General features: G+C 34.6%; 2 protein-coding genes, 1 long non-coding RNA gene and 1 pseudogene across 26 annotated transcripts; 1 reads left to right on the forward strand and 3 right to left on the reverse strand.

The window, feature by feature from the left end:
• Positions 1 to 16,292: 16,292 nt before the first annotated feature.
• On the reverse strand, positions 16,293 to 17,878 carry LOC139902018 (gamma-glutamylcyclotransferase 2-2-like). Its single transcript, XM_071884674.1, has 4 exons — positions 17,805 to 17,878; positions 17,417 to 17,488; positions 17,262 to 17,341; positions 16,293 to 16,775 (listed from the first exon to the last, which is right to left on the reverse strand). Exons 1-4 carry the CDS (start codon positions 17,876 to 17,878, stop codon positions 16,591 to 16,593), a joined length of 411 nt encoding a protein of 136 aa, XP_071740775.1. The 3' UTR covers positions 16,293 to 16,590.
• Positions 17,879 to 18,773: 895 nt separating this feature from the next.
• LOC139898502 (uncharacterized) lies at positions 18,774 to 23,853 on the forward strand. 2 transcript variants are annotated; one of them, XM_071881246.1, is made up of 9 exons: positions 18,774 to 19,834; positions 20,487 to 20,593; positions 20,741 to 21,134; positions 21,237 to 21,374; positions 21,706 to 21,815; positions 21,950 to 22,280; positions 22,373 to 22,453; positions 22,654 to 22,754; positions 23,243 to 23,853. In XM_071881246.1, exons 1-9 carry the CDS (start codon positions 18,797 to 18,799, stop codon positions 23,712 to 23,714), a joined length of 2,772 nt encoding a protein of 923 aa, XP_071737347.1. In that variant the 5' UTR covers positions 18,774 to 18,796; the 3' UTR covers positions 23,715 to 23,853. The 2 variants fall into 2 exon arrangements, with proteins under 2 accessions (XP_071737347.1, XP_071737348.1); XM_071881247.1 differs by having other exon boundaries at positions 21,324 to 21,374.
• Positions 23,854 to 25,754: 1,901 nt separating this feature from the next.
• Positions 25,755 to 29,973, reverse strand: LOC139898503 (uncharacterized). Of its 23 annotated transcripts, none has more exons than XR_011777041.1 (9): positions 29,430 to 29,734; positions 28,983 to 29,312; positions 28,231 to 28,791; positions 27,386 to 27,468; positions 27,158 to 27,268; positions 26,577 to 26,662; positions 26,361 to 26,482; positions 26,155 to 26,276; positions 25,755 to 26,085 (listed from the first exon to the last, which is right to left on the reverse strand). It is a non-coding gene; the product is annotated as an uncharacterized lncRNA (long non-coding RNA). The 23 variants fall into 23 exon arrangements; XR_011777042.1 differs by having other exon boundaries at positions 27,158 to 27,234; positions 27,382 to 27,468; XR_011777038.1 differs by having other exon boundaries at positions 27,382 to 27,468.
• Positions 29,974 to 70,745: 40,772 nt separating this feature from the next.
• The window catches only part of LOC139898505 (cyclase-like protein 2), a 2,867-nt pseudogene continuing 1,523 nt past the window's right edge, over positions 70,746 to 72,089 (reverse strand).

Consider the following 72,089-nt stretch of genomic DNA (forward strand, 5'->3'; position numbering starts at 1 on the left):
ATGTCTAGTTAATCTTGAACGAATGCTTATTAGATGCGAAAAATCAAATCTAGTACTTAATTGGGAGAAATGCCATTTCATGGTTAAAGAAGGCATCGTTCTTGGACATAAAATTTCAAAAGAAGGAATTGAAGTGGATAGAGCTAAAGTAGATGTAATTGTTAAACTTCCACATCCCACCAATGTTAGAGGAGTTAGGAGTTTTCTAGGGCATGCCGGTTTTTACCGACGTTTCATAAAATATTTTTCTAAAATTGCCACTCCTATGAATAAACTCCTAGAAAAAGATACTCCATTCATCTTTTCAGATGAGTGTATCAAATCTTTTAATATTCTTAAATAAAAACTAACTAATGCGCCGATTATGATAACACCAAATTGGAATCTACCATTTGAACTAATGTGCGATGCAAGTGATTTTGCAATGGGAGCCGTTTTAGGACAAAGGATTGAAAAACGATTTCAACCTATATATTATACTAGTAAGGCGTTACAAGGAGCACAAACGAACTATACAACTACTGAAAAAGAACTCCTTGCTATTGTCTTTGCTTTTGACAAATTTCGTTCATATCTCGTTCTATCAAAAACAATAGTCTATACCGATCATTCTGCTCTTAGATACCTATTTTCGAAACAAGATGCTAAACCAAGATTAATCCGTTGGATCTTACTCTTACAAGAGTTTGATATTGAAATCCGAGATAAAAGAGGAGCAGAAAATCTCGCCGCTGATCATCTTTCTCGTCTTGAAAATCCCGAATTAGAAGTTCTAAATGAATCGGCCATACAAGACAACTTTCCTGATGAATATCTATTGAAGATAGATTATAAAGAAATCCCATGGTTTGCTGACTTTGCAAATTATTTAGTATGTGGATTCCTTGAAAAAGGATTATCGTACCAAAGACGAAAGAAATTCTTCAGTGATATAAAACACTATTTCTGGGAAGATCCACATCTGTTTAAAAGTTGTCCCGATGGAATAATACGCCGATGTGTATTTGGAGATGAAGCTAGTAAAATATTAAACCATTGTCACACAGGACCAACAGGAGGGCATTATGGGCCTCAACTAACAGCAAGAAAAGTTTATGATGCTGGATTCTATTGGCCTACAATTTACAAAGACGCACACCTTCTTTGCAAATCCTGTGATGCATGTCAAAGGGCCGGAAAAATAAGTCAACGTGATGAAATGCCACAAAATGTCATCCAAGTATGTGAAGTATTTGACATTTGGGGTATTGACTTTATGGGTCCATTTCCAAAATCTCATAATAATCTATATATACTCGTAGCCATTGATTATGTATCTAAATGGGCGGAAGCACAAGCTCTCCCAACTAACGATGCACGAGTTGTAGTCAACTTTTTAAAACGTCTTTTTGCAAGGTTTGGAACACCGAAAGCTTTAATAAGTGATCGGGGTACTCATTTCTGTAATAATCAACTTGAGAAAGTTCTTAAAAGATATGGAGTAACTCATAAAATCTCCACCGCATATCATCCACAAACAAGTGGACAAGTTAAAAATACCAACCGAGCTTTAAAACGTATTCTAGAGAAAACCGTAGGATCAAATCCGAAGGAATGGTCCATTAAATTGGAGGATGTACTCTGGGCTTTTAGAACAGCCTACAAAACTCCAATTGGAACCACACCTTTTAGACTTGTTTATGGAAAAGCATGTCATCTTCCAGTAGAAATTGAACACAAAGCATTTTGGGCTTTGAAATCATGTAATCTTGATATACATGAAGCTGGACGTCTACGATTAAGTCAACTAAACGAATTAGAAGAATTAAGACATGAAGCATACGAAAATTCGTTAATCTATAAAGAAAGAACGAAGAAATGGCATGATAAAAGAATCAGAAGTTCAAAAGAATTTAAAGAAGGAGACAGAGTTCTTCTTTTCAATTCACGATTCAAGCTATTTCCTGGAAAATTGAAATCAAGATGGTCTGGACCATTCATAGTCAAAAGAGTTTTCCCATACGGAACGATAGAATTAATAAATTCAAATGGGATTGAATTTAAAGTTAATGGTCACAGAGTTAAACATTACATACATGGTCCGATGGAAGTCGACAACGAAGTTAATCACAATTTCGACACCACAGCTAACTAAGTGTGGGGAGAATCAAGTCTTTAAAGGATAATATGTATTTCTGTTAGAGTTAGATTGTCTGTTTTCGTGTAAATCTCGAAAATGGAACCCGAATGGTCTTTCCCTAGCAGACCCTAAAGAACTAGTCTTCTCCCCCCATTCTGAATTTTTATTTTTTTCTAGGTTTTTACGAAATGAAGACTGCCTGTGAACTAAACCATGGTCTAATGCTACACGCTTTGATCACTAAACGTAATAATGACATACTCTCGAGTGAATTAGTATCAGTAATCAGAGAAAGAATGGACGGAGTTAGAAAAGAATCCAGATGCGAAGATAATAAGTTACAATTTGGTAAAGGAAAATCAAAATCCGCAGCGAAAAGAAGAGCACGACACCTAGAACGATGTCACAAATGCGGAAAATGGTCACATGGAGGTAAATGTTCAAATAATCAAACATATTCAAATACCGAATTTGTTACTTTATGTAGAGACGGACCGTTCATATGTTTAGAAGAAAAGACACTGAATGCTCGAGGTTACGCCTATGTAGCTATGGAAAACCAATTAAACCGACTATCTTATGAATGGGATAGATCATATAACTAAGAATACTATCTCACAGGTAAGTCTGTACAGTTTTTATTTTTTATTTATTTTTATTTTTAACCTTTTGATAATAAACGCTAATTTGTTCGCTATAAAGTATTAAATTGGTATTAAATAAAATTAGGTTTGGCGACCGAAATTAGTAATATCATTCAAAAATTTATTACATCACTGCGAAATTTAACGTTTATTCTTAAGGTATAAATATCTTTAATCAATCAACCCAAAATATTTCAAAAATTCGTCATGAGTTAAATTAGGTCTTGGAACCGAAATTACTTTACCGAAAAGAGGGGCGCATATTTTTGATAATATTTGATTGATTAAAGTGGGATAAAAAGACAAAAAGATTTTTAATTTTATTTTTACCATGTTTTTAAAATTAATATTTAAATCTTAAATTAATATTGTAAACTTTGTAAAAACAATATATTTAAAATTGTAAATATTTGAAAAATTAATATAAGTTTGGTGTGAATTTATAATATGAATTTTGAATTTTATATTTAAGTTGTGTGAATTTAAAAACAAAAATTTACTTTATCTCATTAAGTTAAAAATATGATTTTTAAAATTCGACGTAAGTTGAAGACTAGGTCTTTGAACCGAAATTGCTTTACCCGAGGGAGGGACGAGAACTTTTATTATCATTGTTTTTAATCTTATTGAATTAAAGTATGCCAAAAACATTAAAAAACCCAAAAATCTTAGCTTTTAAAACAATCGCTACAAAAAGACAAATTTTAAAATTTTGTTGGGGGACGAACTAGGTCAACGTACCGAAACGCCCTCAGTCTAAAAAGAAACAAATTTTAAAATTATTACTTATTTGTTTTATTAAGTAAAGGTTTTATAAAAAAAAAAAAACATATATATTAGATTTTAATAATTTTTGAATGTGGGGTAATATACCAAACTTCAAAAATATGTATATATGTTTGCAGTTTATCTTATGTACACAACAGGGTAAAACAAGCGCATTTTCAAAGACTGACATTAAGTTCAGCAAAAGCAAGTAATTTTGACGACAAGATGCAAAATATATGTGAAATAACAACAAGACGGAATGAACAAATGACGTGCACCATTTATCATTCAACAAACAAACGCCAATATGTTTGAAAACGTTGGTAAAATTTAATCATTTTTCTACGCTAATCACCCTCAATAATTTAAATTGTTACTGATTTCTTGCAAATGAGGGCATTGCAAGATCTTAAGTGTGGGAAGGGGTTAAATTCTTTCGGATTTTAAAAATTTTTTGATTTAAACACTTGGTTACCATTAAAAATACTAGTAACGCAGTAGTTGTATTAGAATCTAGTGCTCTCCGATAACAAGGAACAGCCCTAGTCTTATATACTGACTACCCACTTCTAGTAAAATTTTTCAAAATTTTCAACAAAATGAATTCAAAATCATGTTTATACATATTTATGAACGATGAAAACTAGGTCATTGAGCCGAAATTATCGTTACCTCGAAAAGGACATAAATTGAGAAACAACCCAAAATGTTAGAATTCATTTAAGAATGGAATAGAGGAGAAAAAGGCAAAGAAAAACATAAATAAAAGCCAAGTGTGGGAAAACTTTACCAAGTTATTCAAAATATATCACATATTTTTGTACAAACAATTGAAAATACTTTTGTTTTGAACAATAATCAATAATCAACTGTTTTATCCGAGGAAAGAAAATAAGAGATGGATCTACACGATGAATCAATTCCATCATTAAAAGGAAGTAAAGTCTTCCGAAAAAGACACGCGCTTCTTGATTTAGGTCATGAAGTTGTCGTCCAGGCCAGCTGTAGGTTGACGAAAAATCCAGAAAAGTCATCACTAAAATCAGCAGGAAATCCACGGACCTCAGCATTAAACAGGGTCGCCATGTGGTCAGATTTATCCTAACCATGAGAAGGATTTATCTCGTACAATGGGGAGGCACCGTGCAAATTAGCTTGATAAGACTAATAAATCAGATCCCCAGAAAGGATAATCTCCTTAAAGATTAAAAATCAGCTTTTAAGACTGATATTACTCAATCCTTGAGATTGACCTTAAAGATTGAGAATTACAAACTCATGGAATTCAATGATATCTAAACTCGAGCTTGAACGAGAAAATATTTTGATCAAAAATTACAAACCGATTTGTTTTCTGAAAACCCTATTTTCAATGCGTTCATTACCATTGAACGAAAAATCCTAGGAATTCACCTGGAATTCATTAGGTCACCTGAACCAAATCGGGTGTCAACCGTAAGAACGGTGGTTGCATAGTGGTCAAAGACAGGACCTTGTGCCATACCGAAAAATCATAAGGGTGAGCTTTACTATTGCTCCTACCAAGGATAGTTCTAGCATCCGACACGTTAATAAGACCATAATCATTTGCATGTCATGGGACATTGCCTTAACAGTTTCTTGTTCATCGCTTTCCTTTACAACCGGAAGGTAGTTTACCGAAAGGTAATATACGGAACAAGTAAACTGGATGTGTGCTTTCCGATACCGGGATAGCAGTGGATTACACGAACCTAAAAGTTTTTAGCCAAAATATTGATCCACAAATATATTTTGCAACACCAATGATGGATCAAATCAGAAAACTTGTCTAGGGTAAAATCTAGCTTGAATTTTCAAAAGATCAAATGTTTTCATAAAGATCTAATTTCCTTAAAGGATCTAAATTTTTATAGTCATGTGGGACTGTAAACCGCCTTTCAAATGTGCACTTTGCTTTGGAAACCGAAAGTAAATCGGCTATTTGATTGCCAGTGTCGTTGACCTAAACCCGAGGCAACTATAAAAGACACACCCACCTTTAACCACATCGTTACTATCATTGTTCATACCGTCGTATTGAAGTCACTGATGTACAAAGTGTGAAGAATAAAGAAGTGATTCAAGTGTTTTTCAAGACTATATTGCTTGAGGACAAGCAACGCTTAAGTGTGGGAATATTGATAATGCCAAAAATGAACACATATTTCATAGCATTATCCCCCAAGAAAGACAAGATTTTAGTTGATATTGTTCCATTTTCAAGTAATATTCGTTTGTATTAAATAAGTGCGAAGACAAAAGGCGAAAACGACGAATTGAAGACACAAAGGTCCAAAAAACTCAAAAGTACAAGATACAATCAAAAAGGTTCAAATTATTGATGAAGAACGTCTAAAAATGACAAGAGTACAAGTTACAAAACGCAAAGTACACAATATAAAATTGTACGAAAGGACGTTCGAAAATCCGGAACCGGGACATGAGTCAACTCTCAACGCTCGACGCAACGGTGTAAAAATTACGAGTCAACTATGCACAAGAATAAAATATAATATTTAAATAATTCATAATAAGAATAATATTAAATAATAAAAAGTTGTTAATTGAGCATAGTTCAGGGGTCGTAAATGAAAATTTCAATTCTAATTTTGCCTATAAAAGGCTATGTATTACGTTCAATTAAGAACACACCTTTTTCTATCATATTTTCTATCTATATATCGATCCATCTATCTATTATCAATATCAATTATCAATATCTATATTCTATATCTCTATCATAATGTTAACTTAATAAGATATAACAATAATCTTAATTTTAATTTTAAATTATGATAATAATAAGATTTATGATAGAGATCGTTTGAGTGTGTAAGTCGAAATTCTGTCCGTGTAACACTACGCTATTTTTAATCATTGTAAGTTATGTTCAACCTTTTTACATTAATGTCTCGTAGCTAAGTTATTATTATGCTTATTTAATCCGAAGTAATCATGATGTTGGGCTAATTACTAAAATTGGGTAATTGGGCTTTGTACCATAATTGGGGTTTGGATAAAAGAACGACACTTGTGAAAATTAGACTATGAGCTATTAATGGGCTTTATATTTGTTTAACTAAATGATAGTTTGTTAATGTTAATATAAAGATTTACAATTGGGCGTCCCTATAAATTACCATATACACTCAATCGGACACGATGGGCGGGGTATTTATATGTACGAATAATCGTTCATTTAACCGGACACGGGAATGGATTAATAGCCACTAGAATAATTAAAACAGGGGTGAAATTATGTACAAGGACACTTGGTATAATTGATAACAAAATATTAAAACCTTGGGTTACACTCAGTCGACATCCTGGTGTAATTATTAAACAAAGTATTAAAATCTTGTTACAGTTTAAGTCCTCAATTAGTTGGAATATTTAACTTCGGGTATAAGGATAATTTGACGAGGATACTCGCACTTTATATTTATGACTGATGGATTGTTATGGACAAAAACCAGACGGACATATTAAATAATCCAGGACAAAGGACAATTAACCCATGGGCATAAAACTAAAATCAACACGTCAAACATCATGATTACGGAAGTTTAAATAAGCATAATTCTTTTATTTCATATTTAATTTCCTTTATTTTATATTTAATTGCACTTCTAATATTCGCATTTTTATTGTTATTGTATTTAATTGCACTTTTAATTATCATACTTTTTAATTATCGCAAGTTTATTTTATCGCACTTTTATTATTCGCAATTTCATTATCGTTATTTACTTTATGCTTTAATTTAAGTCTTGTATTTATTTTTAATATTTTACATTTGGTTTTAACTGCGACTAAAGTTTTAAAATCGACAAACCGGTCATTAAACGGTAAAAACCCCCTTTATAATAATAATATTACTTATATATATATATATTTGTATTTTTACAATTATTGTGTGTAAAAAAATATAGTGTTATACTTCACGAGCTCCCTGTGGAACGAACCGGACTTACTAAAAACTATACTATAATACGATTAGGTACACTGCCTATAAGTGTTGTAGCAAGGTTTAAGTATATCCACTCGATAAATAAATAAATAATTTGTGTAAAATTGTAGCATATTTAATAGTATTTCGCACTAAAAATAATACTATTTTGTATACACCCCCTACGACATCATTAATCATACAGAATATTAAGAGTAGTTAATAGTATTTCGTAGCATAATATGAACTCATTTATAAAAGCTTTTTCTTCATATTAGCGTTTTATAAGTTTAAATTCGGGTAGTACCTACCCGTTAAGTTCATACTTAGTAGCTAATATACAATTCAACTACTACAATTCTATATGAAAAACTGATTATAATAATATTTTGCGTTCAAACTTTTATACAATATTTTACAAACTTACAATACCGCTTATTTTACATAAAGCATGAAATATAGCACACAATAACTTTGATACAAGATAGTTGTGAAGATAATTCTAGCTAGTACACAAGTCGTTCAGCAAAGGCAATAAAGACACGTAATTCATACGTCCAGAAACAAGTCATGCATTCTGGTTTTACTAGGACTACTTCCCATCCTTGGTCTTGTGGAACATAACCGTTATGGCCGTAGATAAGACAGCGTGTTGTAACGTCGTCAAAGGGACGAGGGTTACGTAATGACCAACAGTCTCGTAATAACCTAAAAATCTCATTTCTCACCCCAATTACCGACTCCGTCACTTGTGGGAACGTTTTGTTTAATAGTTGTAGCCCGATGTTCTTTTTCTCACTTTGGTGAGAAGCGAACATTACTAACCCGTAAGCATAGCATGCTTCTTTATGTTGCATGTTAGCCGCTTTTTCTAAATCATGAAGTCCTATATTCGGATACATTGAGTCAAAATAATTTCTTAACCCGTTGCGTAAAATAGCATTTGGGTTTCCCGCAATATATGCGTCAAAGTAAACACATCGTAACTTATGGGTTTCCCAATGTGATATCCCCCATCTTTCAAACGAAAGTCTCTTATAAACCAAGACATTCTTGGAACGTTCTTCGAATGTCTTACAAACTGATTTCGCCGTAAATAGTTGTGCCGAAGAATTCTGACCGACTCTAGACAAGATTTCATCAATCATGTCTCCGGGTAGGTCTCTTAAAATATTGGGTTGTCTATCCATTTTGTGTTTTTATACTGTAAAATAGACAAGAGTTAGATTCATAAAAAAAAAATACTTATTAATACAAGCAATTTTTACATATATCATAAAGCATAAGCACACTATATTACATATATTGCACCACACGAATACAACTATCTTATTCCGACTCGCTCGTTTCTTCTTCTTCGGTTTTGGTTCGTTTTGCCAAGTTTCTAGGGATATATGATGTTCCCCTAATACGAGCTGTCGTTTTCTACAACGGTTTAGAAAAACCTGGTGGTTTAGAGGTTCCCGGGTCATTGTTACAACTTAAGGGCTTCGGGGGTTGACGATACATATAAAGTTCATTGGGGTTGGAATTAGATTTCTCTATTTTTATGCCCTTTCCCTTATATTTTCTTTTGCCTTTTTAAATTCAGTTGGGGTTTCTATAACATCATCGGAATTCTCGTCAGAATCCGATTCATCGGAGAATTGGTAATCCTCCCAATATTTTGCTTCCTTGGCGGAAACACCATTGACCATAATTAACCTTGGTTGGTTGGTTGAAGATTTTCTTTTACTTAACCGTTTTATTATTTCCCCCACCGGTTCTATTTCCTCCTCCGGTTCCTCCTCTTCCGGTTCTGATTCTTCTTCCGGTTCTGATTCTTCTTCCGGTTCTTCTTCGGGAACTTGTGAATCAGTCCAATATATATTCGACTCTTCGTTATTATTAGGTGAGTCAATGGGATTTGTGCTAGAGGTAGACATCTATCACACAATATCAAACATGTTAAGAGATTAATATATCACATAATATATACATGTTAATAATATATAATTTCCAACAAAAATGTTAAGCAATCATTTTTAAAGAAAACACAGTCGAAGTCCAGACTCACTAATGCATCCTAACAAACTCGATAAGACACACTAATGCAAATTTTCTGGTTCTCTAAGACCAACGCTCTGATACCAACTGAAATGTCCCATTCTTATTGATTAAAAACGTTCCATATTAATTGATTTCGTTGCGAGGTTTTGACCTCTATATGAGACATTTTTCAAAGACTGCATTCATTTTTAAAACAAACCATAACCTTTATTTCATAAATAAAGGTTTAAAAAGCTTTACGTAGATTATCAAATAATGATAATCTAAAATATCCTGTTTACACACGACCATTACATAATGGTTTACAATACAAATATGTTACATCGAAATCAGTTTCTTGAATGCAGTTTTTACACAATATCATACAAACATGGACTCCAAATCTTGTCCTTATTTTATTATGCAACAGCGGAAGCTCTTAGTATTCACCTGAGAATAAACATGCTTTAAACGTCAACAAAAATGTTGGTGAGTTATAGGTTTAACCTATATATATATATCAAATCATAACAATGGACCACAAGATTTCATATTTCAATACACATCCCATACATAGAGATAAAAATCATTCATATGGTGAACACCTGGTAACCGACATTAACAAGATGCATATATAAGAATATCCCCATCATTCCGGGACACCCTTCGGATATGATATAAATTTTGAAGTACTAAAGCATCCGGTACTTTGGATGGGGTTTGTTAGGCCCAATAGATCTATCTTTATGATTCGCGTCAATTAGGGTGTCTGTTCCCTAATTCTTAGATTACCAGACTTAATAAAAGGGGCATATTCGATTTCGATAATTCAACCATAGAATGTAGTTTCACGTACTTGTGTCTATTTTGTAAATCATTTATAAAACCTGCATGTATTCTCATCCCAAAAATATTAGATTTTAAAAGTGAGACTATAACTCACTTTCACAGATTTTTACTTCGTCGGGAAGTAAGACTTGGCCACTGGTTGATTCACGAACCTATAACAATATATACATATATATCAAAGTATGTTCAAAATATATTTACAACACTTTTAATATATTTTGATGTTTTAAGTTTATTAAGTCAGCTGTCCTCGTTAGTAACCTACAACTAGTTGTCCACAGTTAGATGTACAGAAATAAATCGATAAATATTATCTTGAATCAATCCACGACCCAGTGTATACGTATCTCAGTATTGATCACAACTCAAACTATATATATTTTGGAATCAACCTCAACCCTGTATAGCTAACTCCAACATTCACATATAGAGTGTCTATGGTTGTTCCGAAATATATATAGATGTGTCGACATGATAGGTCAAAACATTGTATACGTGTCTATGGTATCTCAAGATTACATAATATACAATACAAGTTGATTAAGTTATGGTTGGAATAGATTTTTTACCAATTTTCACGTAGCTAAAATGAGAAAAATTATCCAATCTTGTTTTACCCATAACTTCTTCATTTTAAATCCGTTTTGAGTGAATCAAATTGCTATGGTTTCATATTGAACTCTATTTTATGAATCTAAATAGAAAAAGTATAGGTTTATAGTCGGAAAAATAAGTTACAAGTCATTTTTGTAAAGGTAATCATTTCAGTCGAAAGAACGACGTCTAGATGACCATTTTAGAAAACATACTTCCACTTTGAGTTTAACCATAATTTTTGGATATAGTTTCATGTTCATAATAAAAATCATTTTCCCAGAATAACAACTTTTAAATCAAAGTTTATCATAGTTTTTAATTAACTAACCCAAAACAGCTCGCGGTGTTACTACGACGGCGTAAATTCGGTTTTACGGTGTTTTTCGTGTTTCCAGGTTTTAAATTATTAAGTTAGCATATCATATAGATATAGAACATTTGTTTAGTTGATTTTAAAAGTCAAGTTAGAAGGATTAACTTATATTTGAGAACAAGTTTAGAATTAACTAAACTATGTTCTAGTGATTACAAGTTTAAACCTTCGAATAAGATAGCTTTATATGTATGAATCGAATGATGTTATGAACATCATTACTACCTCAAGTTCCTTGGATAAACCTACTGGAAATGAGAAAAATAGATCTAGCTTCAAAGGATCCTTGGATGGCTTGAAAGTTCTTGAAGCAGAATCATGACACGAAAACAATTTCAAGTAAGATTTCCACTCGAAATAAGATTGTTATAGTTATAGAAATTGAATTAAAGTTTGAATATGATTATTACCTTGTATTAGAAAGATAACCTACTATAAGTAACAAAGGTTTCTTGATCTTGGATGATTACTTGGAATGGATTTAGAAAACTTGGAAGTAAACTTGCAATCTTGGAAGTATTCTTGATTTTATGAAACTAGAACTTTTGGAATTTAAGAAGAACACTTAGAACTTGAAGATAGAACTTGAGAGAGATCAATTAGATGAAGAAAATTGAAGAATGAAAGTGTTTGTAGGTATTTTTGGTCGTGGGTGTATGGATTAGATATAAAGGATATGTAATTTTGTTTTCATGTAAATAAGTCATGAATGATTACTCATATTTTTGTAATTTTATGAGATATTTCATGCTAGTTGCTAAATGATGGTTCCCACATGTGTTAGGTGACTCACATGGGCTGCTAAGAGCTGATCATTGGAGTGTATATACCAATAGTACATACATCTAAAAGCTATGTATTGTACGAGTACGAATACGGGTGCATACGAGTAGAATTGTTGATGAAACTGAACGAGGATGTAATTGTAAGCATTTTTGTTAAGTAGAAGTATTTTGATAATTGTCTTGAATTCTTTCAAAAGTGTATGAATACATATTAAAACACTACATGTATATACATTTTAACTGAGTTGTTAAGTCATCGTTAGTCGTTACATGTAAATGTTGTTTTGAAACCTTTAGGTTAACGATCTTGTTGAATGTTGTTAACCCATTGTTTATTATAACAAATGAGATGTTAAATTGTTATATTATCATGATATTATGATATATAATATATCTTAGTATGATATATATACAGTTAAATGTCGTTACAACGATAATCGTTACATATATGTCTCGTTTCGAAATCATTAAGTTAGTAGTCTTATTTTTACATATGTATTTCATTGTTAATACACTTAATAATATATTTACTTATCATTTAACATAATTAACCAAGTGTATCAATATCTTAATATGATTCATATGTACCTAGTAAGACGTTGTTATAACGATAATCGTTATATATATCGTTTTCGAGTTTCTTAAATTAATAGTCTCATTTTTATGTATATAACTCATTGTTAAAATACCTAATGAGATACATACTTATAATAAAATTATGTTAACTATATATATAACCATATATATGTCATCGTAAAGTTTTTACAAGTTTTAACGTTCGTGAATCACCGGTCAACTTGGGTGGTCAATTGTCTATATGAAACCTATTTCAATTAATCAAGTCTTAACAAGTTTGATTGCTTAACATGTTGGAAACACTTAATCATGTAAATAACAATTTCATTTAATATATATATATAAACATAGAAAAGTTCGGGTCACTACAATAACTGTTAAATTTAAGGTTTCTTCAAATCCTGATTTGTTCATGTGTTGTTATTAATGTCTTTGTTAGTTCTCTTTTCTTTATTTTTTCGAGGAATGCTCCTACTGTTAGGGATGGCAATGGATGTTCCATCCATGGATATCCATCTGATCTGATCCATTCGTAGTGGATATGGATGATGTAAATATACGAATAATGGATATGGATATGGATTATCTAAATATTTCGTGGATCGAATATGGATGACAATTTATCATCAATGGATATATTCATTACCACCCGAAAGACATCTATATATATATATATATATATATATATATATATATATATATATATATATATACATCTTCTTACTAAAATCTTTCATCTTCTTTCATCTTCTTACTAAAATCTGAGTCTACTTGTAAGAATCAAGTGATTCTTGTCATCCTTGATCTACCAACTAGATTGGTGTGAAACCTTGGCTTTGACAGTTTTATACAACTTGATTCTTGCAGTCATTGGAGTAGTCTAGAAGGTACTCTTTTAGACATTATTATTTTGTTCTGTTAAGTCCGTTTTATTTCTTTCTTGTATGTTTCTTGTTATCTACTAACATTAAAAGGTTGCTTGACTTATAAACAATTGATTTGGAATTGGTAATTTGCACGGAGTAATTTCTAAGCTGCTCTATCTCGTCTTTGTTTAGTGTTTTTATTGAATATTTGATTGATCTATTATCATGAGTGACAGTGACTCGGTTCGCATTTTCCGTTCGCGTTTTCGGTGCGTTTTCACTTCATGTTTTCGATTTGCGTTTTCGATTCAATTTTTCGTTTCGCGTTTACGCTTTGAGTTTTTGATTCGCGTTTTGATTCGTATTTTCGTTTCACATTTTTGTTTCGCGTTTTCGATTTGCGTTATCGTTTCATGTTTTCGTTTCGCGTTTTCATCTCTTATTTACGATTCACGTATTTGAAAATAAAAACACTAATCTGAAAAATATAACTTGAAACTTAAAATTGAAACGCGAGTCTGAAAATTAAAATGAAAATGTAACATTTTTTTGCATAACTTTTTAGTTATTTTATAACAAGGAATTCAATTTCATTCCATGTTAATAAAAAACGCATTTTTCACATTCGATGGAATTTATCAATTCAATTTCTTTCGAAGTCCAATTCCTTAAATATATTTTATTCCTTTCAAAAATGTTCTTTCAACCAAACGAGCCTAAAGAATTAGAATAGATAAAAAAAAATTTAACTAGTAATTGGGTCTGGACCGCTTCGTTGGCCGTGTTGCTACGTGCGGTATTTTATCATCTAGAAAACTTTAGATTTTCCTTTAAAATATTTTTTAATTATTAATGTTAAATGAGATTTTAAAATACAGTTAATCCTAACAAACACGCGTAATTTAATTTTGAATAGTTTAACCCATCAAACCCACTTAGTATAGTTGATTAAAATGTTTGCATGAAAGGATTAATTGTTAATAATAATCGTTACGTATAACTCGTTTATGTACGTTAAAAACATATAATAGAGTTATCGGTAAAAAGATCTTAAATAATATATAATTATAAAATTAAGTCGTTAAGAAAATCCTATTTAATTAATATATGAAAAAGAAAATCAATTAATATACTTAAATATATAAATTATTAACTTTAATTATTATTATTATTATTATTATTATTATTATTATTATTATTATTATTATTATTATTAGTATTATTATTATTATTATTATTATTATTATTATTATTATTATTATTATTATTATTATAATTATATTGTTAATTATTATATATTTCGTTTCGATTAACATTTAGTTATTAAAAAAGATAAAGGGTTAAGTCTACCAAATAGTTTTATACTTTTATTTTTGTTTCAATGTAGGCTATATACTCAAGAAAAATCAATGTACGTCACATACTTTCAAAAAGTGATTTAATGTAGGCTATTGGTGACCGGTTACCTGTGTGTGCACTCCCTGGGGCTACAGATGTTAACAAGAAGCATTCATAGATAGATTTGATTAGAGTTTTAGGTTACTGATTACTCCTTCAAGCTTCGTGTTGCATCAGATCGTGTTAAAATTCAACTTTGAACAGCAGATCGATAAGTCAAAGTTTATGAGATTTTGGTCAACAATTCAATTGGATCATTTCTAGAATTTCTAGGTCTTGATTTTAGTTCACGGGCGTTGGGTAATAGAATAAGAACAACTTTCATTAAGAAATTGTATTCTAAAAATGCCTAAATGTTAATGTCCGTTAGCCTGAGGGGTTGTACACGCGGGTAACCAGTCACCAATACCTACACTAGAACACTTTTTGAAAGTATGTGACATACACTGATATTTTTCTTGGTATATAGTCTACATTAGAAAAAAAATAAAAGTATAAAACTATTTGGTAGGCTTAACTCAAAAACAAATAACAAAATGGAGTTTATGTCTATAGTAACTTTTGGCCAATCAAATTGGAGATACATGTACATGATTTGAGTGTGTTTGTTTACCTCTCAATGAAATGGTTCAAGCTTAATGTTGAACCATTCATCATTAGCGCGTTTGTTTCTGATTTTTGAATGATTAATAATGTTGAAAACCATTCGGTGTTGGAATTATCTTTTGACCATTAACCACAAAATTAATATTTTTTTTTTTTTTTGAATTATCATAAAAATACTTATTAAATAACTATATTGTAGTTATTATTTTTGTCAAAGGTTAATAATGTAATTTTACATCATTTACATTATTCGCATAAAATGTTTATCAAACAGTTTATTTTAATAAATTTCATTCAGAACTTTTGAATCATTCAGAACCTTTAAATCATTCAAAATATGAATAATTCAGCGTTAAATTATTTAATTTTATCAAACAAACCTTTAAAATTAAAGGGGTATAGTAATGAAGTTCGGTGGTAATGTTCACAACAAAAAGTTAGATCGGTGGTCCAATGGAGTATTGTTGAGCACAGGTGTGTGTGAGTGTCTGATTATTTGCTAGTTGAACAAAAAAATAAAAATAAAAATCAAAGTTTGATTTCGTCGAGCACATGGTCAAACTGGCCCCGGTATGTGTATAACTTTGGTTGATATTTTTGATATAATAACAAAGATTACAGACCACTATACACAGTTAGTACAGATACTACAGCAAGGCGGTCCACAAACCGCTTGGTGCCTATGACACCACCGTAACAATGAGGTGGTCCAGATTGAAGCATATGGTGTCGGCCAGGCGGTACCTCTAGAGCCACGATCAGCTATGGACCAAAAAGTCATTAGCTAATGGTGGAACCTTGCATATATATGATTCAGAAGAAAACATTATGAACTTGGATAAGTGTTACAACTTTATACTTGAAATATGATGATCATCTGATTCTATTGCCTACAATATAATGAACGTTTAAAGGTTCAGTTAACAGAGTAAAAAAGGGAGTAATTATGCTTCTAGTGTTGTCTTATTGGCAGCCGATTCAATAGAGTTAAGTAAACATGGTTATTGCAGTCTATGTGTCCATAGCAATTGGTTCTGCGAAGTGCATCAGTTTATGAGGCGACATCGGGGATTTTGGTTTATTAGAAGGACCCGTTAATCTACTGCTGCCGTTCTCTTTTGGTACTCCAAGATCTTTGATTTCGAGTACTTTTCTGACTTCATTTGCCAACTCTATCACCATGTCATCTTCATGACCTGTTTTATTTTACATGTCAGGGTTTGTTACTTATATCTCTAAGAGGTCAAAAAAACATAAGGTTCAATATGCTTTAAGATAATGATGAATTGATGATTGTTGGCAATAATGAAAAAAAAAAAAAATGGCAAGTAATCTTTATCCTGTTTTGGTCATCAAGAATGATAAACACGAATACTGTGGGGCAAAGTAATTGATGAAAACGGACAGGGACATATATTCAAATGGAGAATATTACCGGAAAAAAGTGACATGTCACATCCCTACTGATAACAATGGACCATGAATTGATTCCAGAAAAGATATGCATAGATGTTGGAATTCCTATAATGGACCATTCGACTACAATTTGTGTGGGCCAAATAACTATATTCATTGTGGGTTTGAAGGGTTTGAAGGGTGCTTCTAAGTCTTTTTTTTTTTTTTTTTCCTTCAATACAAATCAAATTAATCCCATATTTGATGGTATCATAAAGTTAACTTACCAATATCAAACATTACCTTCTCTAGTGAGAATATATAGTCTCTGTTGTTTCCACAAGGACCAAAAGCAGTTGCAATTTGTCTGGCATTGTAGAGTAATGAGAAAACAGGTTGCACAAAGGTTTTATAATGATAAATATGGTAAAACATGTTTTACCTTGCCATATCATCCAAAGGTGCAGGCCCAAGGTAGTACTTATTTGATTCCTTGTCTGGAGTTGAAGTAAAGCTGTAGCAAGTAAAACATTTTAATTAATTTGACATGTTCTGTTTTGTGAGTCTTATTTTCTAAGACCATTCGTAACGGTGAGTGGCGTTTCTTTTGGTGTCACTTGCCTTTTTGCACTTTTTGGATGACTATGACGTGTTATTCGTTTGGGTGGAGTAGTGGTGGTGTTACTTTTTGGTGTTACTTTTGAGTATTGTGATGATGTGTTAAAATATAATTGAGTTAAGTATTAAAAGGGATAAAAATATTATTTTTAAATTATTAAAAAAATAAAAAAATAAAAAAAAGAAGAAACAGCCGTTGCTTGCTGTGTTACTTTCGTCCCGACGCCAAAGAGACGTCGTAAAGTAACGGCCCAATACAACTAAATGTGGCGTCTCTTATTGCCATGTAGGAAAGAAACGGGGTGTCTTGACACCCGTTACAAACCGCCTAAGGGACTTCTTCACATTACTATATATACTAATTATGGACAAAAGCCAAGCAAATCATTGGTCCACATGTCACCTCCACAACCTTCCCCATATTTTACGTTTTACATTTAAATCTATATCTGGTTCTTGGTCTCATATTCTAATGAAACAATAGTAGAAGGCAACATAGAATATGATATGACAACTTACACCATAACTCCTCAAAATTGTCAATTCTTCATTTTCTTCATTTGATTAATCTTATAACAGTTCACAATCAAACTCATGATTCTTATGCAAATCCTAGGTCTGGACAATCATTAGCATCAACTTTCAACTTCGAATTTGCTACTGATATAATATTCTTCGTTAGTCAAACAGAAAGTCAACCATCAGAGGTGTATGGAATGATTCAAGCATGTATAGATTGATATGGTTACAGAATCATGTTCATGATCATTTGTTCGGACTAAGTGAATCCAGAAATGAAGTTAAAACATCAAGTGATCGTTGAATTTTCGGATCTAAACTTTTTATCCACAAAGTGAAATTTAAAATTGGAACGATCCATTGATGTTCATGTTCAGAAGATGATGATCGAGTGTTTGTGGAAGCTTTTGGAACAACTTTCATGTAGATTTCGAGACCTCAAAGTGTTTAATTTTAAAATTCAGTTTTCGAGTTCATCCATGGCGGCTTCATGTTCATCATCTGATTTGATAATTTGTTCCTGAAATGATTAATGATCCTTGGCGAAACTGTTTACACGATGCATCATGAGTAGTTTGCAATCGATTTGTAAGCTTGCTTTTAAAATTGTGTTTGGCGTTGGTTGTGTTTCGTAATTACAAAATCATTATATATATTATATATACATCACATATTTTTGTTTACAATGGAAGCCTTCACGAAAGAGTTTGAACATCTCAAAATCCAACTCATAGATTTAAAAGCAGTCACAGACGACTTTAATGAATCCAAAGTTATCGGACATGGTGGTTTCGGGAAAGTGTATGAAGGGGAACTGACACACCATAAGGGGCAGAGCCTTGTTGCTATAAAGCGACTAGATCGTAAACATGGTCAAGGAGACCCTGAATTCTGGAAGGAGGTAATGATGCTCTCACGTTACTCACATCCAAATCTCATCTCCCTTCTTGGATACTGTGACGATGCTAACGAAAAGTTACTTGTGTACGAACACGCACTCAATGGAAGCCTAGATCGGCACTTAAGTTCTACTTCTCTCAGTTGGACACAACGTATCAGAATATGTCTTGATGCGGCAATTGGTCTATGTTACCTTCACGATGAAACAGGCACCCAGCAACGAGTTGTCCATCGAGATATTAAAAGTCCTAATATACTTCTCGATCGAGATTGGAATGCCAAAATTGCAGACATGGGACTGTCCAGAATAGGACCCGCCAATCAGGAGCACACGGCTGTTATCACCGAGGCTGTAGGTACCTTGGGGTACATAGATCCAATGTATCAAGAGTGGGGCATCCTAACCAAAGAGTCGGACGTCTACTCTTTTGGGGTTGTCTTATTTGAAGTGTTGTGTGGCAGACTATGCACCGTCAAAATGAATGGTGCATATCGTAGTTTAGTGCGTATGTGGAAAAAAAGCTACACAGATAAGGTGTTAAGCACAATCATCTTTAAGAATTATCTGATGATACCATTGGATTCGACTTGTTTGAAAACCTTTTCAGACATTGCCTTCCAATGTTTAAATGAGTTTCGTGAACATCGGCCAAAGATGTCTCGTGTTGTGCAACAACTAAAGACTGCACTTGTACATCAAGAGGGGATCCCAGAGAATTATGAAGAGATACTTAAGACTGCTGTATCTCCTATCGGCTTCAAATCCAGAGAGGAACTGAAAAAGCTTTTCTCCCAAGGGGTCCTCCTTGACGGGGGCAAAACGGTAATTTATTAATTTCTTTGATTACTTCATTTATATTTAAATTTTGTTTTCATTATATCTACTAGGTGAAGGAACTTAAAAAGCTTCTCTCTAGAGGTTATTGTTAAGTGTTAACGGGAACAACATAGAGGAATTAGGTTCAAATGAGTACTAAATTACGAATATACTTTTATACTACGAAAGTCAAAAACCATAAATCATTTTAATTGATCCGTTCTATGAAATGTTTACAACCCAAATGTGCACACACTTGCGTATGTGTACACGTTATTATTATACAAAATAAAGGCTTATTGGAAATAAAAGGTTAGGGGTAAGTATACCAATTAATCTCTCAAATTCACACATAGCTGCTTAGACTATCATTACAATAATAATTTGATATTGTAACGAATAATTATAAGGTCATTATGAAATTTATGATCGTAACACCATACGAGTCATTAATTTTTGGCTTGATCACTGACCACATTTGATTCATATAATTTTGTGAAAAGAGTTGATCCAAATGTATTAACCTTTTGATTCATTCATGCAATTGTGATAATTGCAAACTTAAAGTTACTGATCACATTTGATTCACAGTGTTCCGAATATTCCAACATTTACATTTTCAGCTAAGATGTGAGATTGTGTATGGATGTGTATGCAGTGCTTTTCGTTGAGTCGCAGTGGAGGACATCGTGAATTGATATCTATTGCAAAATGCTTTCGTTATACTGAAAATAAATCTGGATTTTCCACTTATTATAACTCAAGGTGATCATTCTGCATCCTACTATACTACTCGTTACTTTGTTTATAAATCGGTTTGAGATTGAATATCTATAATAATTTTATAAAGTGTAACGGTACAATAATAAACTGTTATCATTAGACAAGTTTGTTGTTTGGTTCATCATGTAGATTTCCAGTGGGGTGCTATAATACAAAAGGCAGATACCTCAACACAACAATCAGAACTCAATTCCTATCTCCAGGAATCGCTTACACGGTGAACCTGATCTTCAAATATCCATACATATTCGAGGACAAGGTGGTTGGGAAACAGGGATTTATAGCTCTCAGATACAGATTAGGAAAGGAGAAAAAAATATCAATTGTGCACCTTGCAGATAAGAGTGAAGAAGATTGGTTGATAGCAAGGTTGCATGAATTTACTAGCCCCCAGAGTGTTGTAGTTTTGGAATTTGAATTTGATAATTCCTTGGAGAGTTCAGCATTAGAAGGCTTTGAATTTGATGATTCCTTCGAGAATTTAGTATTAGAAGGCTTTGAATTTCAACCTGTGGAAATCAATGTAAGCTTGACAAAGAAATTTGGGTAATTTATTTCTCTTCAATATGCATGGGGTACGTCAATTAATTACCTGCAGATTGTTTATATATATATACATATATAGGTGGAGGATGTTGATCAATTAGAATTAGGTAAGTATCAAGAGATAGTAAAATCTGCAGAACCTGGTCTGATGTACAGATCCATGCAGGAACTCAAGATGCTTCTATCAAAAGGTGTTCTTGTTAACGGTGGCAACACGGTATATTTTTTTGCTAATGAATGCCACTGCCTCTTATTGAATAGTTTCGTTTTTACAGAGAGAACAAACAAAATATAAATTATGAAATAAAAATAAAAGCATATGTTTCTTGTTACATTAATTTTAAAATATTAATTAATATTAATAATATCGATGTTATAGATATTAAATATGTATGTGGAGTGGTTTGATACCTCCTCAAGGTTATTTTGCTGCTATTTAACGTTAACAGTAGTACCACAACCTCCTCCTCAAGGTTATTTTTTTTTACTGCATCAGCTTGTATATATAAATAATTCAAATTTATTATATTATTATTACTGGCATGTAGTGGTTCTATCTAACTGACAACGAACATCACTGTGAGATGATTTCCATCAAAGAATGTTTGATTCCAGATGCGACAAGCAATTACAGCTATCATACTGACATGAACTCAAGGTGAATTCTCCTCATGCTAATCAAACATTCATTTTTCTTAGACATGCATATAATAATTCATTCATTCATTAATAATAATTAATAATAATACAATACAATATTAGTAGTGCTTTATTCAGTTCTTCCTATTGCAGATTTCTAGTGGGCTATGCACTAACATCCAAATTTAAGTCGCATGTTAAAGCTCAATTCTTGTCTCCACATATTACATACACGGTCAACTTTGTCATTAAACCTGTATTTAGGTCCAAGTCAAAACACGCAATGATAAGAATGATGTACAAATTTGGACGAGAAAACAGAACCTTTAGTTTGTTCGTTGCCGATAAGAGAGAAGATGACTGGTGGATGTTGGAACTGTTTCAGTTTACTAGCCAAGGGACAACTGCTGATTTTGAAATTATCTTTGTAGTCAGTAATCCAGCTATAGTAGTCGAAGGCATTGAGTTTCAGCCTGTAGAAATTGTAAGCTTTCAATCAATCAATTACATGGATAAAAGAGGATTTTTTTTTTTCTTCCGTGGTCAACTAAAGTCCAATGTTTGTCTGTGTTATAGGTAGACAATCATGTTTTAAAGGAAGATCAGGTTCTAATACCTTCCCAAGGCACCCTAGGCCTAGGGAATCATGATCAAGAGGTAATTAATATTCATTTCATACATACACATTATCTGATGGTGTCATGATATAATAAGATAATTAAAAAATATTTAAGTATAGTTAGTTTGGGTCGCCTTGGTCATTTGTTTCCCATATTCATGGTTCCTCCTCTGGTTGAAAGAGAAAATGTTACAAAATCAATTACTTACACATGCGTCTATTTATTGCTTATTAGCAGTGGTATTTTCTTAATGGAAATGGGAAGAAATGTCTAATGTTATCCGCAAGAGCAGCTTGCACAACACGTTACCCGATATGGCAGTATTTACCCGAATCGAGGTTCTTTTTCTATCCTCAATATTCTATTCTGGTAGAATTTTATATACATCTTTTATATATCTCTGCAAGTACATGATGTCAATCCTTTTGTATCGACAAGGGGTTGCAACTCAATTAGTATGTTAGCAATTTGTTACTAATAGTTTACCCAACATAGGTTGGTTTGGGCTTGTAAGCAGCAGTAAGCCTTGACTAGATGTCATCGTTTCCGTCTATTTTTTCAGTAAATAAGTAGTCTGCAGTGATAAAAAAAACCATTAGATTTTCATCTTCTTTTTTTATTTAAATGGATTTCCGACTGGCTTTGCGAGCACAAGAGATTTTTCGTTAGATTTTTAGATGCAGAAATACCAAATGCCTAATAAGTCTAAAAATAAACAAGTAAAATCTCATATGCATGGCTTCTCTGGTGTTTCTATATTTCAATTATTACAAGAAATATGTTGTATTCCTAATATTCTGTATTGTCTTTTTCTATCTTATAACAGATTTGGAGAAACCATGGGATTTAAAGTCAATACCTACGAACTTCATATCACCAGAGAAATAAGTTGTAAAGTATTAGAATCTGAAACAGGATATGCAACTTACCTTGTCTACAAATTAGATTCGTGTGATCACCGATCACACAAGATTCCTGTGTGGGTGTGGGATGATGAAGTTGGTTTGAAACCATCGGAAGTTGACGATGATGATAAATGGTATATCTTTTTAGTTGCTCCACGAACACCAGTTATTGCTAACGGAACTATTGATCAAAATGCTACCAACCCGGCAAATAGACCAAAAATAAATGGTATTCCACAACAGAGGAGCAACGGTGGTTGGATGGAGGTACAAGTTTGGGAATTTCAAACACCATCTAACACCCACGAAATGATCCCTCTTCATCTTAAATTGTACGGTCCTAATTCACTTGTTGGGGTTACTATACAGGGCATTGAGTTTAGACCCGTATAATCAGTGGTTCTACTCTTTAAGATCCAGCAAACATGATTAATTGCGAACAAAATGAGTTTGTTTTCATTCTACATTTGTCTTTTCCTTTTCCTCCGTTTCATTTCATTTGTATGTAATGTATAACCTCTCGCCTTGGTGATGCTTTTGCCATCAAGTTTTATGATTGAAATAGAATTTTTATTAGCTGCAAATTCTTTTAACCAATTTTGACAAAATTTGATTATTTAGGCTTGAATTGTGAAATATGTACAGGCAGTAGATGTGGTAAAAATGGGTGGGTCGCAGAAAGGGTCAAATGGGTAAGCTTTAGGCTTTACTTTTCTTTGGAGTTGAACTATTTTAAGTTCTCCGTGATAATCGATTTTTCTTTTTTAGCTAATCATTATCTTTATCGTTGTGGTTGTCATCGTTATTATTACATATTGAAGAATTTGAGATTTTTTTTTACATGAAAGAGTACATAAGAAATTATGCAAAACTTTTTCTATGAAATTATACAGGATCACGACATATAACATAACATGCTTAAAATGTTGACCACTTTGACCCAATTATACATGTGAGGTACATTCTGCATCTATCTTGCAATACCTTCTTAAAAGACTATTCCTCGTAGTAGATGACATATAATTCACAGTCATCAGTACAAGTAAATTAAAGATTAAGTAGATAAAATTGCTATGTCAAAGAACAACTAAATTGGGTACAAGAGTTTAATATGAAAGTATGATAATCACCCACATATTGTTTACCATATCATAACAGGTGGAGATATCCCTTTCTTTTATGCAATTGATTATCTGATTAAGCGGACCGTATGGTTTGACACACACAAACCCCTTCACAGATGTACTTCTTACTTGATGAGAATGCATCTAATGGGAGATCCTTCTGCTCCTAGTAACCTTAATGGTAAACAATGGACATTATATAGCCCTGCTTCCACATCATCAAGTTTCAGACCTTCAACAAGAATTATTTCCTGAGATTACAAAAGTTACCAGGGTAGGGTTAACATTGTCAACTGTACCCAACAACCAACTTTATCATAAAAGGCACAAAAATCTCATTCTATATGAAGAGCATGTGAGTTAAAAGATGTTGCAAGACGGGTGCATTACCCTGCTCTCAAAGAAGACACGATGTGTAGGAACAGAATGAACGAATGCAGCAACTGATAAGTAATCAATACCTGCAATTACATTAAATGACTGATCATATCAAGCACAAACAAGATATGAATGTAGTAGATTTTATATTTATGAAGTTATTCAGTAGTATTTTATAGGTTAAGTATTGGTGCACAGTACACTTGTTGTTTTTTTCCTTTAAACTAGTTCCTTTTGATTTGGTACCAAAAACAAACATCTGTAAAATATCTTAAATATGCTAAATCTCATTTTTAAGAGTATTTCATCATATGTCACAATCAATTAGATATGCGTTTGATGATGTACAGAGTATTCTTCAGAATTGGAGTATCACATACGGGTCAAACCTTTCTTTTATGCAATTGATTATTCCATTTGTTAAGATCCAGCAAACATGATTAATTGCGAACAAAATGAGTTTGTTTTCATTCTACATTTGTCTTTTCCTTTTCCTTCTTTTCATTTCATTTGTATGTAATGTAAAACCTCTCGCCTTGGTCATGCTTTACCATCAGGTATCTTTATTTTTTGAATTAAAATATTTATTTGCTGCAAGTTCTTTTAACATATTTTTGATAAAATTTGATTATTAGGCCTGAATTGCGAAATATGTACAGGCAGTAGATGTGGCAAAAATGGGTGGGTCACACAAAGGGTCAAATGGATAAGTTTTAGGCTTTACTTTTCTTTTAAGTTGAACTAGTTTATAACCCGCGCATTCGCGGGTATTTTATCATACGCAACTTTAAAAATAATTATATTGTTAATAACTTGTAAATGGTAATGACATAAGTAATAGTTGTGAAAAAGATGTAATAAATAAATAAATCAATAAATAGTAAAAACATTAAAATGATAAACACAAAGAAAAATAAGTATGCTAGTTGAGAAGATAAAAACAAAAGATTTACGCCAAGTTTACAAGTAGATATAAGTTTGTACAATTTTATAACCCGTGCCAAAAGAAAACTCACCACACATAATCAGCATTCTTCCTAGATGTCTAGAGCAAACATGGTTACGACTGAAGGCCCTATCCATTGTACAATTTTATAAGACTCAAAATTACTTTCAAAATTTTAACATATAAATTATAGTTAAAACCTTCAATAGGTAAGATTACCACCCATGTGCTGATACAACCTTCAATAGGTATCTTAGCTTGACATAAAAGGGAATGCAATGCCTTGCCTTCAAATTAAATACCATGTCAAGACAAGCTGTCAAACAAAAAAAATTAAATCTTGTTACAAAGTTCATAGATAATGAAATATGAGTGATATATCTACCTTGACTGAGCTTCAATATTGAAGCAGTTATAGTTATGAAGATACTAAGTACTTTCTTAAATACATCAGGATTGAAGACTGGCTGGGTTCCCATCGCCATTCCAAGCAACAATAATCATAGCCTTTAAAAACAAAAATGTTACCAATGGTGGTGAATACAATTCTTTATGGATATTCATACAAGTATCAAATACAACAAAAGTTACCTGTAAGCACAATATGAAGAAACTTCACATTATGTCAAAGATTCTAAAAACATGCCAATATGAAGAATCTTAAGAAAATTGACTTTAGCAGCCCATCTGTTTCTAACAGCTGGTTTGCCATACTGAAACTCAAAACCATACGATATCTTAAATGAACTCTTGAATTAGGAATTATGAAAACAATATAAAAAACAATGCACCACTGGTATAGCTTACCCCGTTTATCTCAGATTCACGAGATTTTAAAGGCTCAAGGAAAAAATCAGCATCAACACGCATTGGCCAACCTAACTGGAAACAATCTTTTTTTTTTTTTTTTTTTTTTTTTTGGAACGGCAATTATATTAATAGAAAACTAGCAAGAAGCTAGACAAAAACAAAAATGAAACAATAAATTACAAAGGGCATTGAAGCCAATCATTCCATGACGGAGCAATTTTGCTTCTAGCTTTTAACCAAGAATAGGAAGACAAACGGATACTATCAAATAAGTCTGTTCTCTTAATCGTGTTAGAGCCAAAGAGGTTGTCATTTCTGAAGCGCCAAATCCACCACATTGTTGTGACAAAGATACAAAATAGACGGGACTTAGAAGCCGAAGGAGCTGCGAAGTAATCAAGCCAAGTAAACAGATCTTCTAAGAAATCGAAATTAGGCCAACGAACATCTGTCCAGATCTTCACCCGAGTCCAAATCAATCTACTGACCTAAATATAGAGGGAATTCTTATTCTTATTCTTAGTAATACTATTAAATAACACGGTTACACAGCAACTCCGAAGAAAAAAAAATCATACCAGAAATACTCGTCTATATCAGCATAATTTCTCCATTGGGAATATTTTGATTTCCCTACTTTGCTCCAGTTAGCTTCCTATGAAGCGGTGAAAATGAAAGAATACATGGTACTGCAAAAAAATAAAACTTCCTAACTTATAGTGAAAAAAATATTATGAGAAATAAATGACATTTATAAGTATAATTCACATCAACATGGTACTACTAATAATATGAGAGATACCTACTCCATAACTTAGTAAACATTGAACCAAACATTATATTCATCAAGAAGTGTATGGTTCTTGCTGCACAGTCTGGATTGTCATAGCTAAAAAAATCAACACACTCAAATAGAATTAGACGATAGCGACGATAATTAAAACAACCGTTTTTCATAGCTGCGTTAATGATGGGTCAATTTTATTAGTAAATGTATATGTTACATGGGATTCCATTATGTTCAGTTATATAATCTAGCATTCAAAGATAATGCCCCACACCAGTTAGACTTCACATGTTTGGTATTGACTGAGTTCATTATACTCATAACACAAAAAAAAGTTGTTAGATTAGTTGTAATTATCTAATAGTAAGTAGTGTTAAAACGTTTCTGCCCGTAAGTAGTGTTAAAACCCATTACCCCTGTCTTTCTTTATCCCCAAAAAGCCATTACCAAACCCATTCAGCTGCCAGATTTAGACACTACAACAATAAATTAACATTCAAGTATAGTTCTTTTTATGGGCAACTTGAATAACCAACGTGTCATATTAGTGGCTACTAAAACAAAAGCCGACTGACATTTTCCTTACAAACTGTCTCCTACGATTACTTCACATATTCGTTACAGAGCATGGTTTGCTGCTACATTTATTTTACAGGAAAAATTGCATACCTCCGGTTACCATTACATCAACTACATTAAAAATTGGACAACACCAGCAAAACAGCCAGCAACCATAAATCGTAACTCAGCTAGCGCACAAATTTTTAGCAACTAAATTAAAAATTGGACAGATGAAATTTAAAAATCAAAATCAACAAATCATAGCAACTTTGAATAATACAGATATCGAACAGAATGGTATACCTGTCTCAAATGGTGGTTGTCTTTTTGCTGGTGTGGTCGGGTGTGGTGGTGCAGTAGATGAGATGCTCTGTTTATTTCCAGCGGAGGATTTGCTTTACATGTTTGCTTTACATAGCAAATTTAGTGATGCACCAAAAACAGAACTACTAACCTGTATTTGTGTTTCCTTATAAACTTAATACAAATACAAATTTCTTCGCTTAAAAAAGTTGTTTTAGCCTTGGTTAAACATCACTCAGAGTGTACTTTTCTTGCATAAAACCTTCTCAATCATTTTATTTATATACTTTGATAAAACTAACATATTATAACTCTGTCACCATATTTGACACACCAATTATAAAAGGTTCAAGTAACCCACCCATTCTGAAATGTATCAGGGATTTCACATACCCTAGTAGACGGCTGGTTGATCTCACCCTCTTTACGTTCCATATACCGATTCACAGACTCAGCTTTCTATGATTGCGCTTCATCACTGTCATTATTCTCACCGGATCCATCTTCTCCCATTATATCAGTTAAAAATTCGAGAAGGAGCTGCTTGATCCCCATCCATATCTACAAATAATATCATGTATTATAATTTTAAAAACAGACAACATTCAAATTGCAAGGTTCATTCAGAACACAAACCGCGACTTTGTACATGATAACAATTTGACAAATTAATGATAGTCATGAAGAGTCATGACTGTTTGTATTTCCTTTAGATATTGAGTGTTCCTAAAGATTTACTTGAGATCCAACACCTTTTGGTTCTGTCCCACAATACGAACATGCATGTGAGCGTCCTGAAATTGCATCCATGTCAAGCGTAAAATCATCAATCTCTTCTGTAGTAATTGCCTTTCTTTTGCATTCCCTACGTGCAATGTAGGCACAATCGTCATCGGGAAGTACTACAGTGATTCTAGCATAGACAATATACAAATCATCATGCTTTTTAGCTTTATCTTCTGAGTCATTGATAAGAAGTTACAGGTTGATCTAAAGTAAAAAGATTATCCCTATATGTACCATTTCAAGACAGATCTCATCATGGCCTATGTGGTCGTGTTCGTCAAACCATATCTTGGGATCTTTATATGACAGGATAAAGACGGGAAAATGGTGATAAAAAACATTTGAAAAATAAATCTATTGTATCCAAATCCAAATATTGATAAACAATCTGATAAATTAAATTAATAACAAACCTCTCCTCAATAAGTAACTTTGGGGACGCAAAGGCGTGATTTTTAAAGTTGCAGCGGCATAGTCTTTCTCCTATTATTTCTTATCACTTGACTTAGTCTTTCGATGGCAACCAAACCCGTTACAACATCAAGAACCTAGGTTTGCAATTTATCAACTAAAACCCTAATTTGTAAAATCAGTAAAAATATATGGTGTTTACATAATCTGGCAAAAAAGCTACCAGCAATCAAAAATATAGTAAATGAAACCCTATTTTTTTTTAACACAACAAAATCGTTCATCGATAAGCAACATCAAACAAAATAACAAACGATAATGTCTTACAAACCTGTAAACAACGAATGGTCATTCCCATATCGACTGCATAGTCGCCTTCTTTTCAAGGTTAACCAATCGAATCGTAATTATAATAAACGCTTGATTTTGATGTTTTGAGATTAAGATGAAAGCTTATTGATTTGGGAAGTGTGTATGATTATTGTTGTATATCGATTGATTTAGGATGTTAGGAAAAGAATTAACAGCGGTTGTGAAATTAATGGAAGAATATGAAAGCAACTGCACCATTGTGAATTTCTATTCTATAGCGTAATTAACTTTTTTAATTAAGGATATTAGGGTAATTAGCAACATTAACTGTTGGTTAAATCTTTAAATGATGTCATTTGGAATTTAAATGGCTAGGATTGAAAGTTACTATGTCCATCTAAAGGCTAGGATTTTGTCATGTAGAATTTTTTAAAATTATATATAATCATAATAGTTTTGCTATTAAGAAGAAAAGAGAACAGATAATTATTTTAAGTTCTCGGTGATAATCGCTTTTTTTTCGTTTGCTAATCATTATCTTTATCGTTGTGGTTGTCGTTTTCCTTGTCGTTATTATTACATATTGAAGAATTTGAGTTTTTTTTTTTTTTTTTTACATTAGAAATTATGCAAAACTTTTTCTATGAAATTATAGAAGATCATGACATATCACCTAAGATATCATCTAACATATTCAATGTAGGCTATATACTCTGAAATATACCAATGTATGCTATATACTTTCAAAAAGTGTACTCATGTCAATAAAAATGACCTGCTACCGGCTATACCGGTTAAAATGATTATGTGAAAAAAAATTTTCTTTTAAATATAACATGGAAAAAAAACCCTGCAACTTGTGTTCATGAAGGTCAACGATTTGATTCATGAATTATAGGTTGTTTATGGATGAATTGATGATTGTCGAGTGTTTTGGTGATGATTTCTAACAACTTTGATGAAGAAATCGAATTATGAAGGTATCTGAATTTCAAAATCAAAAGTTCATCTTCATCTTGTTCATCATGAATGTTCATCACGATTATGTGATTTTGATGCGGATTTAGATGAAATTTGTTCACGAATTAAGTTAGAAGCTGCTTGTGGCACCATTTACAATTGATTTGAAGCTCTGATTCGATGATGATGTTGATACGATGAAGATGATGATGTTAGCAAGTTTCTAAATTTTGTTGGTATACACAAGGTTGGAGAATTCGGATCTCGGAGAGATCTCGTTTGGACTTTTTAGGGAGATCTCGGCATCTCGGAATAATCTCGGGGAGATATCGGACGTTGACCTTATAGTTTTTTAATAAAAATATACATAAAAACATAAATATATGTATATTTATATACGTCTTTACGAGCTTTTACAAAAAATATCCGAGAAATGGGCGAGAAAATCTTAGAAATTACGAATTTTACAATAAAATCTTACAAATTAGCAAAAAAATCTGAGAAATTGTGGCTTTGACTAAGTTTGACCTCGTTGACTGTGACGATCGCTCCAAATCCATATGGACGAACACGTCATTCATCGATTTCATTGCGAGGTATTTGACCTCTATATGATACGTTTTGTAAATATTGCATTCTTTTGAAAAGGCACATCATAAATGAATATTTAAATCAAAGGTTTTCGACATCTGATGATTTCTACATATAGACAATCACCGTAATATAATAGTTTACATTAGTACTTCCGTTGACAATGCAGTCAAAATAAGATACATGGTGAAGATTTGGTGAATGCAACATTTTCTTGAAAAATATGCCATGTAAGACTCCATGCACATAGCTTGTCTAACATATAAGCAAACAGCGGAAGACTTCTAGGGAACCTGAGAATAAACATGCCAACAAGTGTCAACACAAAGGTTGGTGAGTTCATAGTTTTAATGTTTTGCATAATCTGTACATAAAGGTGGATCACAAGATTTCAGTTGTTTCATCCAGAAACGTTTATCAAAATATTCTACAAGATTGAGCACCCTGGTAACTAAGCTTTAACGTTATAATAAGTACCCCTGTTTTAACATACATGCAACCAACATGTACAATACACGCAAACCAACGTGTACTAAACTGAAATAGCATACGTCTGTTTTATAGTTCAGGCTAGTGTGACGCCCCGTACAAAACCATCGTGTACGATTCGTCAACAACAGGATCTTTACACGGTCAAGTACTACATGCTATTTGAAAACCAGTTTTGTATTCATAAAAGATAACGTTTACAAAAGATAACGTGACACAAAGGTCATTACAAAGTCATTATTTGAAAATAACATAAACTACGAATGCAAAAGAAAAGTTTCATGATTGAGACATCTCTAAGATTATGCAGCGGAATTCTAGCACAGCAGGTCCTTAACAGCAAGTCTAAACATCAAGACAGCAAGTCTAAACAGCGGAAGCAACAAACCTCTAAGCACCTGAGAAAACATGCTTAAAAACGTCAACAATAATGTTGGTGAGCTATAGTTTAAGTTGTAACAGTAATGTAAGGTAGGCCACGAGATTTCAGCGTTCCAAAACAGTATGAAAAGTATATGTTTAACCGTGGGCACTTAGTAACTAACTTAACGTTTATAACCCCCTAAAAGTACACTTGGCGAGTGAGTATGTTTACGAAGTATTAAACACCCGTTAAATGCTAGCGCGACTAGCTCGAGTGGGGATGTCAAACCCTATGGTTCCATATCTAAGATTCGCGTTCACCGGTTCAAAAACCAATGACTAAACGTTACCGAGCTAAGGGGAAAGTTTATGCCGTTGTATAACCCACACATATATGTAAAGTTTAAGTACTCATGCCTAGTATGTGAAACGTAAAAAGCGCATGTATTCTCAGTCCCAAAATAATTAAAGTAAAAAGGGATGCTATAACTCACAGTGATAAGAGCGGTAAAGTCGATAATGAAAGTATGCAAGTAGTAAGTCGGTCCGAAAGGTCGTCAACCTAAGTCAAGGTTATTAGGTCATTGTGTTATCCTCATAAGTTCTAATAGTGCATAAAATAAGTTTAAGTGTCATCATCATCATCGTTCATCATCATAAAAGCTAAGTAAGTTTGACAAGAATAGAGATCGAAACAATAGGCTGACTTCGATCAGCTGCTACGACCTCTACGTAAATCGAAAAGACGCGTAATTAGTGGCTATGGCTCCGTATATGAGTCCCCTAACCGCTGACCAATTTTCAGAACCAAACTCGTCTTCGTTTGACCGTGGAGACGGTTTAAGTGCGAGTAGGTCAGAAATTTCAGCACAACGTTAATAGGGTGTAGTGACTTTCGGAAGGCCATAAATCCTAAACCGTAACTCGGATTAAGACGAGGTCTAAACGGAAAATTATCTACTTGAACCGAAATAACTGAAAATAAACTTTACAGTAGCCAGGTGGTTTGATTGGATCCCGAAAACAGTAATAAAGGTGCTCCGGTGAGGTTCTTAGTGCTTGATGCTCATCACGGTTCTCATCCTTGATGCTTGTAGCTTCAAGTGTACAACTTGTTGATGGGTTAGCATCACCTTGACCAAGATTCTACCATCAACACACAATATATTAAGACCAAGTAAGAACACAACTCATTTAAGAGTCTTAGATGGATGAAACCAAGGTTACATCATATCCTTAGTCTTAACACAATTACAAGTTACATTTTCAACTAAAGCTACAAACTTTACTTCAATCAAGCAAGTATGAACATAATATAAGTCAAATGAAGTGATGGAACCCTAAGCTAGAGAGCTTGGATCCTTTTCACACAAGTTATAAGGTCACAAAGCTAGAAAGCTTGAACCTTTAGTGTTCTTGAAGAACTTGAAGCATAAAGCTTAGATCTTTAAGTTATATGAAGACCATAAACACAAGTTTTGATATTTATAATAAAATAATGAGATCATAAGTTAGAAAACTTAGATCCAACAAAAGATATGAAGATTCAAGCTAGAAAGCTTGCATCTTGGTTGTTCTTGAAGATCTTGAAGCATAAAGCTTGGATCTTTAAGTTACATGAAGATTACAAACACAAGTTTGAAACTTTATAAGCAAGATTAAAGTTAAAAAAATATAGATCTACAAAGTGGGTGAAGATTCAAAGCTAGAAAGCTTGAATCTTCCATGTTCTTGAAGGATTCAAATCTAAGTTTGAATCTACAAGATGTAATCAAGATCAAAGCTAAAAAGCTAGACCCATGATGATGATGATGATGATGATGATGATGAATTTGTGAGAGAGAGAGGAAGAAGAAGAAGAAAAATCAATACTTACACTTTTTAGAGAGAAGGACTAGAGAGAGAATTAGAGAGTGAGCGTGTGTGAATTACAAATGAAAGCAAGTGTAAAATGGATGGAATGAGGCTTGTATTTATAGGTGGATGGGGTGAGGGAGGGGGAAGGTGGTCGTGATTTGGAGGGGGGACAAGGGGGACAAAAGTTTGCTTTTTGGTTAATGGTTGTCTAAAGTTGGTGCTTATGTTGGGATCCCATGCAACATTAAGGATAATACTTGACATAAATGCTAGCATGTTCCCTCTAATAAATGGGCATTTATCTTACATATTAATGGGTCACTAGCTAATAATAATTGGGCTAATTAAATAGTCCACTAACTAGTGTAGGGTGGGCTAAGGCCCAACAAGGTAGAAAGTCCAACAAGACTAACTAGTAAGCATAAGTAAATTACTACGCGTAATTAAGCATCCATAAACCCAAGTAATTATTATTATAAAATAATAATTAAGATTTCCTAGTCATAATATTCCGATTACGACAAAAGTTAAACGTGTACGCAGTACGCAGTTTGTTCGTAACATCAAGTGACACTAACTGTCATAAAGGTTTCCGGTGATCAAGTTAAGTATCCTACATACTTAAAGGCACATTTTAACACATAAATGAAAGTAAGCCATGTGTATAAAGATTCCAGAGTATAAAGTAGCACAGTACGCACAAATAAGCAGTTTCGCTAAAACACAAGGCACAAAAGCAAGTCGAAAAAGTCGGGTCGTTACATTACCCACCTGTTAATTGAAATTTCATCCCGAAATTTAAGCTGAGGCAGGTGTTGAAGTCGGGAAAAGGTGAGGATACTTCTGCATCATTTGATCCTCTCGTTCCCAGGTAAACTCGGGTTCACGTTTGGCATTCCATCGGACTCGAACAATTGGAATCTTATTGTGCTTCAAAGTCTTAACCTCACGGTCCATGATTTCGACAGGTTCTTCCACAAAGTGGAGTTTGTCATCAATCGTAAGTTCATCGAGAGTGATGACAAGTTCTAGTTCGGCAAGACATTTTTTCAGATTCGACACGTGAAAAGTAGGGTGAACTGCGCTCAACTGAGTCGGAAGATCCAAACGGTAAGCAACGGGTCCAACACGCTCCAAGATTTCAAAAGGACCAATATATCGCGGGTTTAACTTTCCGTGCTTTCCAAAACGGATCACACCTTTCCAAGATGCAACCTTCAACATTACACGGTCAACCAAGTTGAATTCAAAGTCTTTACGTTTAAGGTCGGCATAACTCTTTTGGCGATCTCGGGCCGCCTTAAGTCTCGCTTGAATTTGGACAATTTTCTCGGTTGTTTCATGGACTACCTCGGGTCCGGTGATTTGCTTTTCGCCTACTTCGGCCCAACAAATAGGAGAATGGCATTTGCAGCCATACAACGCTTCAAAAGGTACGGCATTAATACTCGAATGATAACTGTTGTTGTAAGAGAATTCAGCTAGCGGCAAATGTCTCTCCCAAGCCTTTCCGAAGTCAATAACACAGGCACGCAACATTTCCTCCAAAGTCTGAATCGTTCGTTCACTCTGACCGTTGGTTTGCGGGTGATATGCGGTACTCATGTCGAGACGTGTTCCCAAGGCTTCTTGCAAAGAACGCCAAAATCTAGAAGCAAAACGGGTATCGCGATCTGAGATAATCGATAAGGGTACACCATGACGAGATACAACCTCTTTGATATATAGTTGAGCGAGTCTCTCCATCGTATCCGTTTCCTTCATGGCTAAGAAGTGTGCTGATTTAGTAAGTCGGTCAACGATAACCCAGATGGTATCATAACCGCCTACCATCTTCGGTAGCTTTGTGATGAAGTCCATCATTATCCTTTCCCACTTCTATTGCGAGATCTCCGGTTGTTGAAGTAATCCAGATGGCTTTTGATGTTCGACCTTAACTTTTGAGCAAGTCAAACACTTACTAACATAAGTTGCAACATCCTTTTTAAGATTAGGCCACCAATACTGTTCCTTGAGATCATGGTACATTTTACCGGCTCCTGGATGAATCGAATATCTCGACTTGTGTGCTTCATCTAGTATAAGGCTCCGTAGATCTCCATAACTGGGTACCCAAATCCTTCCGGCAAAGCATCAGAGTCCAGTCTCCTTAACCTCGAATCGTGAAACGAGAATGTTCAAGTGTTCTTGAGAAATATTCTCCTCCTTGAGAGCCTCATCTTGGGCTACTCGGATCTGCCTATTGAGATTTGAATGAATGGTGACGTTCAAGGTGCGGACACGAAGAGGTACCGTCCTCTCCTTCCGGCTCAGGGCATCGGCTACAACATTTTCCTTTCTAGGATGGTAACGAAGTTCACAATCATAGTCGTTCAGTGTCTCGATCCATCGTCGCTGCCTCATGTTCAATTGTTTCTGATCGAATATGTGCTGGAGGATTTTGTGGTCGGTGAAGATGGTAGTTTTAGTTCCATAAAGATAGTGTCTCTACAATTTGAGCGCAAAGACAACGGCTCCAAGCTCGAGATCGTTCGTTGTGTAGTTTCGCTCATGAATCTTTAGTTGACGAGAAGCATAGGCAATAACCTTCGATATTTGCATCAATACTCAACCAAAACCATTTTTCGAGGCATCACAATATACGAAGAAATCATCACTGCCTTCAGGAAGAGATAAGATAGGTGCGGTGGTCAATTTCTGCTTCAAGTTTTGAAATGCTGATTCGTGTTCGGTTTCCCACACGAACTTCTTCCCTTTGTGAGTCAGCGCGGTCAAAGGACGCGCAATCAGAGAGAAACCTTCAATAAATCATCGGTAGTAACCGGAAAGACCTAGAAATTGGTGGATATGAGTCGGAGTAGTGGGGGTTTTCCACTTGCTGATAGCTTCGATCTTTGAGGGATCAACTTTGATACCTTGATCACTCACAATATGACCCAGAAATTGGACTTCCTTCAACCAAAATTCACACTTGGAGAATTTGGCATAAAGTTGCTCTTGTCTCAAGAGTTCCAACACTAGTCGAAGATGTTGTTCATGTTCTTCTTCACTTCGGGAATAGATGAGGATATCATCTATGAAAACGATAACGAACTTGTCCAGATATGGCTTGCATACTCGATTCATGAGATCCATAAACACGGCAGGTGTGTTGGTTAAACCGAATGGCATCACTAGAAACTCATAGTGACCATAACGGGTTCTGAACGCAGTCTTCATCACATCACTCTCCTTCACCCTCAATTGGTGATAACCTGATCGCAAATAGATCTTGGAATAAACGCTTGATCCTTGCAGCTGATCGAAAAGATCGTCAATTCTGGGAAGGGGATACCGATTCTTAATCGTCAACTTGTTCAGCTCACGATAATCGATACACATGTGGAAAGATCCATCCTTCTTCTTCACGAATAAAACAGGTGCGCCCCAAGGCGATGAACTCGGTTGGATAAATCCACGGTCTAGCAATTCCTGCAGTTGACTCTGCAACTCTTGCAGTTCGGAAGGTGCTAGCCGATAAGGTGCGTGAGCTACGGGTGCAGCTCCCGGCACTAGATCGATCTGGAACTCTACTGCTCTCGTTGGCGGTAATCCAGGCAATTCTTCCGGAAAGACATCGGGAAATTCGTTCACAATTCGTACATCATTCACACTCTTCACCTCGGCTTCTAACGTTTTCACATGTGCTAAAACAGCAAGACGTCCTTTCTTCATGATCTTTTGTGCTTTCATGCAACTAATGAGGTTCAGCTTCGAACTACATCTCTCTCCGTAAATAATTAGTGGCTCACCATCTCCGTGGGGTATACGAAGAGCTTTATCTCCACAGATAACGTCGGCCCTTACTTTGGTCAACCAGTCCATACTGACAATCACATCAAAGCTTCCCAATTTGATGGGTATCAAGTCAATCTCGAAATCCACACCAGCTATGTTGATAATAGCTCCTCGGCCAATTTGGTCAACTTTCTCAAGTTTTTCATTGGCTACCTCAACAAGCATACTCTCCTTTAAAGGAACTAACGACCAATCTATCTTAGAGCAAAAGTGTCTACAAACATAGCTCCTATCGGCACCAGTATCAAATAGGACAGAAGCTAATAGATTGTTGATAGTGAATATACCTGTAACCAAGTCGGGGTTCTCACGGGCATCCCTTGCGTTCACATTGAAAGCGCTTCCACACGGTGGTCCTCCGTCCTTTCGCTTGTTGGGACATTCATTCCTAAAGTGGCCCTGTTGTCCGCACTCATAGCACTGCCTTGGTCCAGTAGGGTTTGTCTTCACCGTTGGGGTGGGAATCTTGCAGTCCCTACCAATATGCCCGGTCCTTTTGCACTTTTCACAGACCACATTACAGTACCCAGTATGATGCTTGTAGCACCTCTTGCACTGCGGTAGAGTACCCTTGTAGTTGGGGTTCGAGCTAGGGGTCGGGTTGGGGTTCCTCCAGTCGTTGCTTCCCTTGAAACCCTCATGCCTCTTAGCTGCGTTTTGATCAAAGACCTTTCCCTTGTTTCCATCCCACTTACGCTTCTCATGACTAGTCCCCGATTCTGATTTCGCTTTCTCAGGTTGATGTGGTAGCGGAGTGGTATATAATACTATTAAATTTTACAACGAAACACTATTAAATACGATACAATTTTACACAAGATATTTATTTATTTATAGAATGGATATACTTAAACCTTGCTACAACACTTATAGGCAGTGTACCTAATCGTACAGTAGTGTAGTTTTTAGTAAGTCCGGTTCGTTCCACAGGAAATCTTTTTTAAACAAAGCTCAACGCTATATTAGTTTACTTTTATAAAAATACAAATATATATATAAGTAATATTATTATTATAAAGGGGGGTTTTTACCGTTTAATGACCGGTTTGTCGATTTTAAAACTTTAGTCGCAGTTAAAACCAAATGTAAAATATTAAAAATAAATACAAGACTTAAATTAAAGCATGAAGTAAATAACGATAATGAAATTGCGAATAATAAAAGTGCGATAAAATAAACTTGCGATAATTAAAAAGTACGATAATTAAAAGTGCAATTAAATACAATAACAATAAATAAAGTGCGATAATTAGAAGTGCAATTAAATATAAAATAAAGGAAATTAAATATGAAATAAAAGAATTATGCTTATTTAAACTTCCGTAATCATGATGTTTGACGTGTTGATTTTAGTTTTATGCCCATGGGTTAATTGTCCTTTGTCCTGGATTATTTAATATGTCCGTCTGGTTTTTGTCCATAACAGTCCATCAGTCATAAATATAAAGTGCGAGTGTCCTCGTCAAATTATCCTTATACCCGAAGTTAAATATTCCAACAAATTGGGGACTTAAACTGTAACAAGATTTTAATACTTTGTTTAATAATTACACCAGGATGTCGACTGAGTGTAACCCAAGGTTTTAATATTTTTTTATCAATTATACCAAGTGTCCTTGTACACAATTTCACCCCTGTTTTAATTATTCTAGTGGCTATTAATCCATTCCCGTGTCCGGTTAAATGAACGATTATTCGTACATATAAATACCCCGCCCATCGTATCCGATTGAGTGTATATGGTAATTTATAGGGACGTCCAATTGTAAATCTTTATATTAACATTAACAAACTATCATTTAGTTAAACAAATATAAAGCCCATTAATAGCTCATAGTCTAATTTCCACAAGTGTCGTTCTTTTGTCCAAACCCCAATTATGGTACAAAGCCCAATTACCCAATTTTAGTAATTAGCCCAACATCATGATTACTTCGTTTTAAATAAGCATAATAATAACTTAGCTACGAGACATTAATATAAAAAGGTTGAACATAACTTACAATGATTAAAAATAGCGTAGCGTTACACGGACAGAATTTCGACTTACACCCTTACAACATTTGCTAACATACCCTTATTATTAGAATTATAATTAAAATTAAAATATAAATTATAAATATATATATATATATATATTACGTATGAGGAGAAGAAGAAAAAGATTTGCGATCAGAATTCGGTTGCTTTTATAGGAAAATTCGACTTTTGGGGCTCCGCGACTCGCGGTGAAATACTCTTCAAACTCCGCGAGTCGCGGAGAATGAAATTACAGCTCAGTCCCTTTGGAGTCTTTCTTGCCGACGGTTTTTATTATTTATTATAATATATAAATAATTATAAGAATTATTTAAATATTATATTATATTTATGTGCATAGTTGACTTGTAATTTTTAGTCCGTTGCGTCGAGCGTTGAGAGTTGACTCTAGTCCCGGTTCCGGATTTTTGAACGTCCTTGCGTACAATTTAATATCTTGTACTTTGCGTTTTGAATCTTGTACTCTTGTAATTTCGAGACGTTTCTTATCAATAATTGGAACCTCTTTGATTGTCTTTTGTACTTTTGAGCTTTTTGGTCGTTTGCATCTTCAATTCGTCGAATCTGTCTTTTGTCTTCACCTTTTATTATTTAAACGAATATCACTTGTAAATAGAACAATTGTAACTAAAAGCTTGTCTTTCTTGAGGAATAATGCTATGAAATATATGTTCGTTTTTAGCATTATCACAGGTTCCTTGCGGGTGATCTGGTTCATTAGGGTGTACGCCATGCGCATAGCTTCCGGGACGTTGGGTGGCTTCGAAGAGGTGACATTTCCCTGAATGGACTTGGGAAGTCCCTACAAGTATCGTTCCATTCTCTTAAACTCCGGGCTAACCATCGAGGGACACATCAGCGCTAACTCCAGATACCTACGGTTGTAACCATCAAGATCGTTTCCCACAACCTTCAACTCCCAGAACTCAGCCTCCATTTTCTGTATCTCTGTTCTGGGGCAGTACTCTTCGATCATGGCTCCCTTAAATTCTTCCCAAGGAGTAGCATAAGCCTCGTCAATACCTTTGGCCTGAGCAAGTGTGTTCCACCAGGTTAGGGTGCCGTTCGACAGCGTACAGGAGGCATACTTGGTTTTGTTCATCTCTGAGCAGTTGCTTACACGGAACACAGCTTCTAGTTTCTCAAACCATCAAGTCAATCCAACTGGCCCCTCAGTACCACTAAAGTTGCGGGGCTTGCAGCTTTGAAACTCCTTATATGTACACCCATTATGGATGGGCGGGTTAACTGGTGGAGCTTGTGGGTTGATTTCCGCAATAGTTGCGGCTACTCTTTCAGCAATCATTTCCTCGATTTGTACTGCTGTGGGCGCTGCTCTTCCATTTGCCATTGCTCTTCTAAACAGAAATTTTGACTTAAGTCAAAATCCAGCATTTAATAAATAATAATATAGTATATGGCAACCAACATGGAATCAACGCAACACATGTTAACTAAGCAATGCAACTAGATACAGATACCACAAAATCACCATACAGTAACGTAATTAGAACACCGTACAAAAAGTAAACAACACTAAGTTCCATTCATTAATAATAAGTTGCATACATCTGCATGGGTTTGCACAATACATGAGTAGAACATGAAATTACAAACGAGATTACATAATGAAATCTACTACAATGCCCTATGGTGACGATGGGTAAAGGATGTCCATTACGTGGGATATCTGGTCCTCGAGCTCAGTTACCCGAGCACGGAGGATCTCCACTTCCCTTGTCAGTTCCTCGACGGAGGGAGATGGTGGGGCAGGCGGTTCAGTCGGTACAGGTGGTGCAGGTGGTCCAGCACCAGAAGTAGATGGTGTGTAACGGTAAGCCTTACGCACGAATGGATCAGCAGGATACAGCACAACCCGCTTGCGGTCGGTGACCCTAGTCTTCAGTCCATGTGCGTTAACGGACAACCTACCTCCGTTAACCCCTGGAATACCGGTACCATCGAAACGATACCGCCTCTTCGGTGGGGTAGAGGGTGGCTGCACGGGCGTCTCCTCAGGGTCCTCGTCAGAATCCTCATCACTGGAGTCATCAGAGGATGAGTCGTCGGATGATGAGTCATCGAAAACAGATGGAGGTGGCTCTGCTCGGCCGGTAGTCATAATCCGATATCTGAAAGGCGAAATCGGCTCGACACGTCCATCAGGAAGGCGTCTACACCAATGGTTATACTCATTGCGGAAAGGAACGTCCCCATATTCCCCTGGAATCACAACACCACCAGAATGGTGATGTGGCTCTGAGGGTCCTGGGATGAGTGGAGCTGGAATCTCTGGTGGATCCTCGTGTTCGTCTGTGGTGATCACTGGGTCGGGTGCATGGCCACTGGCTCCAGAGGACGAAGCGCCAGAGTCACTGGAGTGTGTCGACGATGGGATATGTGAATCGGCAACAATGGTAGGCCAAGTGGAGGGTGAGTCTGAGTCGCTCTCCAAAATGATAACGGGCGGGACATCCGACATCTGAACAGGGAAAAATGACTTTTTCCATGTCAGTAAGTCATAAAGTAAGCACGTATTAGGCAAAATAACTACGATAGTTGATATTACTCCAATTAGTCATATCTTTAGTCGTAATATCACGTCCTATTGTTGTTTATTTCATATGTAAACATCGTAAATCCGTTTGTAACTCATAGTATTGTAATATAGTCTAGATTCATTGTAAACTTGAAGAAATATGAAGATAATATATGACAACAGCTCAGAGATCGAAAACGAGACCAGAAAGCCAATACCAGAAGAGTGCGCTCAGCGCACCACAAGTAGTGCGCTCAGCGCACATTGCAATATTTTGATCAGAGGATTTTCTTGGCAAAAACCAAAGTGCGCTCAAGTCTTCAGACTAGTTGAATTAGTTGATTACAAATAGGAGGTCTTAGATGACAAGAACATCACTTGCGTCTTGTAATCCCGTTTGAGTGTTTACTCAAGACTACTCTTGGTGAACCGATCAATTAGTTCTCATGCATAACCAATCAATCCGGTCTTAATCTTAAATAACATTCAACATCGAGGGTAAAAAGTCTAGATGAGCATTTTTCCTTAAATTGATATCAAATCTATCTTACTTACTTTCTTTGCACTTATTTTCATCTTATAAACTTAAAAGACCAAAAATATTGTTTTTACATTTAACCTTCTCTGATTTGGCTAAATCGTTAAATAGCCACCAAAACATAAAACTTGTACCTTTAAGCTTCATTTACTTAGTTAATCATAATATAGTTTATAATTCTAGTTTGACTAATACAACTGTCCTTGGAACGATACACGGAACTAAACCAGTTACTATACTACTACACGATCGAGTACACTGCCCGTTAGTGTGTAGCAATCTCTAATCGGTATTTTTCTATATTATTTTATACAACAATTCATATACCACTTTTCGCACATCAAGTTTTTGGCGCCGCTGCCGGGGAGAGTTTTGTGTCAAAATAGAATTATTGACTATTTTGTGATTAAGTAGTTTCTTAATTATTTTAAATTATTAATAGTTTTTGAATTTTAGACTTATAGAATCGATGCATTTAATAGTTTTGTTAGTTGTGTGATTGATAGATTTTAGGTTGCATATGCCACATACCCGAAGTTCAGATTCTCCATTACTTACACCGCTTACGGAACCTGATAGAAAGCTTGGTAGGATCCCGAAAGAAGTACTTGAACTTTTTGAATCTTCATCAAAACAGGAAACTTTTGATACAGAATCAAGTACAACCAAGCCGAGATATTCTGAACTTGGTGATCCTGTTCCTCCTCCAAAATTTGAAATGGAAGGAGAAAATAGACCGGTGGTACCAAGACAATCAATGGCGGCCAAGATGAAGGCAACCCGAACCGGACAAGGTAGTGCCATTACTCCGCCTACTGGTGAGGTAAATTTTGAAATAAAAGGACCTATTCTCCAAATTATTAATAACAGGTGTCAATTTGGTGGTGGTCCGAATGAAGATGCAAACGAACATATTCGTCTCTTTCAAGAGAAATGTCTTCTTTTCAAACTTAAACCAGACACTGACCAGGCCATATTTTTAAGACTTTTCCCATGGACACTCCACGGGGAAGCACGAAGTTGGTTAGATTCTTTGGCCGAGGCTACGATAGAAACTTGGGATGGTATGTTGGAAAATTTTCTTAAGAAATATTTTCCAGCTTCTAAGTCCGCGAGACTCCAACACGAAATTACCCAATTCTGTCGAAAGCCGATGGAAACTTTGTACGAAGCATGGAATCGATTTTCCAAAATGCTAAGAGGATGTCCGAACCATGGTTTGGATACCTTCCAAAAAGTCCAAATCTTTTACAAGGGCTGTGATGTTGCAACCCGAATTTCCATTGATCAAGCGTCCGGAGGTTCACTCATGGACAAAACCGAGCAAGAGGCTTATGAGATAATCGAGAAGCTAGCCGATTATTCTCATGAGTGGCATCAAGAACGCCCAATTACTCGTAATGCTCAAGTCCAAAGCGCCAGTGCTTATGATGACCTTAGTTCCCTAAGTGTAAAAATAGACGGTGTTGCTCGAAACATGGACAAAATCACCAAGGAAATTCATAGTATGAAAGTAGGTTGTGAATACTGCGGTGGACTCCATTTAGGAAAAGATTGTGATGCCGGTTTAACTATGGCTCAAAAAGAAGAAGTGGCTTTCATAAGCCAAAGAAATAATAATCAATTTCAAGGAAGAGCCCAGTTTAACCGGAACTTCAACAACCCCTACAACCCTCAAGGTCAAAATTCCAATTACCAACAAGGGTCAAGTAGTGGGTACCAACAACAAACTCCGGGTTTTTATCAAAAACCCCAACAGGAAGAGAAAAAGTCAAATTTGGAGAGTATGTTGGAAAACTTGATTGCATCACAAACCCAGCTTGTTACAAACATAAACCAAACAAACGAGAAAAATGAACACCGGTTCAGGAACCAACAAGCCTCAATACAGAACTTGGAGAAGCAAATGAGTGGGTTAGCTAGTTTACTTAGTGAGATAAAACCAGGAAGTTTATCGGGCGATACCAATAAGAACACCCGAAATGAGCACGCCAATGTTATCACCACACGGAGTGGTTTAGCATACGATGCTCCAAAAATGCCCGAAAATTCTGATTTCAGTGTTCCGTTGAACCAAAATGATGAACCGGTTAAGGAGCCGGAACAAGTGGTTGAAAAGGAAGAACGGGAAAAACCCGTAGTGAAACCATATCAACCACCGCTCCCATACCCAAGAAAGCAAAAACAAGAAAGGCTAGATGCCGAAAGGTCAAAATTCCTAGATATGTTTAAACAAATTAACATAAATATGCCTTTCATTGATGTAATCTCGGGTATGCCCAAGTATGCTAAGTTCTTAAAAGACTTACTTACTAATCGGAAGAAAATGGAGGAACTTTCATCCGTCACCATGAATGCCAATTGTTCAGCAATTTTGATGAACAAAATACCAAAGAAGTTAGCTGATCCTGGAAGTTTTACAATACCATGTCTCCTGGGAGATTTGGAATGCATTAAAGCATTAGCGGATTTAGGGGCTAGCATAAATTTAATGCCTTATTCATTATATGTTAAGCTAAACCCCGGGGTACTAAAACCAACCCGAATGGCAATTCAACTAGCGGACCGCTCCGTTAAATTCTCCCGTGGAATTTTAGAGAATATGTTAGTAAAAGTGGGTACCCTAGTATTTTCGGCTGATTTTGTAATTTTGGACATGGAGGAGGACACACGTGTGCCTCTTATATTAGGTCGACCTTTCCTCAATACCGCTAGAGCTATGATAGATGTTCATGGGCAGAAATTGACCCTTAGTATTGAGGATATGAAGGTTACCTTTTCCGTTGACCATGCCTTGCAATACCCCGAGTCTACTGATGATCAATGTTATTATTTGCAAACCGTAGACACATATTCGGAGTTGTTGCAGGAATTTCCAGAATTGCAAGGTACGGGAGAATGCATTTTTGCCAAAGGTGATGAAGAGAATATGGTGGAAGAAGTAGAGATGTTGACCACCTTGATGGCTAACGGTTATGAGCCAAATGATGAAGAGTACAGAAAGTTGGATTTGGGAAATGAATACCGATGTAAAACATCGATTGAAGAACCCCCCGTTTTAGAACTCAAGCCACTTCCAAAACACTTGGAATATGCTTACCTTCAAGAGGGTTCTACTCTTCCGGTTATCATTTCATCCGAACTCTCTGTAAGTGAGAAGTCTAAGCTTGTTTCCATGTTAAAAGCCCATAAACCGGCTCTAGCATGGAAAATTCATGACATCAAGGGTATAAGTCCCTCTTATTGTACGCATAAGATATTAATGGAAGATAACTATAAACCATGTGTACAAAGACAAAGGCGACTGAACCCTAATATGCAGGAAGTCGTTAAAAAGGAGATTGTCAAACTCCATGATGCAGGTCTTATTTACCCAATTTCGGATAGTCCTTGGGTGAGTCCAGTCCAATGTGTACCCAAAAAGGGTGGCATGACCGTTATCACCAATGAAGACGACCAATTAATTTCCACCAGGACTATCACGGGTTGGAGGGTATGCATTGATTATAGAAAATTAAATGATGCTACCCGAAAAGGCCATTTTCCCCTTCCTTACATTGATCAAATGTTGGAAAGGTTGGCAGGAAAGAATTTTTATTGTTTTCTTGACGGTTTCTCGGGATATTTCCAAATCCCTATAGCACCCGAGGACCAAGAGAAAACCACCTTTACATGCCCTTATGGTACTTTCTCCTATCGACGTATGCCCTTTGGCTTATGCAATGCTCCTGCTACCTTCCAAAGGTGTATGGTAGCTATTTTTCATGATATGATTGAAGACTTTATGGAAGTATTCATGGATGACTTTTCAGTCTTCGGTGATTCTTTTGATTCATGTCTTCATAATCTTGAGCGTATGTTGATTCGGTGTGAAGAATCTAATCTTGTTCTTAACTGGGGAAAATGCCATTTTATGGTAAGAGAGGGCATTGTTTTAGGTCATAAAATTTTCTCTGCGGGACTGGAGGTGGACAGAGCTAAAGTGGAAGTCATAGCCAAATTACCACCACCGTCAAATGTAAAAGGTGTAAGAAGTTTTCTGGGGCACGCCGGTTTCTACCGTCGGTTCATTAAAGATTTTTCCAAAATTGCAACCCCGATGAACAAACTTCTTGAGAAAGACGCTCCATTTGTCTTTACAGACAAGTGTCTTAATGCCTTTAACCTCCTTAAAGCAAAACTCACGCAATCACCCATTCTCATATCGCCGAATTGGTCAATTCCATTCGAACTTATGTGTGACGCTAGTGACTTTGCTATTGGTGCAGTCTTGGGGCAAAGAATTGAAAAACATTTCAAGCCCATTTATTATGCTAGTAAGACATTGCAAGAAGCCCAACTTAATTACACTACCACCGAGAAGGAACTCCTAGCAATTGTCTTTTCGTTTGATAAATTTCGATCCTATTTGGTACTAGTAAAGACGGTTGTCTATACAGACCATTCGGCATTAAAGTACTTGCTTGCTAAGCAAGATGCTAAACCCCGGTTAATACGTTAGGTCTTGCTTTTGCAAGAATTCGACATTGATATTAAAGACAAAAAGGGGACTGAAAACCTAGCTGCCGATCATCTTTCTCGCCTTGAGAACCCGAATCTTGAGGTTCTCCATGAGACTGTTATCCAAGATAACTTTCCAGACGAAAATCTCATGAAAATTGAGAAAATTGATGATCCTTGGTTTGTTGACATAGGCAACTATCTTGCGGGTGGATTCCTAGAAACCGTTATGTCACATCAAAAACGAAAGAAATTTTTCAGTGACTTAAAGTACTATTTTTGGGAAAACCCGTATCTCTTTAAACGGTGTACCGATGGGATAATCCGTCGTTGTGTCTCCGGGGAAGAATGCAATTAAATTCTTCTCCAATGTCATCTTGGTCCTACTAGTGGACATTTTGGACCCCAAATCACGGGGAGAAAAGTCTATGAGGCCGGTTTTTATTGGCCTACCATCTTCAAGGATGCCCACCAAATTTGTAAATCATGCGATTCTTGCCAAAGGGCAGGAAAAATTAGTCAAAGAGACGAAATGCCTCAAAACATAATCCAAGTTTGTGAGGTTTTCGATATTTGGGGCATTGATTTCATGGGACCATTCTCAAAATCTAATTCCAACCAATACATACTCGTTGCAGTTGACTACGTGTCAAAATGGGCAGAAGCAAAGGCTCTCCCCACAAACGATGCACGAGTAGTTGTAACTTTTCTTAAAGAGCTTTTTGCTCGGTTCGGTACCCCGAAGGCTTTAATTAGTGATCGTGGTATCCATTTTTGCAACACTCAATTGGAAAAGGTGTTAAAACGATATGGGATAACCCATAAAATTTCTACATCTTATCACCCACAAACAAGTGGGCAAGTTGAAAATACGAATCGGGCACTAAAAAGGATCCTTGAGAAAATGGTTGGATCCAATCCCAAGGTGTGGTCAACAAAGCTTGACGATGCTTTGTGGGCATTTAGAACCGCCTACAAAACTCCTATTAGAACCACACCTTACCGTCTAGTCTATGGGAAAGCATGTCATCTCCCTTTGGAGATCGAGCATAAATCACATTGGGCTCTTAAGACATGTAACCTTGATCTTGAAGAAGCGGGAAACCTTCGTTTGAACCAACTTAATGAGTTGGATGAGCTGAGACATAACGCCTATGAAAACTCGCTCATATACAAGGAAAAGACCAAAATTTGGCACGATACCCGTCTTAAGAATCCGAAAGATTTTAAAGAAGGTGATCATGTTTTGTTATTTAACTCACGATTTAAACTTTTCCCTGGAAAACTCAAGTCCCGATGGATGGGACCATTTGTTGTTAACAAGGTTTTTCCGTATGGAACGGTAGAATTACGAAATGCGAAGGGTGACACATTTAAGGTAAACGGACACAGGGTCAAACTATATGTTGACGGACCCATGAACATTGAAGATGAGGTAAAACTCATTTTCAACCCCAAAGCTACCTAAGTTTGGGGGAAGAGTCGGGTGAAAGCGACTCGTTTTTGAAACCTTCACAAATGTTAAAAATAGGTTTTTGTGTCAATTACGTGATTTTGAGTGATTTTTAATTTTTGTTGAAAGCCATTACGTTCACCAATATGTTACCAACCTCACTGTACCGACCAAATGCGAAAACAGCTGAAAAACAATAGTGCGCGCCGTGCACCCTTAAGATGTGTGCTCAGCGCACTTTGCAAAAAATGGGTCAGAAGTTTTTTTTAAACTCAAGTCACAAGTGCGCGCCGCGCACCCAAAATGACCGCTTGGCGCACTCTTAAAAAATGGGCGGATCAGCTTCAAATTTTTGTGGGGCCCACGATTTTATCTCCTCATTACAACCACATACTCATTTTTTTCCCACTCCTCACCAAAAATTGCAGATTCATTCCCTCTTTCACTCTAAAACACTTCAAACCCTAATTTCAATCCTTCCAATTTAAACCATTTCTTCTCAAATCAAAGCCTAAATCAAGATGCCTAGGGTATGTTCATGTGATTCCACTTAATTTTCTTTTCAACACTTCGATTTCATGCTTAATTTTTGGGATTGTTTAAGAAATTTATGTGGGTTTTCTTGAATTGCTAATTGTTATGAACATTAACATGCTTTAGGTTGTTATAATTGCTTTGTATGACTTGAAATCATATTACATTGTGTTTTTAGGGTATATTCATGATTCTAGGGTTTATGTAAAAATTAAATCCGAATTTTGGCTTTAAGTTTGGTTGGATTTGGTTCCTAGCAAAGTGTTTGTGAACGTTTGAGATAATTTGTGTACTTCATAAATATGTATCACATTTTGAGCATAACATGTTTTGGAAATCTAACATATTTTAGTTCTTAATTGTTATAAATACTTGAAAATTGTTAAGTTTCCATTACTTTGTGTCTAATGTGATAGGTTGAGGGATGAGAATGATATGAGGTTCATGTTCAAATTTGGTTTCTAAAATGTTAGACTAGTTATGTTAATCTTTTGAGAAAATGTTCATATGAATGATTAACATAATTATGTGCTATATGTATTTTTGAACATATACTTGATTTATAATGAACTCACACTAATGCATACTATTGTCTATGCGCCTCTTTTGTTTTGGTGTATGTTTTACGTGTGCAGTACAACTTTAGATCAAGGACAGGTCAACAACAAGAAGAACCTTCCCACAGGTACCGAGAAGAACAAGATTCTTCGGATGAACAAAATTCTCCACCAAATGAACGACAATCTTCCCCCGAAGGATCACCGGATCACAATGATCCAAGGGTTTGGTTAGCTTATGTCCGGGATCATCCGGATTACGCAAGTGCATATAATTGGGTAGCAAACAAAACATGTGATGCCACTTGGTATTTTGACCCGGCTCCATTGGTTGAAGCAAGGGAATATGATAGAGTGTCGAGAATGTTGGAGGTTAAATACCGGCTTTTAACTGGCAGGTTAATAACAGTCAGGGCATGGGAAAGGATTATGGGATTCAATGATGTCATTTATCCGGAATTATGCAAAGAATTCACAGCATCCTTACGTTTTGATCTCGTTATGGACCCGACAACTCGAAACTTCATGAGGTTTTGTTTAGGTGGGATGGACCGGGCACTTAGTCAAATTGAGTTTGCCCGATTATTTGATCTGTATATCGAACTAGATGATGCCCAACTCAATGTCTACTTACGGTCAGCCGAGTATTATGACGATTCCTATGATCCACGCCCATTTTGGGACGATATGAGTGACACTCAATTCTCTTCTAGCCGAAGCAAGTTCACCGATATAAATGATAAAGACAAAAGAATGCTTCATCGGCTTGTTGCATGTACATTTAATGCAAGAAAACATGGCACAAATAAGGTGACACGTCAAGATGCTTTTCTTATAGACAAAATCTACAACCAAAGTAGTGTCAACATTCCATCCACTTTGGCAGATTATCTTGATAATTCGCGGGGAGATAGAGGGTTGAATCAAATTGTTGGTGGGCATTACATCACACAGATTTCCAGGCATTTTGGTATCGATTTCTCTCGGTTGATTCCAAATAGTACAACAATGAAGCCTTTAAACAAGACTTATTATCTGAATGCACAATTTTTGAGCTATAATGATCATCAAAGGCTTATTCCTTTTGTCCCGAGAGTAGACGAACCACCACGTGCCCATGATCATGAAGCGGGTGGTAGCGGTGTTGGCAGAGATGAAGTAGAAGGAGAGGTTCGCATGAAAGAACCTGAAACTGAAGAAGAGTTACCACAAGTTCAAAGGCAAAGGCGTAGGCGGACACAAAGGTCGAGGAAAGAAGAATTGGAGGAAGTGATTTTCGGTTTTCATGATATGAGGGTAGGTTATCAACACAGGGATAACCAATATGAGGAACAAAGGCAACAATTTAACCAATTTCATGAAGAGCAGCGCGAGCATAACAGGGCGGAAACGTATGACCGAAGGTGGGAGAATTACAGGGGCGATTGGCTTCGCCATAATGTCGGTATGTATATGCAAAACCCCCAAGAATATTATGCCACTTCCTACCAACATCCGACCTATTATCACATGCCTAACCGAATTCCGAGTCCTCCGACATATGATGAACAAACGGCTATGCAGGATGCACAAAGACGATTTGAGGAGCAATACCCGCACGGAAGACCTAGGAATGATGGTTCAGGCACCTACTCCGGATGGCCTTTTGGTAATTTCTTTAGAGATAATTAGAGGGCAAATGCGCCCTATTTGGTAATATTTGGTAACATTTGGTATCTTTTTTTTCTTTTTTTTCTTTTAAGACAATTGGTTTGTAATAATTAGGATATTTATGTTGTACGTTTGACATTTGTGGTGGTTGTGTTAAAAACACCACTTTTATCTATTCTATTTTGTGTGTTTTGTGTTTATTTCTTATTGTAAAGGTTTAGTGATGCTGGAATTAAGTTTAGCGAAGTACTATCAATTGGGAATTTGTGATAAGGATCAAGGAATGAATGATGTTCTTATGATGGCATTAAGTTCAGCGCCATCGCTCACCTACATTTCACGATCTCCGGCTTTATGCCAAGGTTTTTCGAACTCTTCTTCACACTAATGCCCTCGTAAATTTTTAATTTGTTTCTGATTTTAAGTAATGAGGGCCTTACTTAATCTGAAGTGTGGGGGAGTGGGTAATTCTCTCGGTTATGCAATACAACTTGGCTTATTGTCGCATTTTATGAAAAATTTTAAATTTTAGAACTAAAAGTATTAGCGAAAAAGCCAAGTGTGGGGGATGTTACTAATCTTTTCGAATTATTATCACAAATTTTTGCAAAGATAAAACGATGAAAGTATTTTTTTTTTTTGCTTGGAAATAAAAGAAATAATAATCACTGAACGAAAAGGATGAATCATGACACACTTGCTAACTTTTGTTAGAAGATGTAGTCCAGAACAGCTGTAGGTTGACGAAAAAACTAGAAAAGTCAACTCTATCATCGGCTGGAAATCCACCTCACCTCAGCATCAAACAGGGTTTTTGGTGGTTAGACTTATCCTAACCATGAGATGGATCTGTCTCGTACAATGGGGGGCACATTGCAAATTAGCTTTTAAGACTAATGAATCTAATCCCCAGATGGATGATCTCCGTAAAGATCAACCGCATCTATGTTTGACCACGGTCAACATACATATGCCATAACAAATTGAGGTGTACAAACTCATGGTTCACCGATGATATTTGGACACAATATAAGTTTCTTCTAAAAACTATTGCTATTTTATGAACTATATTGTGTAAAACCATTTTTTTAGACATTCGGTTAAGAGTTCCATGATACTACAATCATGGGGGCGGATAGCTCTCTAATCGCCGACTGAGACTTCGGTTTTCAGTTACCCTCGACCGGAATTTGAGGTTAAAATCGGAAAACGTGTTTAGTTTAAAAACTAACATTGTCATTTTCAAAATATTAAAACGTTTTTCTCAAAGATCCAATTTTCCCTAAGGATCCAAATTTTTTCTCTCCCAAATAATCCAAATGTGTGCATGTGTTTCATAAATTGTGTGTGTACCTAAACGAGTGTGTATTCCAATAGTGTAAACTTGTGTGAGTGCGTTTTCTATTTGTGTTTTATGGGTTTCATATAGCGTGAGTTTTTGTGTGTTTGGCGTGAGTCGTGTGATTCGTGTAAATTGTATTTTAAATAAATGCGTGAGATTCATTTATGTTTGTGTTTCGTATATGAATGTTTAGAACAAGACTTGCTTGAGGACAAGCAAGGGTTAAGTATGGGGGATTTTGATATTACTCCAATTAGTCATATCTTTAGTCGTAATATCACGTCCTATTATTGTTTATTTCATATGTAAACATCGTAAATCCGTTTGTAACTCATAGTATTGTAATATAGTCTAGAATCATTGTAAACTTGAAGAAATATGAAGATAATGTATGACAATAGCTCAGAGATCGAAAACGAGACCATAAAGCCAATACCAGAAGAGTGCGCTCAGCGCACCACAAGTAGTGCGCTCAGCGCACATTGCAATATTTTGATCAGAAGATTTTCTTGGCAAAAACCAAAGTGCGCTCAGCGCACAATTTGATGGTGCGCGCCGCGCACAATAGTGCGCTCAGCACACCCAGCCGCGCACTTTTGACAGAAAAGCAGATTTGAACGTGCGTAGTCGAGCTGTAAAGTATAAAGTGAAGTAGGTGAGAGTGCGCTTGGCGCACCCTTACTGTGTGCGCTGCGCACAGTACTTTTCACCAACAATTCAGCTTATTTAATTCCATTTCCAGTTTCATTTGAAGAGTACCAGTTTCCTTTCTACTCAAGGACGAAAACATACGATTCAAAGCAGTTCTAGGGCATATCAAAGTGCGTTTAAACACTAAAATCATTGAAGAATCGAAGATCATTCAAGAGCTTCATCCAAGATTACTCCTAAAAGGTTAATCTTGCATTTACAATGAATTATATCTTTGTTACTGTTGTGTTTAAGTTTTCAAGCATGATTGTTGGCTAAACTCTATAATGTTTGTCTAGATAAATAACCGAGATGTTGAATGTTTACTTTTGATTGATTGTTATTATGCACGATAGTTTAATGTTTGAATACAAGAACCATTCTTGTTAAAGTTTAATCCTTTCGATTCAACTAATTGATATGTTCATTTGATTAAGAAACATCATCTTGTTAAATTAATGTATTGATTTACACCTAGTGACATGTGTTTATCCATCTTTTACCAAAAGGGATAAGTTGAGTTCAAATGGTTAGTTTATATAGGGATGTAAGAACGACTCTTGTAGATACTTTCGGATAGCCTAATTGATATGTGTAGTTATATAGGTGAACGATCAATTCCCTAGATTATGTTATACATATTTTCATTACTCGATTCCATATAACTAATAGGTGTTAGTAATTTGCCTTAACTAGTGACGTTTATAGGGATCTTATTACCACACTAAATTGATTACTTGGGTTGGGTGAATTGAGCATTTAACCGGACCAAGGGAATGAACTAGGCTAAATCATAAGTTGACATAGGAGTGGATCATGATCAACACACCATTGACTTGATCATTCTTCAAGTCTTCAGACTAGTTGAATTAGTTGATTACAAATAGGAGGTCTTAGATGACAAGAACATCACTTGCGTCTTGTAATCCCGTTTGAGTGTTTACTCAAGACTACTCTTGGTGAACCGATCAATTAGTTCTCGTGCATAACTAATCAATCCGGTCTTAATCTTAAATAACATTCAACATCGAGGGTAAAAAGTCTAGATGAGCATTTTTCCTTAAATTGATATCAAATCTATCTTACTTACTTTCTTTGCACTTATTTTCATCTTATAAACTTAAAAGAACAAAAATATTGTTTTTACATTTAACCTTCTCTGATTTGGCTAAATCGTTAAATAGCCACCAAAACATAAAACTTGTACCTTTAAGCTTCATTTACTTAGTTAATCATAATATAGTTTATAATTCTAGTTTGACTAATACAACTGTCCTTGGAACGATACACGGAACTAAACCAGTTACTATACTACTACACGATCGGGTACACTGCCCGTTAGTGTGTAGCAATCTCTAATCGGTATTTTTCCATATTATTTTATACAACAATTCATATACCACTTTTCGCACATCAACAGTCTAGATCATCTATAGCAGTAAATAGCATGGCAATAATAGCAAATCGTACAGAAGTATCATGCAAATCGAAAGCAGATAATGTCATGCAGTAGTGAAAATCAAGAAGCAGTATACGTCATATAGCAGTAAAAGTAAGCAGCAGCATGCAGTAAGTTTCGCGAAAACAAGTAAACTAGCAAGTTGTAGATTAGTCCTATTAGTGAATCCTACTTGGTCCGGTCTAGACTCACTAATGCAACATAATTCCCTACAACCAATGCTCTGATACCAAATGTGACGCCCCGTACAAAACCATCGTGTACGATTCATCAACAACAGGATCTTTACACGTCAAGTACTACATGCTATTTGAAAACCAGTTTTGCATTCATAAAAAATAACGTTTACAAAAGATAACGTGACACAAAGGTCGTTACAAAGTCATTATTTGAAAATAACATAAACTACGAATGCAAAAGAAAAGTTCCATGATTGAGACATCTCTAAGATTATGCAGCGGAATTCTAGCACAGCAGGTCCTTAACAGCAAGTCTAAACATCAAGACAGCAAGTCTAAACAGCGGAAGCAACAAACCTCTAAGCACCTGAGAAAACATGCTTAAAAACGTCAACAATAATGTTGGTGAGCTATAGTTTAAGTTGTAACAGTAATGTAAGGTAGGCCACGAGATTTCAGCGTTCCAAAACAGTATGAAAAGTATATGTTTAACCGTGGGCACTTAGTAACTAACTTAACGTTTATAACCCCCTAAAAGTACACTTGGCGAGTGAGTATGTTTACGAAGTATTAAACACCCGTTAAATGCTAGCGCGACTAGCTCGAGTGGGGATGTCAAACCCTATGGTTCCATATCTAAGATTCGCGTTCACCGGTTCAAAAACCAATGACTAAACGTTACCGAGCTAAGGGGAAAGTTTATGCCGTTGTATAACCCACACATATATGTAAAGTTTAAGTACTCATGCCTAGTATGTGAAACGTAAAAAGCGCATGTATTCTCAGTCCCAAAATAATTAAAGTAAAAAGGGATGCTATAACTCACAGTGATAAGAGCGATAAAGTCGATAATGAAAGTATGCAAGTAGTAAGTCGGTCCGAAAGGTCGTCAACCTAAGTCAAAGGTTATTAGGTCAGTGTGTTATCCTCATAAGTTCTAATAGTGAATAAAATAAGTTTAAGTGTCATCATCATCATCGTTCATCATCATAAAAGCTAAGTAAGTTTGACAAGAATAGAGATCGAAACAATAGGCAGATTTCGGTCAGCTTCTACGACCACTACGTAAATCAAAAAGACGCGTAATCAGTGGCTATGGCTCCGTATATGAGTCCCCTAACCGCTGACCAATTTTCAGAACCAAACTCATCTTCGTTTGACCGTGGCGACGGTTTAAGTGAGAGTAGGTCAGAAATTTCAGCACAACGTTAATAGGTGTAGTGACTTTCGGAAGGCCATAAGTCCTAAACCGTAACTCGGATTAAGACGAGGTCTAAATGGAAAATCATATACTCGAACCGAAATAACTGAAAATCAACTTTACAGTAGCCCAGGTGGTCTGATCAGATCCCGAAAATAGTAAGCAAGGTGCTCCAGTGGGGTTCTTAGTGCTTGATGCTCATCACGGTTCTCATCATTGATGCTTGTAGCTTCAAGTGTAAAACTCGTTGATGGGTTAGCATCACCTTGACCAAGATTCTACCATCAACACACAATATGTTAAGACCAAGTAAGAACACAACTCATTTAAGAGTCTTAGATGGATGATGAACCAAGGTTACATCATATCCTTAGTCTTAACACAATTACAAGTTACATTTTCAACTAAAGCTACAAACTTTACTTCAATCAAGCAAGTATGAACATAATCTAAGTCAAATGAAGTGATGGAACCCTAAGCTAAAGAGCTTGGATCCTTTTCACACAAGTTATAAGGTCACAAAGCTAGAAAGCTTGAACCTTTAGTGTTCTTGAAGAACTTGAAGCATAAAGCTTAGATCTTTAAGTTATATGAAGACCATAAACACAAGTTTTGATCTTTATTACAAAATAATGAGATCATAAGTTAGAAAACTTAGATCCAACAAAAGATATGAAGATTCAAGCTAGAAAGCTTGCATCTTGGTTGTTCTTGAAGATCTTGAAGCATAAAGCTTGGATCTTTAAGTTACATGAAGATTACAAACAAAAGTTTCGAATCTTTATAACAAAATAGCAAGATTAAAGTTAAAAAATATAGATCTACAAAGTGGGTGAAGATTCAAAGCTAGAAAGCTTGAATCTTCCATGCTCTTGAAGGATTCAAATCTAAGTTTGAATCTACAAGATGTAATCAAGATCAAAGCTAAAAATCTAGACCCATGATGATGATGATGATGATGAATTTGTGAGAGAGAGAGGAAGAAGAAGAAGAAGAAAAATCAATACTTACACTTTTTAGAGAGAAGGACTAGAGAGAGAATTAGAGAGTGAGTGTGTGTAAATTACAAATGAAAGCAAGTGTAAAATGGATGGAACGAGGCTTGTATTTATAGGTGGATGGGGTGAGGGAGGGGAGTAAGGTGGCCGTGATTTGGAGGGGGGACAAGAAGGATAAAAGTTTGCTTTTTGGTTAATGGTTGTCTAAAGTTGGTGCTTATGTTGGGATCCCATGCAACATTAAGGATAATACTGTACATAAATGCTAGCATGTTCCCTCTAATAAATGGACATTTGTCTTACATATTAATGGGTCACTAGCTAATAATAATTGGGCTAATCAAATAGTCCACTAACTAGTGTAGGGTGGGCTAAGGCTCAACAAGGTAGAAAGTCCAACAAGACTAACTAGTAAGCATAAGTAAATTACTACGCGTAATTAAGCATCCATAAACCCAAGTAATTATTATTATAAAATAGTAATTAAGATTTCATAGTCATAATATTCCGATTACGACAAAAGTTAAACGTGTACGCAGTACGCAGTTTGTTCGTAACGTCAAGTGACACTAACGGTCATAAAGGTTTCCGGTGATCAAGTTAAGTATCCTACATACTTAAAGGCACGTTTTAACACATAAATGAAAGTAAGCCATGTGTATAAAGATTTCAGAGTATAAAGTAGCACAGTACGCACAAATACGCAGTTTCGCTAAAACACATGGCACAAAAGCAAGTCGAAAAAGTCGGGTCGTTACAGCTAGGATTTCTATACCTGGAACAGACGGGGATGTCAAGCCCTATGGATCCATATATAACTACTCGCTCCCACCAGTTCTTATAACCGACAGTTACTAGTTACCAAAGCTAAGAGATTTTCGGTTCAAACTCGGTGTAGAATTTAGTATTTACTTGTATCCATTGCGTTTAAAATAAAGTACATGTATTCTCAGCCCAAAAATATAGATTGAAAAAGCATTTAAAAAGGGAGCATATGAAACTCACCTTAGCAGCACATAAAGTCGTTCACCGAAATGTGACCGAAACTCGGAATACCAAATAACCGTAGATCTCAACCTAGAGAACATATGTTGGTCAATAAATGTCTATCAAGCTAGGTCAGGTCATAGTGTATCACAATCCTAATGCTCGAGATCGACATACAAAAGTTATCCAAAGTCGTTTCAAAAAGTCAATTTTGACAATAGTTCAACAAAACGAGACGTACCTTATATAAGGATTCATTTACTCGGTTGGTAATATTCAAAAATTCAATTTATCAATCTTATAAACAAGTTGTTTAAATATTAATTGTAGATTCAAAAGCAATTCTAATTAACGTCAATCATAATTCAGTTGACAATATTTTTTGATTCGTTCATCGAAATTACGTGATTTCTAAATGAAAAGTTATTGATTTTTCGCAAGCTTTCCAAAAACATGCATATCATATACCTTTTATCAGTAACATATGTATTTAATTCGCGATTCATCATAAACTGTTTAACGACAAAATTTAGCATACAAGCATGCATAAATATATATACTCGAGCACTAGACATGGATACACAATTAATATATAAAAGATAAGATATGAATGCTCACGTATCAATATTGTGATTCAATATTGCAGGGAAGTACGTAGACGCAACAGAGATGATAAACACTAGGTTTGACTTGCCAATAATACCCACGTACATTACCCATAACCTCCATAGCTATAACCCATAGTTTCCTTAGCTCTATCTTGCTTGAAAACCCATTTTGAAAGTGACACGCTCATAACCTCGTCGTAGTATTTTATGTACAATACTAATAATAAGAATAATATTAATAATAATAAGATTAATATTAATAATAATCTTAATAATAATAATAATAATAATAATAATAATAATAATAATAATAATAATAATAAAATACTTACGGAGTAATGAAATGAAATCAGAAGCAAAAATGATAGAGCTTTTATAGAGTTGGCCTGTACAGGGCTGCCATGCGATCGCATGACTTCCAAGCCCTTTTCCCATGCGATTGCATGGGTGGGTTTTATAGCTCACAATGCTTTTGTATTTTAGTTTGTCGACATATTTAAATATAATATATATAATATATTATATTTATATAATTAATTATATATTATATAATATTCACGTGCACAGTTGATTTGTAATTTTTATTCTAATGACTCGTACGTTATCACTCGACTCATGTCCCGGTTCTGGTTTCTCGAACGCATTTTCGTACGCTTAGAAAACTAGCTCTTTACGTTTCGTGACTCGTACCTTTATCAAAAATTAAACTTAATCATTGATAAACTATGTCACTTGAAGTGTAGCTTTAATCATTAAGTGTTTTAGTTATTTGCTTCTATAAATAATCGTCTCGTAGTATATACATATACATATATACATTTTCATTTTGAAATAGTGTTTTACTGTAGCAAAGTTTTTTTACTGTAGCAAATAGTGATTTTTCGAAAACAGTGTAGCTTTTCGGGTACTGTAGCAATTCGAAAATACTGTAGCAAATTAGTGTTTTACTGGTTCATCTTAAATGTTTTAGTTATTTTATCTAAATATCAATCGAATCAATAATCGAATGTTACTATCGTTTACTAAATAACTTGAAATCATATATATATATATATATATATATATATATATATATATATATATATATATTAAGTTATATATATATTTTTCGTGAATCTTCGAGAACAGTCAAAGAATAATTGATTACATGAATATAGTTCCAAAACTTTGAGACTCAACATTACAGACTTTGCTTATCATGTCGAAAATATTAAATCATTTAAAGATAAAGTTTAAATTTGGTCAGAAATTTCCGGGTTGTCACAGTACCTACCCGTTAAAGAAATTTCGTCCCGAAATTTGAGTGAGGTTGTCATAGCTAATAATAAAAATGTTTTCATGACGAATATGAGTTGATAATTAGAGTTTTATCACCGTTGAATAATATGGATAAAACAATCCAATTACTCGAAGCGTATGAGAGAAATTATCGTAAAAGAGTGAAATGAAGGAATAGAGATTCGTCTTAATTTTTGACGTAGTAACGATTGATTTCCGGAATTTAAGGAATAGAAAATCTTCATATTCTAAATAAGATTTGATTCTTCGGGAATTAAGGAGATTAAGATCTTCTTTAATTAAATGCGTAATCTGCCTCGATTGCTATGTCTGATATTTCACTATAAATTGACCTCTTCCGTTTCATTTATTTTTACCACTCCTATAAGCTTCTTCCTTATTTCATACTTCCTAATAGATTGTGAAAATGCTTAATCCAGTTCTGATTCTTGATATTTTCTTGGCTATCGTATCCTTCATTCTTCTTTTTCATCTGCCACCAGAGGAGGTTATTTTCTTCTACTATTACCTTGGGGTTATAGTGTTTTTCATTCTCCCGTGTCTTTATATTGCTATACGCATTGATATACACGGTTTGTAAATTTCGGGGTTGTTTTCGGGCTTTATATTTTCCATTATATTTCGGAGTTTCATGCTTTCATTTTCTCTTCCCGACCTTAAGTCAAGCGAATAATGGTCCAGAATTCGTAGGTATGGAGTTTCAGATGAACATAACTAATGTTCTAAGAAAGAAATGGTAATAGCACGATCTTGATTTGTCAAATTACCAGAATATCCGGAAAAGACCGAATCATCAAGAAAAATATTTTCTTGATATGTTTAGAGGTTAAATAGAATGAAAGAGTTATGTAACATCGTTCATGATGAGGGTGTGATCTGTGAACCTTTATCACATTCCATTAGAAACTCAGCATCACTTGTTGTAATATAATCACGTTGATCAAGTGTCATTATATTATACTAACTCATGCTTCAATTCCCAACATTACTTCAAACATCCATTTTTCGAATTTTTCAGATTTTTGAAACTAAAATAGTTTCTTTTATGATGTAACACAGATAGCGCGAAGAGATGAATGATTTCAGATAAGAATAGTTATGAAGATATCTCCAGAAATATCGAGGATATTTATAATGAAAGATAAGATGATATCTTAGAATTTCTAATATCGAAGGATGATGAAGAAGATTTGTTCGTAACGGATTTTGAGTCAGGAGCAAGGTATTCGTTAATGACTTCAGCAGATACTGAATCATTTGTATTCTTTGAAGGCAGGTTTAGTCTTTGTGTTTTGTCCACAGCCTCCTTCATGATTTGCTCAATCCGTTTTTCAGTACCAAACTTTCTCTTTTTCTGTGCTTTTCCAACACACTAGTCTTTATCATCAAACTTTTAACTGTTAAAGTCGTTTACAGTTTTTGCTGCTTCATCAGCATTTTTCCAAAATTCGGTGAACTAGTTTTGCAATTTGGGGTGTTTTTCATAAACTTCACATTCGAAGTCTGTAAGTCTTGAAGGTAAACGTTATATGTATATATATAACTGTTGGCGAAAAATTGCTACGAAATACAAAATACTGATTTGCTAATTCCCAGTAGTTGGTATGATAATTGTTGTTACAAGTTGTATATGGGTACTTGATAGAGTTTCAATGAATAATTATCGTGATTTTTCGGAGAGGCTTAATGATCAATGAAGTTGTTGATAAGTTTACTGCTAATGTGGTGGAATATGAAAGGTTCCCCGGTAACAATGATGAAGGGGTAATCGTTATAATAAGGCTTATTCGAATGAACAATTGAAGGTGATTTGCTGGAGTGGTGACAAAACTGTTTATTTTGAAAAGGGATTGAAAAGTTATTTTAGCTAATAAATGCCAAAGGGTCTGACACGGATACGTGTTAAACTATGACTTTGATTTCGAGGGTTTTTCAGGTACAAGACTGCGATAACATGTGGTTGGATCATCATCTCGATGATTCATTATTTGAAGTGTCTTCAGGAATTTCGAGGGATTTGAACATAGATTGTAATCGTTAATATTCATATGATGTTCTAGGAATTTGAATGATACAAATACTTTTCTGGGTTCTATGATGTTCTAGCACAGTTTTGAAGTCAATTTATAGCTTCGAAAGATGTAGGAATCTAAGAATGATGTCTTTTGTTAAATCTTGACTTGGATTTTGATTTCTCAAAATCAAAATATGTAATCAAATTTGGATGAGGATGGTTGCTTTGATTTTTATAAAAGAATATATATTGTTGTGAAAGTAGTGAGTATAGTTGATGATTTGTTGAATCAGAATCGAAGAATGTAACATATTAATTGTGAATTTATATATCTCTCGGGTATTACCTACCCGTTAAAATATTCTCACCATTAACAGTTTGTACAAAAGAATTTTCTTAATTACAATCTTTATGAAAATATACCTACATATATATTTTTCTTAGATGTAATCATGGATTTAATGAGTTAACATAATATTAATCTCATCTGGTTTCTACTAGGACTAAAATATATAATATCTAAAACTTTTAGAAACTACATATTCTCTGCAAAATATTTCTTCGATGAAGTTATAAATCAATACTTCATCGTTTGTTGTTGTTGGTATTCCTTGATATCTATGATGCGTATGACGTTGATGTTCGAGGTACAGATTGTGATGTTGAGGTGTGGGATGCGAATGTTGTTGTTGGTGGTGGTGATGGTACTGTTGGTGTTGCTGATGGTGGTACTGTTGCTGCCGGTGCTGCTAACCTTTGCACCACATTCTCTAAAGCCACTACCCGAGTGCGAAGCTCGTTGACTTCTTCTATTACACCGGGGTGATTGTCGGTTCGGACGAATAAGATCTAGAATTTGAGATAATATATAATCGTGACGAGACACTCTGAAAATGGGAGAGAAAATGGTATCTCGAATAGGTTCGCCGGTAAGTGCTTCAGGTTCTTCGCCAAGAGGGCAATGTGGTAGATGGAAGGGATCACCTTCTTCTTATCTTCAATGATTAGGCTACGAATCCATCCCCAATTCATACAGAATAGATGATGGCTAATTTGTTGATCCATTCCGGTTACACTGTCTTCGGAGTTCAGGTGAATATTCATATCGGAATAGCTGTCGGAGTTTAAGGAATTTGAACTAGATACGGGATCCATCTTGTATAATTAGAGAGATGATTTTTGATATGAAATAGATTATAGAATTTAGAATAATTTACATATGTATATATAATACCAAAATCCCGTAAATCACGGAGAAATTTTCGGAAGGTGTCAGGAAAAGTTTACAGTAACAGATACGCTAAGATATGAATTTTTGTCTATACACTATTTATGCAATAAATGCAGGAAAACGTGTCTAGACTTAAGAATAATAAGCAGGTAATTTCTGACAAGAAATGATAAGCAAAACTTTTGACATGCAGACACGGTCGAAGTCCAGACTTACTAATGCATCCTAACAACTATCAGTTAGACACACTCATGCAAGACCTGGTTCGCTAAGACCAACGCTCTGATACCAACTGTGACGATCGCTCTAAATCCATATGGACGAACACGTCATTCATCGATTTCATTGCGAGGTATTTGACCTCTATATGATACGTTTTGTAAATATTGCATTCTTTTGAAAAGGCACACCATAAATGAATATTTAAATCAAAGGTTTTCGACATCTGATGATTTCTACATATAGACAATCACCGTAATATAATAGTTTACATTAGTACTTCCGTTGACAATGCAGTCAAAATAAGATACATGGTGATGATTTGGTGAATGCAATGTTTCCTTGAAAAATATGCCATGTAAGACTCCATGCACATAGCTTGTCTAACATATAAGCAAACAACGGAAGACTTCTAGGGAACCTGAGAATAAATATGCTAACAAGTGTCAACACAAAGGTTGGTGAGTTCATAGTTTTAATGTTTTGCATAATCTGTACATAAAGGTGGATCACAAGATTTCAGTTGTTTCATCCAGAAACGTTTATCAAAATATTCTACAAGATTGAGCACCCTGGTAACTAAGCTTTAACACCAACATGTACAATACACGCAAACCAACATGTACTAAACTTAAATAGCATACGTCTGTTTTATAGTTCAAGCTAGGGTTTCTATATCTGGAACAGACGGGGATGTCAAGCCCTATGGATCCATATATAACTACTCGCGCCCACCAGTTCTTATAACCGGCAGTTACTAGTTACCAAAGCTAAGGGATTTTCAGTTCAAACTCGGTGTAGAATTTAGTATTTACTTGTATTCATTGCGTTTAAAATAAAGTACATGTATTCTCAGCCTAAAAATATAGATTGAAAAAGCATTTAAAAAGGGAGCATATGAAACTCACCTTAGCAGCACATAAAGTCGTTCACCGAAATGTGACCGAAACTCGGAATACCAAATAACCGTAGATCTCAACCTAGAGAACATATGTTGGTCAATAAATGTCTATCAAGCTAGGTCAGGTCATAGTGTATCACAATCCTAATGCTCGAGATCGACATACAAAAGTTATCCAAAGTCGTTTCAAAAAGTCAATTTTGACAATAGTTCAACAAAACGAGATGTACCTTATATAAGGATTCATTTACTCGGTTGGTAATATTCAAAAATTCAATTTATCAATCTTATAAACAAGTTATTTAAATATTAATTGCAGATTCAAAAGCAATTCTAATTAACGTCAATCATAATTCAGTTGACCATATCTTTTGATTCGTTCATCGAAATTACGTGATTTCTAAATGAAAAGTTATTGATTTTTCGCCAGCTTTCCAAAAACATGCATATCATATACCTTTTATCAGTAACATGTGTATTTAATTCGTGATTCATCATAAACTGTTTAACGACGAAATTTTGCATACAAGCATGCATCAATATATATACTCGAGCACTAGACATGGATACACAATTAATATATAAAAGATAAGATATGAATGCTCACGTATTAATATTGTGATTCAATATTGCAGGGAAGTACGTAGACGCAACAGAGATGATAAACACTAGGTTTGACTTGCCAATAATACCCACGTACATTACCCATAACCTCCATAGCTATAACCCATAGTTTCCTTAGCTCTATCTTGCTTGAAAACCCATTTTGAAAGTGACACGCTCATAACCTCATCGTAGTATTTTATGTACAATACTAATAATAAGAATAATACTAATAATAATAAGATTAATATTAATAATAATCTTAATAATAATAATAATAATAATAATAATAATAATAATAATAATAATAATAATAATAATAATAATAATAATAATAATAATAATAATAATAATAATAATAATAATAATAATAATAATAATAATAATAAGATAAAATAAATAAATACTTACGGAGTAATGAAATGAAATCAGAAGCAGAAATGATCGAGCTTTTATAGAGTTGGCCTGTACAGGGCTGCCATGCGATCGCATGGCTTCCAAGCCCTTTTCCCATGCGATCGCATGGGTGAGTTTTACAGCTCACAATGCTTTTGTATTTTAGTTTGTCGACATATTTAAATATAATATATATAATATATTATATTTATATAATTAATTATATATTATATAATATTCACGTGCACAGTTGATTTGTAATTTTTGTTCCGATGACTCGTACGTTATCACTCGACTCATGTCCCAGTTCCGGTTTCTCGAACGCATTTTCATACGCTTATAAAACTAGCACTTTACGTTTCGTGACTCGTACCTTTATTAAAAATTAAACTTAATCATTGATAAACTATGTCATTTGAAGTGTAGCTTTAATCAATTAAGTGTTTTGGTTATTTACTTCTATAAATCATCGTCTCGTAGTATATACATATACATATATACATTTTCATTTTGAAATAGTGTTTTACTGTAGCAAAGTATGTTTTTACTGTAGCAAATAGTGATTTTCGAAAACACTGTAGCTTTTTGGGTACTGTAGCAATTCGAAAATACTGTAGCAAATTAGTGTTTTACTGGTTCATCTTAAACGTTTTAGTTAACTTATCTAAATATCAATCGAATCAATAATCGAATGTTACTATCGTTTACTAAATAACTTGAAATCATATATATATATATATATATATATATATATATATATATATATATATATATATATATATATGCACATTAAGTTATATATATATATATATTGTTCGTGAATCTTCGAGAACAGTCAAAGAATAATTGATTACATGAATATAGTTCCAAAACTTTGAGACTAAACATTACAGACTTTACTTATCATGTCGAAAATATTAAATCATTTAAAGATAAAGTTTAAATTTGGTCAGAAATTTTCGGGTTATCACATTGACCGAGAAATCTCAGGAGATGAACATCTCGTCTCGGTTGCCTTCTAAAAATGAGATCTCGGGAGAGATGTCGGGGAGATCTCGGGAGATTTACAACACTGGGTATACATCGATACACCTTTTAAGGAAATAAGGTTAAAAAAAAGGTATTACAAATTCAGCTTGAGACAATGTGCCCAGCTAAATAAGTGATGTGATGTAGCACGTACAACTTATTGGGACAACTAATTGGAAAAAGTTGACATTAACATTCTTTCCTATCTTCTTCATAAAGTCAAGGCTTTCATAGACTTTGAACAAATTTCACATATTTCTTTCATTTAGGATCAATGTACAACTATTGAGGCACATTTTACAACTGGTGATGCACAATGTATAAATATTCAATTACAATGTTCCTTTTGAAGAGAGAGAGAGAGAGAGAGAGAGAGACATGACTTGACCCTGTCATATGATGGTCTGGTACCTTTCTAATAAGAGTAGACAAGCTGAATTTGTAATACCCTTTTTTTATACCATTTTTGAACCTTATTTAAAACCTTCCTGTCCAAATAGTAGGCCTCTTAAATAGTGACACGTGGAAACCGAAGTTTGAAACTTCGGTTTTGCCACGTATCAGATTCGTTTGACCAGTCATCGTTTATTCTGCAAAAAGGACCAAAACCGAAGTTCCAAACTTCGGTTTTGCCAAATCCGAAGTTTGAAACTTCGGTTTTACCATTTTCGTAACGAATTTTGTAAAATTTCCATTTTTGCAAGATAGGTTAATAAAATTACAATTTAAAAAAAAACACCTTTTAAGAGTATATAGCCTACATTGGAACAAAAATGAAAGTATATAGCTTATTTATGGCTTTAACCTATGGGTGGTCAGTATTTGGTTTGAAACCGTTTAACCCAAAAACCAAACCGGAAAAGCCAAACCGAATTTGAAAAACGGTTTTCGGATCGAGTCAAACCGAAACCGAATTTGAATTCGTTTTTCGATTTTGAAAATTCTTGTATATTTATGTTTTAATGTCATTATAATTTGGGATCCAATCAATAAAATATGTTCTCACCCATATGACGATTTGGTAGCTCACATTATAATTATTATAATCAAATTATTATGTTCTTCTTCTTAATAACAGAAGCAGTAAACGTCATAATTAAGCCTGTAAATATTATTAAATCATCGAATTCTTGATAATTTAATAGTACGTCATTATTTTAGGATATAAATAACTAAGACATCGGTAACGCCACAATTAAACTATGATTGTTCTCAGTTTTTTCATAATATTTGGTTTTAACCGAAAACCGAATCCGAATTCGGTTGGGAAAATTATTCGGAAATGTATTGAACTTTCACCAAATTCCTATTGTATGCATCAAACTTTCAAATCTCATATTGTATGCATTCAACTATTTAAATTGTTCTATTGTATGTAGTTAACTTGTTATAACAGGTAAACTTCAGGTCACCTACTAAATAAATTTACATTATTGGTCCCGCATATTTGTCAAATATTACATGCTAGTCATTTATGTTAATTGTTTATACCATTGGTACCAATTTTTGATTTTGTTTGACTTTAAATGTCTATTTCAACTAGTGAAATGGCCCGTGAAATCACGGGTTTGTTTAAATGAAACAATTTAATGACATGATTTAGGTATTAAATGAATGTAAATACTACAGTCATTTATTTTAATGACCCGTTTGACTAAGAAACTTGTCGTTGTTTTTACAAATATATAGAGACATGTATTTTCGCATACATATGTAACATAATTAATTTCATAAAAAGAATCCATATTTGAATATTAATAATATAATAATTATAATTATAAAAAGTATTATATTAAAAGTAAATAATAATAAAAAAGTTCGCTTAAAGTTGAGTTTTATATTTTCAATAATAATAATAATTATTAGTAGCAGTGTTGTAAAAGTCGGCCGACTTAGCTGACGCGTCGGCCGATGCGTCTTTTTTTAGGGTTCTTCGTCCCCTTTTTTTTCTTCTGAAAACGACTCAAAAGACGGTCAAAGCTAATAGTTCGGTCAAAGTCTGTCAAAGACGGTCAAAGTTTGTCAAAAACGGTTAAAATCAGTCAAATTTTCGTCAAGAAGTTATATGTTTTAAATTAGGGTTTGTTTTCATTTTTTGGGCCGCTCTTTTCTCCGTGTGTTTACTGATTTTTTTCTCGGTAACATTAATTGAGTTTGAAGTTTGATTGTATTTAAATTCAAGTTCTTATTTAAGAAATTTATGGTACATAATCAACTATTTTATACATATATAAATATATATTTAAGAAATTACTAATAAAGTCAACGTTGGTCAACGACCGATGCGTCCCCGACGCGTCCCCGACTCGGTCGACGCGTCCTTTTTCGGTCTCGACTGATGCGTCCCCGACTCGCGATTTTTACAACCTTGATTAGTAGTAATAAATGTCTTTTTTATTTTTTTAGGAAAATTAAAATTACAAACTAGGAGAGATTAGTATTTCCTTTTATAAAATATTTTGTATTATTTTTTAAATTAATTTATTATATAATTATGACATCATCATTATGAAAATTAAAGAATAATTAGCTTAATGATGACATCATCATTTTAGAGTTTTATATTATAGATTATCCAGTCCTGCATTATTTATGTATATCCTCATTACCATTTATAAAATTATCCTCTAAGTCCCGATTATAAAATTATACTGCTCCAGAAGTTTCCTCACATTTTTCTAACCAATGGCAAAAGACATGTTCGATTATCAGTCAATTTGGGTGATATCATCACTAATTTGGGTGACATACCCAACTAATATTTTCTTTCAACCCCATTTGATCTGCTGGGTGTTATATTTATGTCACATACAAAGCTTAACATTCTAAACGAAGTTTTAATTGAGTCAATATGTAAATGATTATTTACGTTGGTCAAGTCAAGCAAATTCGAAAAAAAGTTGTATAATAATTTCTAAACTTTAGATCTGAAAATTCATGAATTTCCGGTTCGATAGAAAAATACATGTTTGCCCTCTGTATAATTTCCTACTTGGTAACGTGATTCACCTTCACGCACCTTCACAACCGGTGCCGTTTGTTCTTCCTCGTCTTCTTCATCTCCACCACCGGTTCCAATCAATAGAGCAAGATCTGAAAACAAAATCGAGCAACATCAATCAAGAATATATCTAAAGCACTTCTGGATTTCTGGGTGATTCGAAGAGTGTTAAAAAGATACACTGGTTGTGAGGTTTGAATCAAATGGGTATTTTGTAGAGTTTTCTTTAAGAATTTGGTTTCTGTATTCGAATAGGGGTGACAGTTTAGCAGGAGCAGTTGTCCGAATAGTACCTACTACTTACCATTAATCTTACTAAATTTGTAGTCACTTTGAGTGAAAATGGAGATTGATTCATGAAATGGAGAGCTATTTGTTAATGAACATTAGCGAGCCAGTAAATTGATTTAATTTGGCTAAAATTGGCCCCATCAGTATTAATGTAAGTAAACTCTTAATTTGAAATGTTTTTTGGTTTGATGAATGTTTTGAAGATTTATTATTATTTTTTTATTTTTTGTTTTGAAATTGAAATGAAATCTGGTATTTTGAAGATGAAGGTATTGATGAAGATGTTCTTGAAAATGATGAAGAGAATGGTATGATGAGATAAGTTAATGGAAAAATTTAACGGATGTTAAGTTTAGGGACCAATCATGAAGTTTTTTCTAGATATTACCTGATACCTTCTCCGCGAGTTACTTAATACATACAATAGAACGATTAAAATAGTTGAATGCATACAATAGGAAATCTGAAAGTTTGATGCATACAATAGGAATTTGGTGAAAGTTCAATGTATTTTCAAACAATTTTCCCAATTCGGTTTTCGGTTCGGTTTTAACTTTGAATTCGGTTTTCGCTTCGGTTTTGCCCAACAAAATTTCAAAACCGAATACACCAAACCAAATAAACTGAACAAACCGAAAACCGAACCGATGAACACCCCTACTTTAAACCCATACTTAATGGGTTGAGCACTTCCCCCCATTTATGCCTCTAGGGTAAATTCTGCATCTATCTTGGAATACCTTTGTAAAGAGACTATTCTCCGTAGTTAATAACCGAAGATTCATAGTCGCTAGTACAAGTAAATCAATGCTAGAGCAGATAAAAATGCTCTGTCAAAGAACAACTAAATTAAGTACAAGAGTTTACAAGAACGTAAATGGTAATCACCCACAAATAACAAATTTTTTTACATTATCGTAACAGGTGGAGATATCCCATTCTTTTATGCAATCGATTTTGTGATCAAGCCGACCATATGGTTTGACACACACATACCCATTCACATATGTACTTATTACTTGATGAAAATGCATCTTATGGGAGATCCTTCTGCTCCGAGTAACCTTAACGGTAAACAATGGACATTATATACTCCTGCTTCCACATCATCAAGTTTCAGACCTTCAACAAGAATAATTTCCTGAAAGTACATATAAGTTACCAGGGTTAACAATTTCAACTGTGCCCAACTACCAACTTTATCATCCAACGCACAAAAATCTCATTCTATATGAGTAACATATGAGTTAAAAGATGTTGCAAGAAGGGTGCCTTACCCTGCTCTCAAAGAAGACACGATGTGTAGGAACAGAATGAACGAATGCAGCAACCGATAAGTAATCAATACCTGCAATGACATAAAATGACTATCTGAAGCGCACACAAGATATGAATGTGGTAGTTTTTTATTTTTGGGTTAAGTATGGATGCACAGTAAACTTAATTTCTCTTTTAGACTAGTTCCTCTTGACTTGGTTTCTAGAACATACATCTCTAAAAATTCTTAATTATGTGCATCTCATTTAATAAGTGTTTTATCATAAGTCACAACTAAACACAGATACGCCTTTAATAACGTACGAAGTATTCTGTGAATAACATTCAAGTATTTTCAGAATTGGAGTACCACATACGATTCAAGATTATTTCATATTTATGTTTAGTAGGTATGATTCAATGTGTAGGTACATTAACATACGTCCCTTTTCAGGAAGTTGTAAATGAATGAGTACAATAAAACAAAGACAGAAAAAGACCGAGTTTTTTTTTATAATTACCAACAAGTTTGATGTCTGTGTTGTCCTTAAGCCACTGAGCTCCATCTTTCATGAATCCAACAAAACTTGTGTCAAATTGCTTTTTCCACATTAGGCGCCTGTAGTTGATAACACAGAAATGTGAATTCACATAAATGACTTGTGTCAAACAGCTGAAAAAGTGATGGCTGCCGGTTATAGAATGACATCTGGTCCAACTTATACTCTTATAGTCGT

Source organism: Rutidosis leptorrhynchoides, chromosome 3, assembly GCF_046630445.1.
Source record: "Rutidosis leptorrhynchoides isolate AG116_Rl617_1_P2 chromosome 3, CSIRO_AGI_Rlap_v1, whole genome shotgun sequence".
Taxonomy (NCBI): Eukaryota; Viridiplantae; Streptophyta; class Magnoliopsida; order Asterales; family Asteraceae; genus Rutidosis; species Rutidosis leptorrhynchoides.

Coding starts and splice junctions, on each gene's coding strand:
- LOC139898502 (XM_071881246.1), top strand. CDS start 18,797: ATGGAAGCCTTCACGAAAGAGTTTGAACATCTCAAAATCCAACTCATA. Junction 21,375..21,705: donor TTGTTAACGGTGGCAACACG/GTATATTTTTTT, acceptor ACTGGCATGTAG/TGGTTCTATCTAACTGACAA. Junction 21,816..21,949: donor CATACTGACATGAACTCAAG/GTGAATTCTCCT, acceptor TTCCTATTGCAG/ATTTCTAGTGGGCTATGCAC.
- LOC139902018 (XM_071884674.1), bottom strand. CDS start 17,878: ATGGCAATAAGAGACGCCACATTTAGTTGTATTGGGCCGTTACTTTAC. Junction 17,489..17,804: donor TCTTTGGCGTCGGGACGAAA/GTAACACAGCAA, acceptor TACTTGCTACAG/CTTTACTTCAACTCCAGACA. Junction 17,342..17,416: donor CCTTTGGATGATATGGCAAG/GTAAAACATGTT, acceptor CTACAATGCCAG/ACAAATTGCAACTGCTTTTG.